This window comes from Salmo salar, chromosome 16, assembly GCF_965601325.2.
Source record: "Salmo salar chromosome 16, fSalSal1, whole genome shotgun sequence".
Taxonomy (NCBI): Eukaryota; Metazoa; Chordata; class Actinopteri; order Salmoniformes; family Salmonidae; genus Salmo; species Salmo salar.
This window is the reverse complement of record NC_138306.1, coordinates 44,786,698-44,858,339: the sequence shown is the minus strand read 5'-3', so window position 1 is coordinate 44,858,339 and position 71,642 is coordinate 44,786,698. Positions and strand designations below refer to the sequence as shown.

Genomic DNA, 71,642 nt, shown 5'->3' with positions numbered 1-71,642 from the left:
TCATTGCTATGCAGACGACACACAATTAATCTTCTCCTTTCCCCCTTCTGATAACCAGGTGGCGAATCGCATCTCTGCATGTCTGGCAGACATATCAGTGTGGATGACGGATCACCACCTCAAGCTGAACCTCGGCAAGACGGAGCTGCTCTTCCTCCCGGGGAAGGACTGCCCGTTCCATGATCTCGCCATCACGGTTGACAACTCCATTGTGTCCTCCTCCCAGAGTGCTAAGAACCTTGGCATGACCCTGGACAACACCCTGTCATTCTCCACTAACATCAAGGCGGTGACCCGATCCTGTAGGTTCATGCTCTACAACATTCGCAGAGTACGACCTTGCCTCACACAGGAAGCGGCGCTGGTCCTAATCCAGGCACTTGTCATCTCCCGTCTGGATCACTGCAACTCGCTGTTGGCTGGGCTCCCTGCCTGTGCCATTAAACCCCTACAACTCATCCAGAACGCCGCAGCCCGTCTGGTGTTCAACCTTCCCAAGTTCTCTTACGTCACCCCGCTCCTCCGCTCTCTCCACTGGCTTCCAGTTGAAGCTCGCATCCGCTACAACACCATGGTGCTTGCCTACGGAGCCGTGAGGGGAACGGCCCCGCCGTACCTTCAGGCTCTGATCAGTCCCTACACCCAAACGAGGGCACTGCGCTCATCCACCTCTGGCCTGCTGGCCCCCCTACCTCTGAGGAAGCATAGTTCCCGCTCAGCCCAGTCAAAACTGTTCGCTGCTCTGGCACCCCTATGGTGGAACAAGCTCCCTCACGACGCCAGGACAGCGGAGTCAATCACCACCTTCCGGAGACACCTGAAACCCCACCTCTTTAAGGAATACCTAGGATAGGATAAAGTAATCCTTCTAACCCCCCCCCCCCCCCAAAAGATTTAGATGCACTATTGTAAAGTGGTTGTTCCACTGGATATCATAAGGTGAATGCACCAATTTGTAAGTCGCTCTGGATAAGAGCGTCTGCTAAATGACTTAAATGTAAAAATGTAAAAAATATTTTCAGTCTCCTGAGGGGGAATAGGTTTAGTCGTGCCCTCTTCACGACTGTCTTGGTGTGCTTGGACCATGTTAGTTTGTTGGTGATGTGGACACCAAGGAACTTGAAACTCTCAACCTGCTCCACTACAGCCCTGTCGATGAGAATGGGGGCGTGCTCGATCCTCCTTTTCCTGTAGTCCACAATCATCTCCTTTGTCTTGATCTCATTGAGGGAGAAGTTGTTGTCCTGGCACCACACGGCCAGGTCTCTGACCTCCTCCCTATAGACTATCTTGTCGTTGTCGGTGATCAGGCTTACCACTGTTGTGTCATTGGCAAAATAAATGGGTAGTGTTGTATTTTGAGACAGGCTTGAATATGCAAATAAGCAAATAGGCAGAGTGGTAGCCTACATTGTCTAATTCTCTTTAAGGTAATAATAGTAGATTTTATTTTGTAAAGTGGTTTCTAACATCATACAACACAATACAATGCAATTTACAGTCGTCTATTTGGCCAATGGTGTAATTTGACCAAGTAAAAAATCTAATTCATGTCAAGCCCTTCATAATGTAATAACGTTTTAAAAGTTTAATGCAATGTAGGCCTGCATTGAACACCACATGTAGGCTATATCATAGAAATCAAAAGCTATTTCCATGTGAAAATGTTATGGGATTTGCTCCATTGGTTTTGTTGGTAGGCCTACATTATGTTCAAATAGCCACAATACTGGCTACTGTCTAAAACTGTAAGGGTACAGCCTCAGTGTTCACTGTATACGAGCACCTGAAGTTGCACAAAATTCTCACAATGTTCAAGTTTCCACTCACAAGACCTAACATTTGCTCAGTCCCCCCCCAAATATGCGGGAACATTGGTCACTGGTACAGTTGAACACCTGTCATCACACTCTGGATTGTTGATTTTGACAGGCCCTGACTTGCCTCTGAGCACTGAAACCGGTTTGGTGGTTTATTATTTTTGCTCAGGCAAAGAAATGGATGTCATCATTGGCAACATCTGAAGCGCTGAATGTGCCTGTCCTTTAACACTTTTGAACTCACTTTAAAATATAAGCTTTGTTGCACATATTTGTGGACGTGTTGTTTCCTAGCCTTTTTTACTCTAGTAAATACGGTTAGAAAACATGGTACATTTCACAGAAAATAGTTACAGGTATCACTATACTATAATCTGAAATTTGAATCAAGATAGGTTTGCCGCAGTATTAACCTTTTACTGCAGTGGGCTAAATCAGGGTCACAGTGTTTATTGGTAGTCTTAAACAAATCTACTTTAATACAAAAGTATACACCTCACACACATGGTTATGGGCTTCAAGAAAGGTACCTGTTCCATGTCACATATAGAGTTGAAATGTATTACATTTTGAGTCTGCATCCCAATATTACACTTGATATACATCACAGAAGACTGAACTATAACAAAATTGTTTCACATAGAAACACCAGATTTTCATTGGTAAAAATAAAAGAAAGTTATTAATTATTACATTTTCTAAAATATTAATAACATTCCCCCCATGAGACCACTAGAGGGTACTTTGGTCATGTGACTGCAGGAGAGGGCTACTAACCCCAAAAGTAAAAAAAATACTGAAAATAAGTTTAACTTTAACAGGATCATTATGAGATGATTCTAAGCCATTATAGGGTTGTGAACGTGTTTATGACGTGTTCATTAAGTCTTATAATGTGTTATAATAACTATAATTATAATAAGTATCATAAAACACTATAGCATTTGAATATAGTCTGAGTGAAAGATTGATGCTTTCAGTTTAGGCCTGACATTAGCCAAAGTGGCATATGCTAACCACATGTGAAGTGTCGACATTTGCATAGTTTGCAATTCTTACTTGGGAAGGCAAGTGTGATATATATGTGCATCACACAGGTCATCGGAGCTACTTTGGATTTTTTGTTGTTGTTGTTGTTGTTGTTGCTTAAGACATGTATAATCACCACGAGACCCTATCTATAAGACCCCAAATGACGCATGAAACATGAAGAGGGGGCGATATCAATATTTACATTCTAGGAGAGTTCTACTCTAGGAGAGCACATTCCTTTCATTGGTCATCTCACGTTAATTTCATAACAGTACAAAGTAATTTATTTGTTTTGGACAATAAGGGATACTAGTCAAACTGGCTATAACTCATCTAAAGTTGTAGTTTTTCCGAGGCGTCGGTCTGAAAAGCCCTTAATCCCTCCCAGACTAGGGAGGGTGTGCAGCTTCAGGGTTTTCATCTAGAACTCCTGTCCTCTCTGCAAACAACCCCAGAAGCCCTGTGTGTGTGAAGCCTTACCGATGCTGTCGGTATCCAACCACCGACAGAGAGTAGTCTAGAGAGCTGTGTGCCCGAGTGGGTGTTGGCTTGCTCTCTCTCTCTTTCGCTCTCTCTCTTTTGCTCTCTTTCTCTATCCCTCTCTTTCTCAATCCCTCTCTTTCTCCCTCTCTCTTCATGTGAGCCTCTCTTCACTTAATTTGCGTCTCTCTACTACTCTCTCTCTCGTCAGTATCTCTCTCTATCTCTATCTCTCCCTCTCTCTCTCTCTCTCTCGCTCTCTCTCACTCTCTCTCTCTTTCCCTTCATCCCTCCTCTCACAAGACAGAATGGTGACTAATGCTGGCGGCAAGCCAGGCCGGTATTTACATGTCTGTGAAGGGAAAGGGGAAAACAGGAACCGGTCTGAACCAGCGCACGCCGACTCTCAGGGGAAGTCCAACCCACTCCTTTCTCTCTCTCTCTCTCTGTCTCTCTTTCTGACTCAGACGAGGACTGGCTGAACTTTTCCTCAAGCACCCCGTCACATTCTGTCTCCTGTAAAAGGACCCGGGTACACATTCCTGAGAAGTGGAAGAGGACCCATCCTCCATCTTCTCCCAAGGCAGTCCAATGATGATGAATATGCGTGCATGGGGATCGGAGCACCACAGGGCGTCCATGACAGGTGTTTTCACCACAGTTACATAAGGCGGTCAGGAGGTGTCATGGGCATGTCATATGTATTGATTATCATAAGGCATGCATACTTGACATGAGTACATATCTACACATACCTACGCTCATATGTACTGGGTAGTGGGTACACCCTATATGGGTCAGGGCACTGGCGTACCCGCCTTCCCCCTCCCTGCAGCCGCAAGGTGGGGCCCACAGTCTCTGGGGGGCAATGTGTAGAATAGCAGGAAATTAGCTTTAACATGCTAAATTCTCTTAGCCTTATTGGAAAATGTGTAGAATAGCATGAGATTAGCTATAAAAATGCACATTTTTCTCTGCCCAATGGCAATATGTGCAGAATTGGAGGATATTAGCTTTAAAACAGCAACATTTTCTCAGCCTCATTTCAAAATGTGTAGACAAGCATGAGGTTAGCTATGAAACTGCAAATGTTTCTCTTTGCCCCTTGGCAATATCTGTAGAATTGTAGGTAATTAGCTTTAAAACAGCAATATTTATCTCAGCCTCATGGCAAAAGGTGTAGGCAAGCATGAGATTAGCTATAAAACTGAACATTTTTCTATTTGTCCATGGCAAAATGTGTAGAATTGTACAAAGTTAGCTGTTTCCCCATAGACATTTTTTTATAATATATATATATATATATAAACTCAGCAAACAAAGAAATGTCCTCTCACTGTCAACTCTGTTTATTTTCAGCAAACTTAACATGTGTAAATATTTGTATGAACATGACAAGATTCAATAACTGAGACATAAACTGAACAGGTTCCACAGACATGTGACTAACAGAAATGGAATAATGTGTCCCTGAACAAAGGGGAGTCAAAATCAAAAGTAACAATCACTATCTGGTGTGGCCACCAGCTGCATTACATACTGCGGTGCATCTCCTCCTTATGGACTGCACCAGATTTGCCAGTTCTTGCTGTGAGATGTTACCCCACTCTTCCACCAAGGCACCTGCAAGTTCCCAGACATTTCTGGGGGGAATGGCCCCAGCCCTCACCCTCCAATCCAACAGGTCCCAGACATGCTCAATGGGATTGAGATCCAGGCTCTTCGCTTGCTATGGCAGAACACTGACATTCCTGTCTTGCAGGAAATCACGCACAGAATGAGCAGTATGGCTGGTGGCATTGTCATGCTGGAGGGTCATGTCAGGATGAGCCTTCAGGAAGGGTACCACATGAGGGAGGTGGATGTCTTCCCTGTAACGCACAGCGTTGAGATTGCCTGCAATGAGAACAAGCTCAGTCCGATGATGCTGTGACACCGCCCCAGACCATGACGGACCCTCCACTTCCAAATTGATCCCACTCCAGAGTACAGCCTCGGTGTAACGCTCATTCCTTCGACGATAAACGCGAATCGGACCATCACACCTGGTGAGACAAACCGTGACTCGTCAGTGAAGAGCACTTTTTGCCAGTCCTGTCTGGTCCAGCGACAGTGGGTTTGTACCCATAGGCGACTTTGTTGCCGGTGATGTCTTGTGAGAACCTGCCTTACAACAGGCCTACAAGCCCTCAGTCCAGCCTCTCTCAGCCTATTGCGGACAGTCTGAGCACTGATGAAGGGATTGTGCCTTCCTGGTGTAACTCGGGCAGTTGTTGTTGTCATCCTGTACCTGTCCCGCAGGTGTGATGTTCGGATGTACCGATCCTGTGCAGGTGTTGTTACACGTGGTCTGCCAATGCGAGGACGATCAGCTGTCCGTCTTGTCTCCCTGTAGTGCTGTCTTAGGCATATCACAGTGCGGACATTGCAATTTATTTCCCTGGCCACATCTGTAGTCCTCATGCCTCTCAGCAGCATGCCTAAGGCACATTCACGCAGATGAGCAGGGACCCTGTGCATCTTTCTTTTGGTGTTTTTCAGAGTCAGTAGAAAGGCCTCTTTAGTGTCCTAAGTTTTCATAACTGTGACCTTAATTGCCTACCGTCTGTAAGCTGTTAGTGTCTTAACGACCGTTCCACAGGTGCATGTTCATTAATTGTTTATGGTTCATTGAACAAGCATGGGAAACAGTGTTTAAACCCTTTACAATGAAGATCTGTGAAGTTATTTGGATTTTTATGAATTATCTTTGAAAGACAGGGTCCTGAAAAAGGGACGTTTCTTTTTTTGCTCACTCACTATGTACTGAACAAAAATATAAATGCAACATGCAACAATTTCAAAGATTTTACTGTTACAGTTCATAGAAGGAAATCAGTCAATTGAATTAAATTCATTAGGCCCTAATCTATGGATTTCACATGAATGGGAAGGGGCGCAGCCATCCACTGGGGAGCCAGTCCCACCCACTGGGGAGCCAGGCCCAGCCAATCGGAATGAGTTTTTCACCACAAAAGGGCTTTATTACAGACATAAATACTCCTCAGCACTTTAGGTGTTCAGTGTATATATATATATATATATATATATATATATATATATATATATATATAGGGATATATATATATACAAATTGGAGAGGGGGGGGCTTGCTCAGACCTTGCTCAGACCTTGCTCAGACCTTGCGGGGGGGCCCAGCGAAACTGTGGTACACGACTGGGGTGAGGGGGTTTAAACATCCGCCCATGACTGGGGTGAGGGGGTTTAAACATCCGCCCATGACTGGGGTGAGGGGGTTTAAACATCCGCCCACGACTGGGGTGAGGGGGGTTTAAACCATCCACATTATTGATTTCTCTTCCTGACCATGTATGCATGTGTGGAGGGACTTCTCCTTTGGCCAGCTAGGATATGACACTAAATTCTTTCTTTCTGTCATACATAAAGGAAAAATTAAATAAGAATTAGAACATCAATAGAGAAGTTATTTGACATAGCATCAGAATAAATGACACTCAAATCAAATGTTTACAGCCCAGTACTGCCTAACACGCAATGACAGCCAGGTTGACGTAATGAAACCCATAGTCAGACTGAATAGAATCAGATGAATTATCTGCAAGTCAGGGGACAGGGTCAGGCTGGTGCAAGCTGCTTCACACTACAGACAGTCACGCTACAGACAGGCACGCTACAGACACCCACTACAGACAGTCACGCTACAGACACCCACTACAGACAGTCACGCTACAGACACCCACTGCAGACAGTCACGCTACAGACACCCACCTCGGACAGTCACGCTACAGACACCTACCTCAGACAGTCACGCTACAGACACCCACTACAGACAGTCACGCTACAGACACCCACCTCAGACAGTCACGCTACAGACACCCACTACAGACAGTCACGCTACAGACACCCACCTCGGACAGTCACGCTACAAACACCCACTGCAGACAGGCACGCTACAGACACACACTACAGACAGTCACGCTACAGACACCCATCTCAGACAGTCACGCTACAAACACCCACTGCAGACAGGCACGCTACAGACACACACTACAGACAGTCACGCTACAGACTCCCACTACAGACAGTCACATTACAGACATCCACTACAGACAGTCAAGCTACAGACATCCACTACATACAGTCAAGCTACAGACACCCACCACAGACAGTCACACTACAGACACCCACTACAGACAGTCACGCTACAGACACCCACTACAGACAGTCATGCTACAGACACCCATCTCAGACAGTCACGCTACAGACACCCACTGCAGACAGGCACGCTACAGACACACACTACAGACAGTCACGCTACAGACACCCACTACAGACAGTCACGCTACAAACACCCACCTCAGACAGTCACGCTACAGACACCCACTACAGACAGTCACATTACAGACATCCACTACATACAGTCACGCTACAGACACCCACTACAGACAGTCAAGCTACAGACCCCCACTACAGACCGTCACGCTACAGACCCCCACCTGAAGTATGTGACATAGGCTTTGAAAAAGCACATGTGAATAGGCTACCAGTGTGACAAGTGCCGCTGACTGCTGGTAAGCTTTCTTGACTTGGATATTCATTTTTGCCTACACTTGGCTAACCTTTGTTTAACCAGCTAAACAGCTGCTCTTAGCGAAAATGTGTTTAGAGTTACCTAGCTAATAGGTTATGTTAGAGTTTACACTTCCTCTTCCAATTATAATGTGGGGAGGTCAAAATAATGGAAAACTATCTACCAAATCAATTGATTTTAAAATGTTGACTACTTCTCCTTGCCATTATCGTTCACCTGATGATAAGACAAGACAGCACATTTTTTGCTAACGTATGATGGGTTTCCTGGGTCGCCGGTTTGCCTGAGAGGGGGTCCCTGGGCAAGAAAAGATTGACAACCCCTGCACTAGGACCTTCGTCAGGTCATTTCAACAATAAATTACCAGTCTGTAAATAGCTTATACACCCGCTTGTGTCAACATATGCATGTAGATTTATGTACATGTGCATGTGGGTATTCTATGGAATTCCCAAAGTTACGTCTTGATAGAGAAGGCAAAGCTGTCTTACAAGGTAATGATAGCACAGTGATAGAGGGGGGTAGAACACGTTGTACCCTACTTCTGTTTCTGGTTTATATGGCTGAAGGATCCAGGTTAAACATTGTAATTGGATTTAGAATTAGGCCACTGGAGGAGGACGTGATAGGGGTGAGGTTACGACCTTTGCTCTCACCTCATAACTTAGGCGAGAGCTTCACCGTTGTGAGGGGCATTCATTACCCCACTGCACTGTGGGATAGACCCCAGTCCGGAGCCTCCACTCCATGCTGATTCAGAGTTTTTATAACCCGTGACCAAAGAGCCGTAAACTGCCAGTGTCACGAATTCCCCTGCAGAGCATGTTACTCGTTGCACCAGGGACCGCCTTTAAGGGAACACAACACACGAAAATCGGATTTGGTGTGTTTTGATTTGGTGTTCGGACAGTGAAGGACGGCTACATGTTTCACTTTCGGCCACTATAACTGTGTTCCCTTTTTGGTTTGAGACAGAAGACATAGGGGACACACTGTAACTGAGGAAGTTCAAAATGTAGCATAGATTCCCAAAACAAACTTTCATGATCACGTAAGCTTGACTTATCATACATACAGTAGAATAGCATTTACCAAGATCATCCATTTTGACAGGTTTGAAGTGAATAAAATGAAATTCAAGCAAAACAGCATGGACTCTTCCTTTATCTCTAAAGTCTTTCCCAGCAAAGCAAAAACACAGAAAAACAATAGAGTATCCCTCCTTGCTGCTCCTTACAACGCTCTCTCCCAACTAAACACACTAACTTCCAACAGGAGTCCCCAAACAACAGCAGGCACTATTTGAGCTGAACAGCTGTGTTAGTGACCATCCCCACCCCCCTCCTCGGTGGGGACCCTTCTCTCACAAGTTCCCCATTCACAGACCTCAAGACAATCCCACGTGCAAACACAGAGAGGGGAGTGACTGCCCTAGCAGACCAAACCATCCAAAGGTCCTCCACACTGTTTAACCCAGTCGCAGCGGTAGAACTGGCTCCTGTCCAGTGGCATGCGTCTGACTGTTCGCTGATGTCTGACTGGTGTGTCTTCAAAGTACACAAATGACTGGGTCTGTTGTATATGCTGCCTCTGTGAGGCACTGTGTAGAGATGTGTTTGCCGAAGACTATTTGTATAGAGAGGTGGCATATATTCTGTGATTTGACACAGCACAGACTGGATCTTCTTTATGGGATATATCTTCATTGATCTGATCTGATATAAAAAGCCTCTTGTTCACTCAACCATCTCATTGTTGTACATTGGAAGGGGCTCAAAACAAATACAGGAATATGTCAAATGTCATACAAAAATTGGTTTGCGTGCAACATTTAATTATGGTGTATTGAGTAACATTCTGGTTGTCCAATTCCTAGAATTTCTTGTTGTTCTGCAAAACCAGACAAACTAATTCATTTGGGGGAACTCCAATATGTGAGAAACTACACTGAGTGTATAAAACAATATGAACACCTGCTCTTTCCATGACATAGACTGACCAGGTGAATCCAGTTGAAAGCTATGATCCCTTATTGATGTCACTCGTTAAATCCACTTCAATTTGTGTAGATGAAGGGGAGGAGACAAGTTAAAGAAGGATTTTAAAGCCTTGAGACAATTGAGACACGGATTGTGTGTGCCATTCAGAGGGTGAATGGGCAAGTGTCTTTGAACAGGGTATGGCAGTAGGTGCCAGGCTCAGAACTGCAACGCTGCTGGGTTTTTCACACTCAACAGTGTGTATCAACAATGGTCCACCACCCAAAGGACATCCAGCCAACTAGACACAACTTTGTGAAGCATTGGAGTCAACATGGACCAGCATCCCTGTGGAATGCATTTGACACCTTGTAGAGTCCATGCCCCAAACAATAAGGTTGTTCTGAGGGGCAAAAGGCGGAGTGTTCTTAATATTTTGTACACTTGGTGTATTTATATAGGACAGCTTCTGTCTGTCTGTCTGTCTGTCTGTCTGTCTGTCTGTCTGTCTGTCTGTCTGTCTGTCTGTCTGTCTGTCTGTCTGTCTGTCTGTCTGTCTGTCTGTCTGTCTGTCTGTCTGTCTGTCTGTCTGTCTGTCTGTCTGTCTGTCTGTCTGTCTGTCTGTGTGTATGTATCTGTGTGTGTGTGTGTGTGCCTGTGGGACAGTGGGTTCCTCCATGCCGTGACACAGAAGAGTTCCCTGCAGTACGGACACAGAGTACTCTGACACACACACACACAGACACACAGACACACACACACAGACACACATACCGGCACACACACACCTGGTGCATCTGTCAACACTAGAGCCGAGTCCCTGCATTTTGTCTGACACGCAAATCGCAGACAAGGCGCTAAGTAACCCCGCCGTCACCCTTGTGCTAACCTCACAACCTCGCCGTGGCACAGGGCCAGCTAAAAGCAGCTCAAACCGGAGTGAGCCAGTGCTGTGTAACACCGCCCACTCCACTGCCACCACCAACACCACCACCCTCCCCTTCTCTCAACAACCATGATGCACACAAACCCACATGCTTACACTTCCTTCTCTCTCTCCTTCTCTGTTTGTGCTTTTGGCGTACAGGCTTGCAAATTCTACTTTCAAGGTTCATTAGTTGTATCTATGGGAAACACATGGTATACAACGTCCAACAAAATGCTTACTTGCAGGTTTCTTCTCGACAGTGCAACAACAATAAGACATAATAAAAAATAAGAATAGGAACAAAGTAAATGGCTCAGTAGAATAGAATAAACATTTTAGCATAGCTATAATACAGGAAGGCATAATTTATATTCCAATATGTACACGTGTTTTGGGGATTGGGGAGCAATGTTTAAATTGTGCAGTATTTAGCAATTATAATGAGAGTCCAGTTGAAGTGTTAAGCAGTCAGCTTGTAGATAGAAACTGTCTCTGAGCCTGTTGGTGTCAAACCTCATGCTCCGATAACGTCTGCCAGACAGTAAGAAAGTGAACAGCTTGTGGCTGGGGTGTGTGGGATCCTTCATGATGATGCGGGCCTTCCTCAGGCACTGTTTCAAGTCCTGGATGGGTAGAAGCCCGGTCCAACCAGTCAGAACGCTCTCAGCGGTGCAGCGGTAGTATTTGGAGAGGACCCGGGGTGGCATGCCGACATTCTTCAGCCGCTTTAGGAAGTAGAGATGCTATTGCGCCCTCTTGACAAGAGTGGTGGTGTTGTTGGTCCATGACAAGTCCTCAATGATGTGGACGCAGAGGAACTTAAAACTGCTGACTCTGTCTACTGCGGTCCCGTTGATGTGGATCAGGGCATGTTCCCTCCTCTGCTTCCTGAAGTTAACAACCAACTCCTTTGTTTTGCTGACATTGAGGAAGAGGTTGTTGTTTTGGCACCACAATGCCAGCTCACTTACCTTCTCCCTGTAGGATGACTCGTCGTTGTTGGTTATCAGGCCTACAACCACGTCTAAGGGCACAGGATACAGACACGGGAGGCAGATGGTTCGAGTCTCTGATATTTATTATGATCCAAGGGGCAGGCAAGAGAATGGTTGTGGACAGGCAAAATATCATAAACTAGGTCAGAGTCCAGGAGGTACAGAGTGGCAGGCAGGCTCGAGGTCAAAACCGGGAGGACTAGCAAAACAGAGATAAGGAAAAAGCAGGAGCATGGAAAAACACGCTGGTTGACTTGACAAGACAAGACAAACTGGCAACAGACAAACAGGGAACACAGGAATAAGTACCCAGGGACTAATGGGGAAAACAGGTGACACCTGAAGGTGGGTGGAGACAATCACAAAGGCAGGGGAAACAGATCAGGGCGTGACACCGCGGGGTCGTCAGAAAACTTGATGATGGAGTTGGTGTCGTGCAAAGCGACACAGTCGTGGGTGAACAGGGAGTAAGGTGGGCCCCTGTGTTAAGAGTCAGTGTGGAGGAGGTGTTGTTGGGCATCCTTACAGCCGTGGTCTGACCATCAGGAAGTCCAGGATCCAGTTGCAGAGGGTGGTGTCCAGACCCAGGCCTCTGAGATTGGTATTGAGCTTGGAGGGAACAATATTATTGAATTCTGAACTGTAGCCAATGAACAGCATTCTCACATAGGTGTTCGTCTTGTCCAGATGTGTTACGGCCTCGTGAATATGGATGGAAATGGCATCTTCCATGGATCTGTTGGAGAATTAGGAAAATTGGACTGGGTCCAATGTGATTGGCATGCTGGCCTTGATGTGGGCCATTACCGACCTCTCGAAACACTTCATGATGCCTAGGGTGAATGTGACAGGTGATAGTTATTTGGGCATGTCACCATGTTTTTCTTAGGCACTGGGATGATGGTGATCTGTCTCTTTAAAGTAGGTGGGGACTACAGCCTGGGACTGGGACAGGGACTACAGCCTGGGACTGGGACTGGGACAGGGACTACAGACTGGGACTGGGACTGGGACAGGTTGAAGATTTGTGAGTATTCCCTCTTTTTAGAGTTTTTAGAGTTTTCCTCAGAGAGCAAAAGCAATTGGTCATCCAGAGCAGCGAGAGTCTTCCTGGATGGCTCGGAATTGTCTGCCCCCCCACACACTTGTTTTTGTGCATCGCTTTTGAGAAACCATGACGTTTGACCTTAGAGGCAGAAGTTTACATGGGTCTTTCCTGTTATTGGAAATGTGTTAGTAGTGTGGTATGGGTAACTTCCCATAAGATGGCTGAACTCACTCACCAGTCATTTGAGGACTCAACTCTGTTTTGTGTTTCATATGTGAATGGAGGATTATTTTCCAAAACAAACACAAAGACACGTAAACATGCAATTCTTCCTCCAATGGTACATTTGCACAATATTTAGCTTATGCATCCTCTCCTGAAAAGGATAAGTTTGTTTTTATGTGTTTATGTCCCAGCTTGGATAAACATTGATGAAAAACACTTGCTCATGCTGTTTTTCTGTTAGTGATTTTCAGGCATTGCCTCACTGATTTTCAATGCATCTCCAGCAGGTCTCAGTGGTATTGGAGCTCGGACCTGCTTTCAATCAGTTCCACAGTTGGAATGACTGGAAAGTGACCCTCATAATCGTTTCCCAGAACACAGAAAAGTTCATCGTGCTGGGATAGCAAGGCTAAGGAGTGTACATGGAACACATCAAAACACACATCCCTGCACGTACAGTACATGTCCTGTACGTCTTGTCCACACACACACACACACACACACCATAAGTACAGTCTAAGGCATTGCAACTCAGTGCAAGAGGCGTCACTACAGTCCCTGGTTCGTATCCATGCTGTATCACATCCGGCCATGATTAGGAGGCCCAGTGTCATCCAGGTTTGGCCGGGGTAGGCCGTCATTGTAAATAGGAATTTGTTCTTAATTGACTTGCCTAGTTAAATAAAGGTTAAATACATTTTTTTTTTAACCAAAAACCGATGTCAGTTAAAGTTCCTCTAGTTTAGTATAAACGTTTTTATTCTATGAAATGCATACCTTTTGATTGGATCAGTGGAAGAAGATGGAAAACTTTTTCAGTAAAAAATGTGGTTGATTTCCTAAATACTTCATCAGTCAACTGTTGTAAAGCCACAGCAAACAGACCACTGAAGAGGTGGATATGACACTGCAAGGGATTTTGTGTTTTGACTTTGCATGCAGTATGCCCGCAGTTTTTACTGAATCAAACAAGTTGATTAAGGGACAGGTTGAAAATGTCAGAGAAGACACCCAGACACTTTGTGAGTATTCACTCTTTTTAGAGTTTTCCTCAGAAAGTTTTCCTCAGTTTGCAATTAAATTTTCCTTCTGGGTTTTTTTGGGAATGCTGTGGTCATCTGGATCTCTGAGGTCAAGAGGAGGAAGCCAGTCACCTCCACCTAGTATCTGAGTCTTTACATTGTTTCATGTCATTGATTTACGATTGGGGATGACTGGTTTATAGGGAGTTTTCCCTAGCTACCGTGCTTCTACACCTGCATTGCTTGCTGTTTGGGGTTTTAGGCTGGGTTTCTGTACAGCACTTTGATATATCAGCTGATGTAAGAAGGGCTATATAAATACATTTGATTTGATTTGATTTATAGATGTTGAAGATTTTATTAACTTCCTATTCCTGTTTAACAGCATCTTTCTCTTGGTTGGTCATCATCAGTGCTGACTGCTGTTTGTCCATCATGTTTCCTATGTGGACATCGCACCCTAAGGAAGGCCTCTAATGGTCATTCTTGCCTGTGTCCCCCCTTCCAGGGCCGTAGCCATGGTCTGAGTTTTAATGAGGTCTAGGGGGATTTCGGGGGGAAATGTTAAGAAAGTTGAAGCTCATCACCATCACATCTCCTCCACCATGCTTCATGTTGGGAACCACAAACGTGGAGATCATCCGTTCACCCACTCTGCGTCTCACAAAGACATGGCGGTTGCAACCAAAAATTGCACATTTGGACTCATCACACCAAAGGAAAGATTTCCATTGCGTGTGTTTCTTGGCCCAAGCTTGTCTCTTCTTCTTATTGGTGTCCTTTAGTAGTGGTTACTTTGCAGCAATTCAACCACGAAGGCCTGATTCACGCAGTCTTCTCTGAACAGTTGATGTTGAGATGTGTCTGTTACTTGAACTCTGTGAAGCATTTATTTGGGCTGCAATTTCTGAGTCTGGTAACTCTAATGAACTTATCCTCTGCAGCAGAGGTAACTCTGGGTCTTCCTTTCCTGTGGCTGTCCTCATGAGAGCCAGTTTCATCATAGCGCTTGATGGTTTTTGCAACTGCACTTGAAGAAACTTTAAAAGTTCTTAAAATTGTACACATTGACTGATCTTCATGTCTTAAAGTAATGATGGACTGTCATTTCTCTTTGCTTATTTGAGCTGTTCTTGCCATAATATACCACCCTTACCTTGTCACAACACAACTGATTGGCTCAAACACATTAAGAAGGAAAGAAATTCCACAAATTAACTTTTAACAAGGCACACCTGTTAATTGAAATGCATTCCAGGTGACTACCTCATGCAGCTGTTTGAGAGAATGCCAAGAGTGTGCAAAGCTGTCATCAAGGCAAAGGGTGACTACTTTGGAGAATGTCAAATATAACATATATTTTGATTTGTTTAACACTTTTTTGGTTACTACATGATTCTATATGTGTTATTTCATAGTGTTGATGTCTTCACTATTACTCTACAATGTAGAAAAGAGTAAAATAAAGAAAAACCCTTGATTGAGTAGGTGTGTCGAAACGTTTGACTGGAACTGTATATAATTTATACGGTATGTTCCCATCCATCCAATGACTGAAAGGGAAACAAAGTGGGAAAGGTCTATTTTTTTTATCATAGTTCGTCCTTCACATGAGTCCAACTCTAAAAGACACAGGAAAACACTTTTCCCTTTTCACAGAGTGTGTGTGCGTTTTGGGATTTATTGGGGATCCTGATGCCAAGGCAGCAGCTACTCTTCCTGGGGTTCAAACACATTAAGGCACTTACATCACACATATACTTATACAAAAAATATATATATATATTTTTTTTAAATGCATGAAATGAAATGTATGTATTCACTACTGTAAGTCGCTCTGAATAAGAGCATCTGCTAAATGACTAAAATGTAGATGTAAATATAAGAAAAGATAAAACAGTACATCATATAACATTATTACACCACTACATATCTACAAAACAAAATATATAATAGTACCATACAACAATATTAAAATATACGAGTGTGTAGAGTGCTTGTGCTAACAAGTGTGTGTATGTGTGTGTCTGTACCTGCTTGTGTGTCTCTTCACAGTACCCGCTGTTCCATAAGGTGGATTTTTATCTGTTTTTTTTTCATCTGATTCTACTGCTTGCATCAGTTACCTGATGTGGAATAGAGTTCCATGTAGTCATGGCTCTATGTAGTACTGTGCGCCTCCCATAGTCTGTTCTGGACTTGGGGATTGTGAAGAGAACTCTGGTGGCATGTATTGTGCAGTGGTGGAAAAAGTACACAATTGTCATACTTGAGTAAAAGTAAAGATACCTTAATTGAAAATTACTCAATTAAAAGTGAAAGTCACCCAGTAAAATACTACTTCAGTAAAAGTCTAAAAGTATTTGGTTTTAAATATATTTCAGTATAAAAAGTAAATGTAATTGCTAAAATATACTCAAGTATCAAAAGTAAAAGAATAATACAAAATTCCTTATATTATGCAAACAAGACGCCAACATTTTCTTGTTTTTGTTATTAACGGATAACCAGGGGCACCCTCCAACACTCAGACATCATTTAAAAACAAAGCATGTGTGTTAAGTGAGTCCGTCAGATCAGAAGCAGTAGGGATGACAAGGGATGTTCTCTTGATAAGTTTGTGAATTTGACAATTTGCCTGTCCTGCTAAGCATTCAAAATGTACAGTGCCTTGCAAAAGTATTCACCTCCCTTGGCGTTTTTCCAATTTTGTTGCATTACAACCTGTAATTTAAATAGATTTTTATTTGGATTTCATGTAATGGACATACAGAAAATAGTCCAAATTGGTGAAGTGAAATGAAAATAATTATTGTAAAAGTTGTAAAAAATGAAAAATGGAAAAGTGGTGCGCATGTATGTATTCACCCCCTTTGCTATGAAGCCCCTAAATAAGATCTGGTGCAACCAATTACCTTCAGAAGTCTCATAAATAATTAAATAAAGTCCATCTGTGTGCAATCTAAGTGTCACATGATCTGTCACATGATCTCAGTATATATTCACCTGTTCTGAAAGGCCCCAGATTCTGCAACAGCACTAAGCAAGTGGCACCCCCAAGCAAGGGGCACCACCAAGGAAGCGGCACCATGAAGACCAAGGAGCTCTCCAAACAGGTCAGGGACAAAGTTGTGGAGAAGTACAGATCAGGGTTGTGTTATAAAAAAATATCAGAAACTTTGAACATCCCACGGAGCACCATCAAATCCATTATTAAAAAATTGAAAGAATATGGCACCCCAACAAACCTGCCAAGAGAGGGCCGCCCACCAAAACTCACGGACCAGGCAAGGAGGGCATTAATCAGAGAGGCAACAAAGAGACCAAAGATAACCCTGAAGGAGCTGCAAAGCTCCACAGCGGAGATTGGAGTATCTGTCCATAGGACCACTTTAAGCCGTACACTCCACACAGCTGGGCTTTACGGAAGAGTGTCCAGAAAAAAGCCATTGCTTAAAGAAAAAAATAAGCAAACATGTTTGGTGTTCGCCAAAAGGCATGTGGGAGACTCTGCAAGCATATAGAAGAAGGTACTCTGGTCAGATGAGACTAAAATTGAGCTTTTTGGCCATCAAGGAAAACGCTATGTCTGCCACAAACACAACACCTCTCATCACCCCAAGAACATCATCCCCACAGTGAAGCATGGTGGTGGCAGCATCATGCTGTGGGGGTGTTTTTCATCGGCAGGGACTGGGAAACTGGTCAGAATTGAAGGAATGATGGATGGTGCTAAATACAGGGAAATTCTTGAGGGAAACCTGTTTCAGTGTTCCAGAGATTTGAGACTGGGACAGAGGTTCACCTTCCAGCAGGGCAAGGACCCTAAGCATACTGCTAAACCAACACTCGAGTGGTTTAAGGGGAAACATTTAAATGTCTTGGAATGGCCTAGTCAAAGCCCAGATCTCAATCCAATTGAGAATCTGTGGTATGACTTAAAGAGTGCTGTACACCAGCAGGAACCCATCCAACTTGAAGGAGCTGGAGCAGTTTTGCCTTGAAGAATGGGAAAAAATCCCAGTGGCTAGATGTGCCAAGCTTATAGAGACATATCCCAAGAGACTTGCAGCTGTAATTGCTGCAAAAGGTGGCTTTACAAAGTATTGACTTTGGGGGGGTGAATATTTATGCACGCTCAAGTTTTCTGTTTTTTTGTCTTATTTCTTGTTTGTTTCACAATAAAAAATATTTCGCATATTCAAAGTGGTAGGCATGTTGTGTAAATCAAATGATACAACCCCCCCAAAAATCTATTTTAATTCCGGGTTGTAAGGCAACGAAATAGGAAAAATGCCAAGGGGGATGAATACTTTTGGAAGTCACTGTAATTAGTACTTTTGGGTGTCAGGGCAAATGTATGGAGTAAAAAGTACATTATTTTCTTTAAGAATGTAGGGAAGTAAAATTAAAGTTGTCAAAAATATAAATAGTAAAGTAAAGTACAGATACCCTAAAAAACGACTTAAGTTGAACATTAAAGTATTTTTACTTAAGTACTTTACACCACTGGTCTTGTGAGGTATGCTTGGGTGTGCGAGCTGTGTGCTAGTAGTTTAAACAGACAGCTTGGCGCACTCAGCTTGTCAACACTTCTTACAAAAATAAGTAGTGATGAAGTCAACCTCTCCTCCACTTTAAGCCATGAGAGATTGACATGCATATTATTAATGTTAGCTCTCCATGTACATTTAAGGGCTAGCCGTTCTGCCCTGTTCTGAGCCAATTGTAATTTTCCTAAGTCCCTCTTTGTGCCACCTGACCACACTACTGAACAATAGTACAGGTGCGAAAAAACTAGGACTGTAGGACCTGCCTTGTTGATAGTGTTGTTAAGAAGGCAGAGCAGTGCTTTATTATTGGCAGACTTCTCCCCATCTTAGCTACTGTTGTATCAACATGTTTTGACCATGACAGTTTACAATCCAGGGTTACTCCAAGCAGTCACATCAACTTACTCAATTTCCACATTATTCATTACAAGATTTAGTTGCGGTTTAGGGTTTAGTGAATGATTTGTCCCAAATACAATGCTTTTTGTTTTTGAAATATTTAGGACTAACTTATTACTTGCCACCCATTCTGAAACTAACTGCAGCTCTTTGTTAAGTGTTGCAGTAATTTAACTTGCTGTTGTTGCTGACATTTATAGTGTTGAGTCATCTACATACATAGATACTGTCAGGGATTTCTTCATCTTCTGACGATATAACGAAATCATCGTCGGAAAAGGTAGACCAATACGCAGCAGGTATGTGATTGTTCATTTTGAACATTTATTCACTTCAAAATGAATACAAAACAACAAACAAGAAAACGAACGATTCACTGACAGTCTGCAAGGCACAAGGCTAACACAGAACAATCACCCACAAAATACAAGACAAACACACCCAACTAATATAGGACTTCCAATCAAAGGCAACACCAAACAGCTGCCTTCAATTGGAAGTCCAACCCCAATTAACTCAACATAGAACCAGACACACTAGACTAAACATAGAAATACCTAAACATAAACCAACACCCGGAAATACTAAATCAAACACCCTTTTAACAAACAGACCACCCCGAACCACATAAAACGAATAACCTCTGCCACGTCCTGACCAAACTACAATACTAATTAACCCTTATACTGGCCAGGACGTGACAGTACCCCCCCCCCCCCCCCCCCCCCCTTAAAGGTGCTAACCCCGGAAGCACCTTAAAAAACAAAAACAACAACAAAAAACAACCCCCAAACAACAAAACCAAAATTCCCCTCTACTAAAGGGAGGGAAGGGAGGGTGGCTGCCGTCAACGACGGCACTGTGCTACACCCCCCCTCCCCAACCCACCTATATCTGGAGGTGGCTCTGGTTCCGGCCGTTCCAGGCTGTCGGGCCACTCTGGCATCGCCGAGGGGCAGTCGGGCCAGTCTGGCATCGCCGGGGGGCAGTCTGGGCAGTCTGGCAGTTTGGAACAGTCTGGGCAGTCTGGCAACTCGGGACAGTCTGGGCAGTCTGGCAACTCGGGACAGTCTGGGCAGTCTGGCAACTCGGGACAGTCGGGCAGTCTGGCCCGGGACGTCGGGCGCGGCACCGGGACGTCTGGCCACTCGGGACAGTCTGGCCCCGGGCAGTCTGGCCACTCGGGACAGTCTGGGCAGTCTGGCCACCGGACGTCGGGCGTCGGCCCCGGGACAGTCTGGGCAGTCTGGCCACTCGGGACAGTCTGGGCAGTCTGGCCACTCCGGCAGTTCAGGGCAGTCTGGCCACTCCGGCAGTTCAGGGCAGTCTGGCCACTCCGGCAGTTCAGCGCAGTCTGGCCACTCCGGCAGTTCAGCGCAGTCTGGCCACTCCGGCAGTTCAGCGCAGTCTGTTGACGACTGTTGACTGGCGGGCAGCTCTGACGACTGTTGACTGGCGGGCAGCTCTGACGACTGTTGACTGGTGGGCAGCTCTGACGACTGTTGACTGGCGGGCAGCTCTGACGACAACTGTTGACTGGCGGGCAGCTCTGACGACGACTGTTGACTGGCGGGCAGCTCTGACGACGACTGTTGACTGGCGGGCAGCTCTGACGACGCCTGTTGACTGGCGGGCAGCTCTGACGACGACTGTTGACTGGCGGGCAGCTCTGACGACGCCTGTTGACTGGCGGGCAGCTCTGACGACGACTGTTGACTGGCGGGCAGCTCTGATGACTGTTGACTGGCGGGCAGCTCTGATGATGACTGTTGACTGGCGGGCAGCTCTGATGACTGTTGACTGGCGGGCAGCTCTGATGACTGTTGACTGGCGGGCAGCTCTGATGACTGTTGACTGGCGTGGCTGGGTTTACGCACTTGTAGCCTGGTGCGTGGTGCTGGTACTGGGCTTACCAGATTATGAACACGCACCTCCAGGCTAGTGCGGGGGGCGGGAACAGGACGAGTCGGACTGGGTTGACGCACTTCCGGGTCCGCACGAGAGACAGGAGCTGGAAACCCAGGGCTATGGAGGCGCACAGTCGGTCTAGATCTTACCTCCTGCACAACCCGCCTTGGCTGGATGGAACTAGTAGCCCTGTACGAGCGGGGTGCTCGTACAGGGCAGACTGGGCTGTGCAGGGGCCTGATGGTAGCCGTGCGTAGAGCGGGAGTTGGGTAGCCTGGTCCTCGGAGGCGTACCGGCGACCAGATGCGCTGCGCAGGCATCCTCCTACCAGGCTGGATGCCCGCTCTAGCACGGCACCTGCGAGGGGCTGGAACAACGCGCACCGGACTGTGCGTGCGTATGGGTGAGATAGACGTGACAGATACACTGGCTTTGCTCAACGTTATGTCATTAGTAAAGATTGAAAAAAGTAAGGGGCCTAGAGAGCTGCCCTGGGGAATTCCTGATTCTACCTGGATTATGTTGGAGAAAGTTCCATTGAAGAACACCCTCTGTGTTCTGTTACATAGGTCACTCTTTGTCCACAATATAGCAGGGGGTGTAAAGCCATAACACATACATTTTTCCAGCAGCAGACAATGATCTATAATGTCAAAAGCCGCACTGAAGTCGAACAAAACAACCCCAACAATTATTTTATCATCAATTTCTCTCAGCCAATCATTAGTCATTTGTGTAAGGGTTGTGCTTGTTGAATGCCCTTCCCTATAAGCGTGCTGAGTCTGTTGTGAATTTGTTTACTGTAAAATAGCATTGCATCTGGTCAAACACAATTTTTTCAAAAAGTTTATTAAAGCTGATGAAATCACATTTTATTTGTCACGTGCTCCAAATATACAGGGGGTACCGGTACCGAGTCAATGTGCAGGGGTACAGGTTAGTCAAGTTATTTTGTACATGTAGGTAGGGGTAATTGACTATGCATAGCCAGCAGCATACCACCCTGTATCCCACTGCTGGTTTTCTTCTGAAGCTAAGCAGGGTTGATCCTGGTCAGTCCCTGGATGAGAGACCAGGTGGTGTTGGAAGGCCAGTAGTCTAGAAAATAAAATAAATTTAAAAAATCATATCCCAGTCCCCCAGGGCAGTGATTAGGGACAATGCCCTGTGTAGGGTGTTGTCTTCTGGATGGGATGTTAAACAGGTGTCCTGACTCTCTGTGGTCACGAAAGATCCCATGGCACTTATTGTAAGAGTAGGGGTGTTAACCCTGGTGTCCTGGCTAAATTCCCAATCTGGCCTTCATACCATCATGGCCACTTAATCTTCCCCAGTTTACAATTGGCTCATTGATCCCTCCTCTCTCCTGTAACTATTCCCCAGGTCGTTGCTGTAAATGACAATGTGTTCTCAGTCAACTTACCTGGTTAAATAAATAGATAATAAACAACGAGAAGCAGCAATGAAAAACAAAGGGAGGGTTACCTTGCGATAGCAGAGAGAACAGTCTGTGACTGGAGTCTTTGCCAATTTTTGGGGCCTTCCTCTGACACCGCCTAGTGTATAGGTCCTGGATGGTAGGTAGCTTGGCCCCAGTGATGTACTGGGCCGTACACACTACCCTCTGTAGGGCCTCGTGGTCAGATGACGAGCAGTTGCCATACCACGCGGTGATGCAACCGGTCTTGATGAATCTGGGGACCCATGCCAAATCTTTTCAGTCTCCAGAGGGGGAAAAGGTGTTGTCGTGCCCTCTTGGTGTGTTTGGACCATGATAGTTTGTTGTTGATGTGGACACCAAGGACCTGCTCCACTACAGCCCCGTCGATGTAATGGGGGCCTGTTCGGCCAGCCTTTTCCTGTTGTCCACGATCAGCTCCTTTGTCTTGCTCACATTGAGGGAGAAGTTGTTTTCCTGGCACCACACTGCCAGGTCTCTGACCTCCTCCTTATAGGCTGTCTCATCATTGTCAGTAATTAGGTCTACCACTGTTGTATCGTCAGCATACTTAATGATGGTGTTAGAGTCGTGTTTGGCCACGCAGTCATGGGTGAACAGGGAGTACAGGAGGGGACTAAGCACGCACCCCTGAGTGTTGTTTCCTACCCTTACCACCTGGGGGCGGCTCGTCAGGAAGTCCAGGATCAGATTGCAGAGGGAGGTGTTTAGTCCCAGGGTCCTTAGCTTATTGATGAGCTTTGAGGGCACTGTGGTGTTGAACGCTGAGCTGTAGTCAATGAATAGCATTCTCACATAGGTGTTCCTTTTGTCCAGGTGGGAAAGGGCAGTGTGAAGTGCAATAGAGATTGCATCATCTGTGGATCTGTTGGGGCGGTATGCAAATTGGAGTGGGCCTAGGGTTTCTGGGATAATGGTGTTGATGTGAGCCATGACCAGCCTTTCAAGGCACTTCATGGCTACAGACGTGAGTGCTAAGGGTCGGGATCATTTAGGCAAGTTACTTTAGTGTTCTTGGGCACAGGCACTATGGGGGTCTGCTTAAAACATATTGGTATTACAGACTCGAACAGGGAGAGATTGAAAATGTCAGTGAAGACACTTGCCAGCTGGTCAGCGCATGCTCGCAGTACTCGTCCTGGTAATCCGTCTGGCCCTGCGGCCTTGTGAATGTTGACCTGTTTAAAGGTCTTACTCACATCAGCTGTGTAGAGTCTTCTGGAACAGCTGGTGCTCTCATGCATGTTTCAGTGCCATTTGCCTCGAAGCGAGCATATTAGTAGTTTAGCTCGTCTGGTAGGCTTGTGTCACTGGGCAGCTCTTGGCTGTGCTTCCCTTTGTAGCCTGTAATGGTTTGCAAGCCCTGCCACATCCGACGAGCATTAGTCAGGGTAGTACGATTCGATCTTAGTCCGGTATTGACGCTTTGCCTGTTTGATGGTTCGTCGCTGGGCATAGCGGGATTTCTTATAAGCCTCCGGGTTAGAGTCCCGCTATTTGAAAGCGGCAGCTCTAGATGGTCTAGAGTTGTTTTCCCTCTGGTTGCACATGTGACATGCTGGTATAAATTTGGTCAAATAGATTTAAGTTTGCCTGCATTAAAGTCCCCGGCCACTAGGAGCGCCGCTTCTGGAAGAGGATTTTCTTGTTTGCTTACGGCCTTATACAGCTCGTTGAGTGTGGTCTTAGTGCCTGCATCGGTTTGTGGTGGTAAATAGACGGCTACAAATAATATTGTTGAGAACTCTCTTGGTAGATAGTGTTGTCTACAGCTTATCATGAGGTACTCTACCTACGGCGAGCAATGCCTTGAGACTTCTTTAATATTAGAAATCACGCACCAGCTTTTATTTACAAATAGACACACACCCCCGCCCCTCGTCTTACCAGACGTAGCTTCTCTGTCCTGCCGATGCACGGAATACCCAGCCAGCTCTGTAGTATCCATGTCGTCGTTAAGCCACAACTTGGTGAAACATAAGATATTACAGTTTTTAATGTACCGTTGGTAGGATAGTCTTAATCGTAGATCATCCATTTTATTTTCCAATGACTGCAGGTTTGCCAATAGTACAGATGGATGTGGAGGTTTACTCACTCGCCTACGAATTCTCAGAAGGCAGCCCGACCTCTGACCCCTTTTTTCCATCTTTTCTTCACGTGAATGACAAGGATTTGGGTCTGGTCTCGAGAAAGCAGTATATCCTTCGCGTCGGACTCGTTAAAGAAAAAATCTTCGTCCAGTTCGAGGTGAGTAATCGCTGTTCTGATGTCCAGAAGCTGAGTTTGCCTTCTTGCCCAAAATGTTATTTAAGGTGCTCCAAAGGTTTTTGCTATCATTCTTTATATAATTTATCTTTGCTTCGTAGTATAGTGTGTGTGTGTGTGTGTGTGTGTGTGTGTGTGTGTGTGTGTGTGTGTGTGTGTGTGTGTGTGTGTGTGTGTGTGTGGTGTGTGTGTGTGTGTGTGTGTGTGTGTGTGTGTGGTGTGTGTGTGGTGTGCGCGCGCTCACGTGTGTGTAGTTGTGTGCATGTGTGCTCACGTGTGTGCGCATGCGTAACGATGGGTTCAAGGGGAAGTTGTCAGTCCTCCCTTTCCTGACTGATTGCCAGTGTGGACAATTGTTTAACTCCTCAAAACTGTTGTTGAGGGTGAACAAGCAGGCTAAGTGACAGGGGAAATTACTTTAACTCCAGAAACTCCACCCTGTTCATTTTCCTTAGACATTGGCAAACACTGAACTCTCACCCAGTTACTGAGTTGTCCTCCAGTGGGCCATAAAGTTCATCATAGCGTCAAGTGCATGCCATCTACCATTGACCTGAATACTTCTATCCGCCCAGTGCTAGTTTGATAATGGTGATTTTCATCTATCAAAATATCACCTACATTTCATATTACATTTACAATAGAGCACTAAAATATATATGATGGTAGAGTTATGGAGGAAAGTGAAAATGTCTGTTATTTTAAGCAACAACAAAAAATGCTCCAATGTAAATAGACTTTTTCCACAACTTGAATTCTTCCAATAATTTTCAGGTTTTGACTTCTCATCTGTGGAATGAATTGTGCTTCACTTTCAATGTGTGATACGGTTTAATCATTTGCTAAGGGAACTGGGTTTAACAGATGTGTGCTGGTGTAAGAGACACTATTTTAAGACTTTATTAGTATTGGCATAGATCGAGGAGCAGTTGTATTCAGTCTGAGGGGGGTGAGTTTATGATGTTCCCCACCCATCCCTGACAAGCACTTCTAAGCCATGTTGTTCACTCGCCAGTGTCCTCGTAAACACATGTTTAATAAGATGAACATTCTCAATGTTCAGTGTCCTCATAGTCTTATTAGTTGAACATTCACAATATGTTAAGTAATTCACTTTTTTCAGCTTCAGAAACATCATTTTAGACAGAATGATTTCTTCAATTTCAGGATGGGATGCATTATTGGACATAGTCATGGATCTACATCAGGGTTGGGCAACTGGCGGCCCTTTTGTAGGCCCGCGGACCAATACAAAAAAAATATTATAATAATACAAAATAATACAAATGGGGGAGGGGGAAATTCATTCGGGGTCTGAACTTACTGTTGAGAGTTAGAATAATAGAATACACAAGGTGCATTTTCGAAATTTGGTTGTGCATCAGCAGTCACTCAATTAACTCATGTCAGCAAAACAAATTTTGACTGGAAATTTAGTCTAGCAGCCAGCTATCTACACTTGTAGAAAGCATGGTCGAATTACCGACCGGCCCCTCATGATAAGTAAAAAACATGTGTGGTCCCCATCAAAGTTGCCCATCCCGGATCTATATCAATAAAGCATCACTGATTGTGCCTCAGCCTGAGCCTGACGATGATGCCTGCAAGGTGAAAGACCACCCTGGGATAGTTAACCACTTCCTCAGTCTTCCTCCTCCCAAAACCTTTTGGTGGATTTTTGGAAATTAAAAGTGGGGTCCACTTAATTGAACAGTCATTTCAACTCGATCAAAGTAATCAAATACTTAAAATGTCCACTTAAAGGGATAAGGTTAACATAGCATACCTCGTAGATTTTCTAAGTTGACAGAATATAGGTGTTCTGAGAAATAATTGCCCTGTTGTTGTCTACTTCCAAAAGGCCCTAAACTAGGTCAGTTCACTCAACCAGTGAACTGCTTCACACCATGTAGCAGCAACAGGTTAGTTTGGGGTAGTATGTCATCATTCACTGGGCCTTTTAAATTATTGTGGTTTTCAGTTTTAAAGCCCCATGATGTCACGCCAACACGCTCTACTTCAGCCTAAGATGAGATGTTGGTAGAACAGGGAACTTCTTACTCTGCTCTGATTGGCTGGTGCAGGCTTTGTTCTCTCCTGAGCTGAGCCCAACAACAGCTGAGCCAATGGCAGCGGGCCGTGGGTGGGGCTTCTGTGGTGTTCTGACACAGAGAGCTGTTTCCTGTAAAACCACAAAGCCGCGCCTGTTGTTCCCAGTCACGCTGAGTGTTCTCAGAACATACACTGCCTGCCCTCATGCTCACAGAGGTTTTGGTTTTGATTCCCTTTTGTTGTTGTCTCTAGACCTAAAACCAATTGACAATGGCTAATAATGTCTCTCGCTTTATAGATTTTTCAGGGGGTGCTGCATCACCCTCAGCACCCCTACTTCCCATGGCTATGTCTCTTCACCTATTGAACACTTAGGAAGAGTGCATGTGAGAGTGTGTTCAAAACAGCTGCCCTTGGAATGGCGATCCTTTGTTCCTACAGAGCTTGTCAAGTTGTGCGCTGGGGCAGCAAGGCCATCTGTCCGCCAGTCCATCCGGCCATCCATCCGTCAGTCAGCCGCCCGGTCCCAGATAGACTCCTGATGTTGCCTTCACCGATACTGATGACAGGCAGATAAGCCACACAATGAGGCCTGTGTGAGTAAGGCATTCCAGAGCCCTCTGGCTCTAGGTACACCATGCCCTCTCCCTACATAACCCCAGTCCTGGCTTTACCTGGCCTCTCTCTCAACAACCCTCCCTGATTATCTGATCCCAGACTCTATTGCTTATCTCCCCATGCCAGCTTCTGTAATCTGGACAGCGATAGGCACTGCTGCGATAAACAACCAACTCTCTCTTTTTCCTTTCTCTCTGTGGCTCTGTCCTTGAGACCACCGTAACTAGTGGGGTGAGATAGTGTGTATGCAGCGTTGCACCATTATTTTGGTCAGATAACATCGGCTCATAATGATAAAGTGCTGCATGACTGTTGAGTCTGGTTTGTTATGCAATGGCATGAAAGCGTGGCTTTGTTTTCAGCGGGTTCTTGATATTATATTTTGGAAATGTAATGGAGTGTGTCATAAAGGAATACTTTGACAAACGTCTAAGGATAACCCACCTATCATTTGTTTTCCACATTCTGATGATTGTCACCTCACAGCAATAAGTCCACATGATACCATTCAAGCATTATGTAGTCAACACAAGATTATAGACAGTACTGTACAAAATAAGCTTAGTTTACCCATCCTTGTGTTTTGGATTTAGTCAGAGCCAACGCTCCAGCTTCATCTAGGCCTCTAGAATCCCTCCAGCCGTGTTTGTGGTATAGGGAAGAGAAGGGGAGAGGGGGATGGGGCAGTGGGGTGGGGTTATAGTGTCTCGACCTCTGTGCCGTCCTCAGAGGGACGTGGTGGCCCGGGGGGCGGACCGCAGACGAGCACACTTGGGAGCATGACGAACGTCAGCGTCTGGGTCTGGGCCAGTGCTGGGGCGACCTGACACTAAGACCGGGCCTTTGCTGCCCTGGTTTTGTTTCTAATCCCTGATAGGACCGGAACCAGATTTGAACCAAACTGGAACTGAAATTAAAGTATAATCTTCTCTTTGAATATACAGAGTGTGCAAAACTGTCATCAAGCTGCTTTGAAGAATCTCAAATATAAAATATAGTTTGATTTGTTTAACTCTTTTTTGGTTACATCATGATTACATATGTGTTATTTCATAGTTTTGATGTCTTCACTATTATTCTACAATGTAGAAAATAGTCAAAATAAAGAAAAACCCTTGAATGAGTAGGTGTGTCCAAACTTTTGACTGGTACTGTATAAAACCACCTTGTATACATTACATGACAGTGTTGTATACAGACAGCCATGTAGACAGCCAAACAGACAGCCAAACAGACAGCCAAACAGACAGCTATACAGACAGCTAAACAGACAGCCATACAGACAGCCATACAGACAGCCATACAGACAGCTAAACAGACAGCTATACAGACAGCCATACAGACAGCTAAACAGACAGCTATACAGGCAGCCATGAGGATATCCTGCTCCCTCTTACACACACGTTTGTCTTATACTGCTTTGGTTCCAGTTATCTCCATGAGAATATGATAGAAGCAGTCAAAGGTTTTGCCATGGAATTTGAGTAAACCGTAAACCCCACAGCAAAGCTGATAGCAAATGCAACTATACTTTTGTTTTAGTTGGAAATGCCATAGGCTATATCATGTCCTTTATTGGTTGTGTAGAGGACTATGGGAATAGAAGGGAAACTCCGGTGCATTTCACCTTATGTTGCAATAGTAAGGTAATCTATTTATTCATGAGTCTAGCAAGCCACAGCCTGGATCCTGGGAAAAACCCATACCTGATTTGACTGGCTGGTGATGGTAGCCATAGGCTACCATCATACTGGATCCCCTACCTTGTCAAGAGACAGACAAACATGTCTGCATCCAGACAGAAAGACAGTATACTGGACTGTTGTCTGTTAGGTTTGTTTGAATGGGGACAATGAACTGCCGAGCAAGTCTGTGTAAAAATACATCTTAATCATCCATATCCTGAAATATAGGTTGTCAAAATACAGTAGGCTCTAACCCTCAGCAGGGTTCAACAAAGCTAGTATTTCAGTTTTTCTGATAGATAACTCTTTTGTCACAAGCACTTGGGCTTTAACAACAAGTCACGTAGCAGTGAAAATGTGAAAAACAAACCTGACAGGTTTCAGTTTCCTTTTCAAATTAAAGGTAAACAGAGTAGGGCGAGTAAGCGACATGATGGAGATTTGCAAAGGTCAATGCTCCTCAAGTTGGAGGGTCAGCAGGGGAGAGAAAAGTGCCTGTTTTGTTACCACTCGCCATGAGACCAGCCAGACTTCCTCAGAAGTAGCAGTCTGCTGTGAGCCAGAGGACAGAGATTTGGCAATCCTCCTCTGTCTCACCTCCTCTTCTGCCCGGTAACTGATTCTCCTAAATCACATCTTCCCTCTAAAATTGACAAAGTATACTTTTCGAGGGGGGTTCTTTTCCACCTATGCGTATGAATCAATACAGAGTTAAGATTTATGTTCCTTTCCCCTTTCTCAGTTGTTTTGCTTTCATATAAAATGTTGCCTTGCATTTATGGTCTATTTTCCCCTTTGCTCAGAGATCACTGACTGCTACATTAATTGCAGCTACACACAGCCTCATGTGCCTTTTATGTTCCAATAGCTTAAAAAACAGCCTGCCCCTGAAACAAACAGCTGACATTGTATCTATCCCTGTAGGAGCTTTTGGCAAACCAGGCTGAAAATTCTTTAAACGTGACAAGAGGGTCATTACTTCTCATACAACAGTACATTGTGAATCCTGGTGGTGATTAAGTATCCATACACCCTGCTAAGACTGATTAGGGAGAAGACAGGGAGTAGAGATGTCACTGATAGCCTTTGATTTGGATCAACTGCCTTTGATGTTTTGTGTTATAAACTGAGCGCCACGGCCCCGGTCTTCTCCCAGTCAGTATGGTGTGGTGGAGAGTGGGGAATTGGGTTTTCACGGGTTGCATGTGATGAGCACACCACTATGACCTCAATAGTGAGAGGGTCCTGAGGGGCTTTTAAAAGCCTAATTTAGACGGGCTGGGCTGTGGAGAGCTGGCTGTTTACAGCTGCCCACTCATTCACTCGCTCACCCCCACGAGAAGCCCTCAGTGGTGCCCTAACGGAGTTCTAATGCTAAGAACAACGCTAATACTAACTGGAATCTTGGATTACCCCCATCTGTGGGCTAAACTAGATACAAACAAACAGTACAAGATGGAATTGTAGATGTTTTTAATGTTTTATTTCACTCAACTCGAAATAAGACGCAAGTTCTACAAATGTGTTAAACTATCTAGAGAGATAGAGATAGGTTGATGCCAAGTGATGCACGTATCTATGATAAATGTGGAACATTAATAGTCTGGTTTATCAGTGATGCACGTATCTATGATAAATGTGGAACATTAATAGTCTGGTTTATCAGTGATGCACGTATCTATGATAAAAGTGGAACATTAATAGTCTGGTTTATCAGTGATGTACAGTATGTGAACTTAGTGAACTCTAATTCTGTTGCCAGCTTGGTTTGACTCCTCCCACACTTCTGCCTGTGGACTGACTTCTCACTTATGTGTCATTCCTAGACGATGAGATCAGCAAACACCAATCGTTTTAATGCTAGATGCATCATTGTAGCTATGATTGTGTCCAGGGCTTGGAAAAACAACCTGTTGTCTCAGCTGAAAACAAAATCTTTCCACTCCACGCTCAGTTGTTTTGGTTTACTTTCAAATGCTTTCAGGGCTAAAGAATATCTGCCCAACCCTCTATTTTCCTTGAATCATTTTCCTTTCGTCCCATGCTGAAAGCCGGCCAACATAACATATCACATATGGGCAGACTTAAAAGACTTAAAAGTGTGTTGGGAAATATATCATCTGGGTTAAATTTCGTGCATATATTCTGTGTGATGAACATACGAGATCTTGAGACTCTACACTGATGTAACAGTCATAAAATTGTGAGTATTTCTGTATTCACGCTATCCGCATCTGTCAACCATTCTGACCACTAGAAGTTGAAAGAACATCCTTTCTTGTTCTTCACTTTTAACAATATGTCTTCCATGCCTTGGTTGCAAATTTGCACATTTGGACAAAAGTGCTCAATTTCTTCGTCTGCCAAACAGAAGCTTGCTATTCTGTTCAGATGAGCATTTAGCGGGTCCAAATGCTGTCAAGGCTGATTACTTTTGGAGCTAGAGGAACTGACTTTGAACATTAGTCATAATGTACCCTAAAATGTTATCCATGTCATGCACAAGTCATATAATCAAAACATGCCAGTAGGCCCTTGAAAGGGAGGGGGGGGGGGGGGTGGGGGGGGGGTGATGCACACTTCCTAAATGTTCAATAGGTGAAGAGACATAGCCACGGGAAGTAGGGGTGCTGAGGGTGCTGCAGCACACCCTGAAAAATCTATAAATATTAATAAAATAAATAAAATCACAAAGGAGTGCACTGAGCCTTTACAACTCCTGTATTAGCGGACCATATAGCCATATGCGGCTCAGGATATTTTTTTTATGTGAAGAGATATCATATTTAACTGCAATCTGAAATTGTAAGTATCACTTATTATCATCCTTGTTATGATAGTTATGCTACCAGAGTTATCAGGACTGAGTGTTTCTCACAGGACTATATGACACAAGTTCTGATTCTACTAGTACAGCAGCCTAATACAGCTTTACAACATGCTCTCTGAGTTAGATACAAGATCATGGTGCTGCTGTCACTTTCTGGTTTGTTTTTGCACTGTTTGTGATAAGGTGGAGGCATAGCACATATACACTTCCTCTAGCTGCCCCTCCACTTCCTCTAGCTGTCCCTATAAGAATCCCGGGGTTGTGTAAAAGTCAGAAGTACAGAACCAGTGGTTAACCTCTCTAGGGGAGGTGGGACGAAATTGTCCCACACTATTCAACAGCCAGTGACAAATCAGAGCGCCAAATTTAAAACCACAAAATGTCATAATTCAAAGTTCTCAAACATAGGACTATTTTACACCATTTTATAGATACACTTCTCCTGAATCGAACCACGTTGTCCGATTTCCAAAAGGCTTTACAGCGAAAGCAAAACATTAGATCATGTTAGGAGAGTACATAGACACAAAAAACCACACAGCCATTTCCAAGCAACTAGCATGCATCACAAATACCCAAACCACAGCTAAATGCAGCACTAACCTTTGATGATCTTCATCAGATGACACTCCTAGGACATTATGTTATACAATACATGCATGTTTTGTTCAATCAAGTTCATATTTATATCAAAAACCAGCTTTTTACATTAGCATGTGATGTTCAGAACTAGCATACCCACCAAAAACTTCCGGTAAATTTACTAAATTACTCACGATAAACGTTGACAAAATACATAACAATTATTTAAAGAATTATAGATACAGAACTCCTTTATGCAATCGCTATGTCTGATTTTAAAATAGCTTTTCGGCGAAAGCACATTTTGCAATATTCTGAGTACATAGCTCGGCCATCACGGCTAGCTAATTTGACACCCACCAAGTTTGGGACAACCTAAACTCAGAATTACTATTAGAAAAATTGGATTACCTTTGCTGTTCTTCGTCAGAATGCACTCCCAGGACTTCTACTTCAACAACAAATGTTGTTTTGGTTCCAAATAATCCATAGTTATATTCAAATAGCTCCGTTTTGTTCGTGCGTTCAGGTCACTATCCGAAGGGTGACACGCGAGCGCATTTCGTGACAAAAAATGTCAAAATATTCCATTACCGTACTTAGAAGCATGTCAAACGCTGTTTAAAATCAATTTTTATGCGATTTTTCTCGTAAAATAGCGATAATATTCCAACCGGGCAACGTTGTATTCATTCAAAGGCTGAAAGAAAAAAATGGAGTAGTCTCGTGACCGCGCATCTCCAGTGTCACTGTCCCCAGGCTGACCACTAACAAATTCTGCTGCTGTTCTTTGCCCAGAGACAGCAGACACCCCATTCTACTTTCTGGCGGCTTTAGAGAGCCAATGGAAGCCTTAGAAAATGTCACGTTACAGCACAGATGCTGTATTTTTGATAGAGATGCAACAGAAGGACAACAAATTGTCAGACAGGGCACTTCCTGTATGGAATCTTCTCAGGGTTTGGCCTGCCATATGAGTTCTGTTATACTCACAGACACCATTCAAACAGTTTTATCCAAATCTACTAATTATATGCATATTCCAGTTTCTGGGCAGGAGTAGTAACCAAATTAAATCGGGTACGTTTTTTATCCGGCCGTGAAAATACTGCCCCCTATCCCAAAGAAGCTAAACCTGACCCTCCATCTGAGTGGAACGTAATGGACAGAAACAAGTCTTTGTCCCGTCTGCTCACATGATAGGAGAGCCAATAAGAGTGAAGAGACACAGTCTGGTTTTGTGTTCATCTGGGTGAAAAATAGAAGCTGTGGTTTGAGATGAGACCACATTTTACCGCAGGGTGTGTAGACTGATTTCTGAACTGTCTGAGGTGAAGCTCTCAGTTATTTTATCTCACAATCGACTGACTCTATTCTTCCATGGTGTCTCTGTTGAAAATTATGCCCTCGAGGAGTGAGGAGTAACTGAGGTAAAGTTAATGTGAAACTTAAGGATATGGTCAGCGAATACTTCTGTTGTATACTGTACTACCCTGCTGTTTGAGATATGATGAAGAGCGAAATATAAAGGCCATCATTATCTTTAGGCTATATATCTGACATCTAAGCTATTTGTATCTAATGATTATCCATTAATATGTAAGTAAAAATCTATTTTACACATAACAGGAGCAGACAAGCCATGATGATGGATCTGTGATTTACTGACCATGAGAGATTAGCTATGTCAGGGTAAACAGGCTACACACTGTAGTAGCCATCCACAACTATGCCCTACTATTACCATACTGAACCATACACTCTTAGAAAAAAAGGTGCTATCTAGAACCTGGAAGGGTTCTTCGGCTGTCCCCATAGGAGAACCCTTTGAAGAACCCTTTTTTTGTTCCAGGTAGAACCCTTTTGGTTCCAGGTATAACCCTTTTGGGTTCAATGTAGAACCCTTTCCACAGAGGCTTCTACATGGAACCCAAAAGGGTTCCACCTGGAACCAAAAAGGGTTCTCCTATGGGGACAACTGAAGAACCCTTTTGGGACTCTTTTTCTAAAAGTGTAGGTGCTCTCTAAAGGCTTTGCATATCATGTAAACAGTCAGATATCCATGGTCTTGAAGGGTCAGTTTGGAACTTTGATGAGGAATGTGGTGAAGGAGAACTGCAGTATTTTGATTGATGTGTAATCTTATATATCACTTTTGGATTTGATTTGTTCTCATGTATTGTAAATGTATGTTGATTTATTGTTCACAAGGCACCCTTGTAAATGAAACCCTGGTCTCAATAGGTTTCCCCTGGTTAAATAAAGTTTAAATATAATTTTATTAAATTAAAAAGATATCGTGGTCTGATTTTAACATAGGGGGTCTGCGAAAAGAACACACGCAACCATGTGCACAGGATGACTGTAAGAAAGCCTGAGTCAGTTAAAGTCTCTGAGCTACCCAGCTGATCCAGTAGGATTTGGTGTAATGTACTTTGGCATATTTACAGCTGGACAGACAGACAGAAAATGGTTCGAGGCAATTGTTGATAATTCTGCCTGTTTCCATAATCAAGAATGTACTTATTTTTTTGTGAAGATTGATTCATCTTGGATTACAAATGTAGCTTATACATGGCAGAGTATGGCCTGTTTGACCTTTTTACATGGAGGTTGATTGAGAAATCATGTCCACGGAAACCCAATATCATTCGTTTTTATTAAAAGTGAATTTCGATCCATCTGGGTCGGTGAATCCAGCTCAGAGCAGATCTGTCTACAGTAAGTCTGGTCATTGTTTGCTAGCTGTGGTTAGAAAAATGGTAAACACTTTTCCTATTGTCCAATGAGAGTAAGTAGAGATTAGAACGTGTGAGTGAGAGGATCTGTTTCTGCGTCAGTCAGAAAGAGTTCAGATGATGCAGCAGGCTCCAGTGCAGTGCATATCACTTATCAGCCCTGCACAGATAACACAGCTACTTCCTGATGCATTTACAACCTCTCCTCCATCTAGTTTGTCAGAGGATAGTCAGTCTTATCTTATCAACCAGCGAGTTCCCTTCTCAATAACTGAGTCCAGACCGTATTTCTAAAGAGATTTGAAATAGCACATGGTAAGGAAAATACAGCTGTTTGAGCTGTCTGTTATTGTCCTGAGGTGGTGTTATTATCCTGAGGTGGTGTTATTGTCCTGAGGTTGTGTTATTATCCTGAGGTGGTGTTATTGTCCTGAGGTGGTGTTATTGTCCTGAGGTGGTGTTATTGTCCTGAGGTGCTGTTATTATCCTGAGGTGGTGTTATTGTCCTGAGGTGGTGTTATTGTCCTGAGGTGGTGTTATTATCCTGAGGTGGTGTTATTGTCCTGAGGTGGTGTTATTATCCTGAGGTGGTGTTATTGTCCTGAGGTGGTGTTATTATCCTGAGGTTGTGTTATTGTCCTGCGGTGGTGTTATTATCCTGAGGTTGTGTTATTGTCCTGAGGTTGTGTTATTATCCTGAGGTGGTGTTATTGTCCTGAGGTGGTGTTATTGTCCTGAGGTGGTGTTATTATCCTGAGGTGGTGTTATTATCCTGAGGTGGTGTTATTATCCTGAGGTTGTGTGAGAGACTATATGAGAGAAGGTGTGAGGGCTGGTGTGTGGAGTCTCTTGGGCCACAACATGTCTGTCAGCTGATGATAGAAACGTCAGCGGTGAGTTGAACGATCGTAGCATGTAGAGAACGCACTGACCCAGATATGCCCCTCCCCTTCCTCTTTAGTGCCCCTCCCCCCTCCCCCCAAACACACACTCACCCCTACTCCCCCATTTGTCTGCCTCTCCCAAATGGAGATTGTGCACCTTTCATCATTTAGCCTAAGGTAGTGTTATTCGCTGGCATTTCTCCTTCTTCATTTAGCCTGAGGTTGTGTTATTAGCCTGAGGTGGTGTTATTAGCCTGAGGGGGTGTTATTAGCCTGAGGGGGTGTTAATTAGCCTGAGGTTGTGTTATTTACCTGAGGTGGTGTTATTAGCCTGGGGGGGTGTTATTTGCCTGAGGTGGTGTTATTAGCCTGAGGTGGTGTAATTAGCCTGAGGTGGTGTTATTAGCCTGAGGTTATGTTATTCACCAGAGGTGATGTTATTAGCCTGAGGTTATGTTATTCACCTGAGGTGGTGTTATTATCCTGAGGTGGTGTTATTATCCTGAGATGGTGTTATTATCCTGAGGTTGTGTTATTGTCCTGAGGTGGTGTTATTATCCTGAGGTGGTGTTATTGTCCTGAGGTAGTGTTATTGTCCTGAGGTGGTGTTATTATCCTGAGGTGGTGTTATTGTCCTGAGGTGGTGTTATTATCCTGAGGTGTTGTTATTATCCTGAGGTGGTGTTATTATCCTGAGGTTGTGTTATTGTCCTGAGGTGGTGTTATTATCCTGAGGTGGTGTTATTGTCCTGAGGTAGTGTTATTGTCCTGAGGTGGTGTTATTATCCTGAGGTGGTGTTATTATCCTGAGGTGGTGTTATTGTCCTGAGGTGATGTTATTATCCTGAGGTGGTGTTATTATCCTGAGGTGGTGTTATTATCCTGAGGTGGTGTTATTCACCTGAGGTGGTGTTATTAGCCTGACGTGGTGTTATTATCCTGAGGTTGTGTTATTCACCTGAGGTGGTGTTATTATCCTGAGATGGTGTTATTATCCTGAGGTGGTGTTATTGTCCTGAGGTGGTGTTATTATCCTGAGGTGGTGTTATTGTCCTGAGGTGGTGTTATTATCCTGAGATGGTGTTATTATCCTGAGGTTGTGTTATTCACCTGAGGTGGTGTTATTAGCCTGACGTGGTGTTATTATCCTGAGGTGGTGTTATACCATCCATTGGTGTAACAGAGGGTGACAGAGGGCCCTTATGAAAAAAGATTGCAGTCAGAGTGCATTATAACTGTTGTATGCTGCAAATACTGCGTCCAAAACAACTGCAGTAACTGCAGTAATTACTGCAGTAATTTTGCAGTGTAACTGCCGTTAGAGTGCACTAACTGTGTCCAAAATACCACAGTCGACTGCAGTTACTGCACTTTTACTGCAGTTTCAAAACTGAAATCTTTTTTTGTAAGGGGGGGTCTAAATCTGAGGAGAAGCCCACTCTGATAGCCTGAAACATCGGTCCCATGACTACTGTATCCTATAACCCCTCTCATCCAACTTCAACTCTGGCTTTTTCCATTCATACAACCTGCTTGACCTCGCCCACGATCTTGTCAATTCTCTAAATCTTGTTGACATTGACAACAGCCTTGTTTACACCGGGCTCTTCCCTCGGCTTGTCTTTGTTTACTTACCCATACAGACTGACGTCAGAGAGCGGGACAACCCTTCCTCCCTGGGGAGGACAATAAAAGGATGAAGTTTCAGAGTTATAAAGGAGGAAACACAGAGACATGCTTTATTGACGGTTTTGTTCTCTTTCTCAGACAACAGCAAAAGAGAGTTCACCCCATACTGAACCTCGTGGGATACGCTAGTGACTCTGATTGTCAAAGATGATGTGACAGATCTTTCTGATTTTTCAGTGACAGTGTGAGACAGCAGCAGACAGAGTGTGTGGTTCAATGGAATAGCTCAAATTACCGTTTTGATTCACATCTCCATTTAGCTTCATGTTTCTGTTTCTATTCACAAATCCCTTTTCAGTTTCTTCTATGTCAATTCACTTGCCAATACACTTGAATTGAAATCCAGTCAAAGGAAACAAGGGCCAAGGCAGTGGTGCTGTTACACTTACGCACAAGCAATCACGTCAAACACATGTAAAGGCACTAATCAGTGGTTCTAAAATGTATCATATTGATACGTGTGAATGTTTGGTGTCAACAGTCGTCCCATTTGTGACAGTTCACTCATAACTCATAGTTCTAACAGCGCCACCAAATTGTTACACTAAAAATAACATCACAAAAACAACGTGTGACAGACATACCAATTCTGGACTGAATTTGAATGGCTGTAATTAATTGCTTCATGCAAAGACAAAAAAAAAAAAATTGTGAATGTTGAGCTGAATTACAAGAATCCCAAAATATTTTTTTCAACTGGAGCCTTGGATGAAAGTGAAAGTCTGATGACCCTTTTTTTGTATTATTATTTTTTACACTGGAGTTTTGGAAAGAATCCTATTTCTTATGGTCTAATAATACCATATTGACTAGCTTAGAACTCCGGGATAATAACACCACACCCCACTGAAAAACAAGGCATAGTCCAGATAGGTCTAAAGAGCTTTGTTGATTGTCAAACTTAACCAATTAGAATGCCAAGAGGCTGTTGATGTCTTTCATTATGGTAATTATGACATTGTAAATGGGTATCAGCGCTTTTACATAAATGGCCTACAGTAGACTAGTGATTTAACTGTGGTTGAGTGTGCAGGTGTAACGGTCGTCGTATATAGTGGACCAAGGCGCAGCGGGTTGAGTGCTCATATTAACATTTATTAGAACACTTAATAACAAAACAAGAAAACGAACAAACGAACAAACGAACAGTAATGTAGGCTACACACACAGCAGTGCAAAAACAAATTCCCACAAAGGACAGGTGAAAACAGGGCTACCTAAGTATGACTCCCAATCAGCAACAACGATGTACAGCTGTTCCTGATTGAGAGCCATACCAGGCCAACAAAAAGAAATACACAACATAGACAGCGCATAGAAATACAAAACATAGAACATAACCAAAAACCCCAGAATACTCTAAACAAACACCCCTCTACATAAACACATATCCCAACAAACCCCGAACCACATAAAACGAACAGCCCCCTGCCACGTCCTGACCAAACTACAATAACAAATAACCCCTTTACTGGTCAGGACGTGACAGCGGGTCTAACAATCCTGAGCCGCTTCTCTGGGGAACGCTACACCTCACAACGGTCAGAGATGGAATCGCTTATCCAGAGTCCGGCACAAAACAAGGCGTCTGTTGCACAGGAGGGCAGCCACAGCCAGCCAAGAGATCAGATTACATCGGGTCCCCAGTCTGACACAATAATGAGAGTACAAGGCTGTTTGGGTCAATTGCATGTTTATCCACTGACATACAACTCTATGTGATAGTAGCACTGACCATTCAATATATTTGCTTGAATGGATATTCTCCACTGATCATTCATTAGGCAGGCCTATATTTGCTTGGGTGGAGGCCAGCTTGCTTGACCCTGCAGATATTTATGATGTGAATTTGCTCTATTTGACATAATTCGTTTTATTCTATATATGGTGTGCTGATGTCAACATGCAGCAATTGAGAACAAATGTCAAAGGATGTATTCATCACCGCAGGCATACTTTTGAAATGCCTGTAATCTAATAGAAATTCCCTTTACTTACATTTCAACTACATTACATTTGAGAATATGTTATGGTACAGTACACAATAGGATATGGTTTGATGTTGTGGTTTTCCTCTGCCTTGTTTTCATGGGACATGGTGTTCCTTTTCACTGGAAAGCATGTCAATTGAGCAATAGCCTACATTTAAGTCAAACTAACTTGTCTCATCAGCTTACCCGCCATTGTTTTCGTTTTCCAGCCTGAGAAAACTATGTGCTAATCTACCTTTCATTCGAAGAAAATACATTCCTCTCTGCACTCCTTTCATGTGTTGGTCACATTATGTAGGTATAACTTCCCCTCTAGACCTGGCCTGCAGCCAGCCTGGGAAAAATAACACGGCCACGTGCATGCCTCACCGGCACATGGGAGGGAGGGAGGGAAAATCATTTGAATATGCCTTTGACGAATATAACATGAAGGGAATACATTTGCACTATTTGGATGTGTCCGCTCTGCATCTTCACCCCACCAACTTCACGCTATGTTTGTGACTAAGCCTTAGCTCATTGACATGGCTACGATACATTGAAACATTGACTCAGAGTAGGCTTACAATTATATCAGATTTCATTAATGAAATAAGCACTGCAAAACCATCTAACAATGGCATTATGTAGCATGTAATGCTCTTATTCATATTCTTCAGCTGCTGTTAGAAATTAGAATTCATCATCTGACATCATCGTTCTGTTTGGAGGCTGTGTGTGGACCTTTCAGTGTCATGCGCACGAGCTGTGAACAAAGAGCACCGCAGTCACAGGAAACAATGAAAGACAAGGTCAATAAACAACAAGTCTAATCTGAGCCAAAGCACTCACATTTGTGGGGGGAGAGATTCCCCCCTCAAAATACGCCAAGGGACGAGAGCAAATATTGGCATAAACAAGGGTCCTTAAGATGGTCCTGAATGTTGTTTTGCTGTACCCCAAGGGAAGTTCAATGAGTTGGGCACAGGACACAGCAGCACTGCAGCTATAATGGACTGTTTTGGACACACCCTCCTCTGAAGTTACACTGATTTCCATGAAGCCGTTTGGGGGCTTGGTTTGCCCGCAAGCTGATCCCACCGTCGGTGAAGTCAACAAGGCACTCACACGCTCCACGCCCCTCGTCCTCCAACGTCACGCCGCCTCTGCTGAGCAAAACCCGAGTGGGTGTCATACAGCGTGATATCAAGGAGCTGCTAAAAATCTGTCTAGGCTGGCGGAGTATATGGCAGTCATGAATAGGGTTGCACAATTCCAGGAATTTTCAATACATTCCCTGGTTGTACTGAAATCCCAGTTGGAGGATTCCCAGAATCAGAAGGAAATAAGCAAGAAATCCAGAATCCTCCAACCAGGATTTCTGGAAAACCAGGGAATTTATTGAAAGTTTCCAGATTTTTGGAATCCTAGTCATCAGTATGAGAGTAGTTAAGACAGCACTTCTCTACATTACAGCATTCTATAGGCCTACCACTATTCATGTTTCTTGTTCCTCAACCTTGACTTACAGTAAAAGAGTATTGAGCAAACATTGAGCAAATTAAAGGCTCGATATTATGATATCTGAAATCATGTGAATCTATAGTCCAATTGAAAATCTTTCTATAGCGTTTTCTCTTTGCTACAATACTGAATAAGTCTCCATTACTGCCTTATGTAAGTCTATTGCAGACGTCTATGTACACTGAACAAAAATATAAACGCAACATGTAAAGTGTTTCATGAGCTGAAATAAAAGATCCCACATATGTATGTATATATGTGTTTTTGTATGCATGTGTGTATGTATATGGTTATATATATATACTGCTCAAAAAAATAAAGGGAACACTTAAACAACACATCCTAGATCTGAATGAAATAAATAATCTTATTAAATACTTTTTTCTTTACATAGTTGAATGTGCTGACAACAAAATCACACAAAAATAATCAATGGAAATCCAATTTATCAACCCATGGAGGTCTGGATTTGGAGTCACACTCAAAATTAAAGTGGAAAACCACACTACAGGCTGATCCAACTTTGATGTAATGTCCTTAAAACAAGTCAAAATGAGGCTCAGTAGTGTGTGTGTGGCCTCCACGTGCCTGTATGACCTCCCTACAACGCCTGGGCATGCTCCTGATGAGGTGGCGGATGGTCTCCTGAGGGATCTCCTCCCAGACCTGGACTAAAGCATCCGCCAACTCCTGGACAGTCTGTGGTGCAACGTGGCGTTGGTGGATGGAGCGAGACATGAAGTCCCAGATGTGCTCAATTGGATTCAGGTCTGGGGAACGGGCGGGCCAGTCCATAGCATCAATGCCTTCCTCTTTCAGGAACTACTGACACACTCCAGCCACATGAGGTCTAGCATTGTCTTGCATTAGGAGGAACCCAGGGCCAACCGCACCAGCATATGGTCTCACAAGGGGTCTGAGGATCTCATCTCGGTACCTAATGGCAGTCAGGCTACCTCTGGCGAGCACATGGAGGGCTGTGCGGCCCCCCAAAGAAATGCCACCCCACACCATGACTGACCCACCGCCAAACCGGTCATGCTGGAGGATGTTGCAGGCAGCAGAACGTTCTCCACGGCGTCTCCAGACTCTGTCACGTCTGTCACATGTGCTCAGTGTGAACCTGCTTTCATCTGTGAAGAGCACAGGGCGCTAGTGGCGAATTTGTCAATCTTGGTGTTCTCTGGCAAATGTCAAACGTCCTGCACGGTGTTGGGCTGTAAGCACAACACCCACCTGTGGACGTCGGGCCCTCATACCACCCTCATGGAGTCTGTTTCTGACCGTCTGAGCAGACACATGCACATTTGTGGCCTGCTGGAGGTCATTTTGCAGGGCTCTGGCAGTGCTCCTCCTGCTCCTCCTTGCACAAAGGCGGAGGTAGCGGTCCTGCTGCTGGGTTGTTGCCCTCCTACGGCCTCCTCCACGTCTCCTGATGTACTGGCCTGTCTCCTGGTAGCGCCTCCATGCTCTGGACACTACGCTGACAGACACAGCAAACCTTCTTGCCACAGCTTGCATTGATGTGCCATCCTGGATGAGCTGCACTACCTGAGCCACTTGTGTGGGTTGTAGACTCCGTCTCATGCTACCACTAGAGTGAAAGCACCGCCAGCATTCAAAAGTGACCAAAACATCAGCCAGGAAGCATAGGAACTGAGAAGTGGTCTGTGGTCCCCACCTGCAGAACCACTCCTTTATTGGGGGTGTCTTGCTAATTGTCTATAATTTCCTCCTGTTGTCTATTCCATTTGCACAACAGCATGTGAAATTTATTGTCAATCAGTGTTGCTTCCTAAGTGGACAGTTTGATTTCACAGAAGTGTGATTGACTTAGAGTTACATTGTGTTGTTTAAGTGTTCCCTTTATTTTTTTGAGCAGTGTATATATTTACCATGTGTTGTTTGACAAAACTGCACGTTTTAGAGTGCCCTTTTATTGACACCAGCACAGAGCAATTGGCATGCTGACTGCAGGAATATCCACCAGAGCTGTTGCCAGAGATTTAATGTTCATTTCTCTACCATAAATTGCCTCCAACGTAATTTGGCAGTACGTCCAACCGGCCTCACAACCGCTGACCACGTGTATTGCGTTGTGTGGGCGAGCAGTTTGCTGATGTCAGTGTTGTGAACAGAGTGCTCCATGGACAAGGAACACAATTGCATTTTATCGATGGAAATTTGAATGCACAGAGATACAGTGACGAGATCTCGAGGGACATTGTCGTGTCATTCATCCGCCGCCATCACGTCATGTTTCAGCATGATAAATCACAGCTCCGTGTTGCAAGGATCTGTACACAATTCCTGGATGATAAAAATGTCCCAGTTCTTCCATGGCCTGCATACTAACCAGACATACCACCCTTTGAGCATGTTTGGGATGCTCTGGATTGACGTGTACGACAGCTTGTTCCAGTTCCCGACAATATCCAGCAACTTCACACAGCCATTGAAGAGGAGTGGGACAACATTCCACAAGCCACAATCAAAAGCCTGATCAACTCCATGCAAAAGAGATACTGACTGGTTTTCTGATCCACGCCCCTACCTTTTTTTAAAGGTATTGTGTCATGTGAAATCGATAGATTAGGGCCTAATGAATGTATTTCAATTGACTGTTTTCCTTATATGAACTGTAAAAAAATATGTGCATGTTGCATTTATATTTTTGTTCAGCATATGTCAACCTGTGTGTGGTTACAATTGAGAACATCATTGCTACAACATACTGTCTTGGCACGTCTGCTGAACAGCCCCAGCGCCCTTTAAATAGAAAAGCCATTCACTTTTTTAAGACACAACTCACTGGGGACACACCGGTTGAATCAATGTTGTTTCCACTTCATTTCAATGACGTTGAACCAACGTGGGATAGACGTTGAATTGACGTCTGTGCCCAGTGAGAATGCTTCTTTGTATCCAGTAGGTTGCATATTGCTCTGTTGCACACAAGGCAAATTTTGAGATGCACACAGACACACAGACAAACAAACACACAGACACACACATACACAGACACACAGACACACAAACACACAGACACACAGACACAGACCAGATCCCCAAGTGTTGGGAAGGAATATCATGCTCTGTGGCTCGAGACAAAACATTTTACTAACGCGGACAGTTCTATCTGCACACAGAGCCCGGCAGTCCCAACGAGATACAACGACAACAACAAAGGCGATGATATGTCTTCTAATGCCACTGTGGAGCTTCCAGAGACAATTGTTTTGCAGCCTGGCACAGTATACCGTTCTGAGATGTTGTTGTGATCGCTTGGATACTAGCCATGAAAGTGTAAAAATACAAGAGGACGAGCAACTTCCTCCCCGCAACCTTGACAACCTGGCTTGGCGACGTCTCCTCTCGTGTGTACGTGTCAATTTGCTAAGTCTCCTGATTGTCCCTGTTGGCTTCCTGTCTCGTTTAGAGCAGCTGGAGACAGAGGGAAAGTAATAACACTGTTATTTATTTATTTATTTATTACTTTGTTTTGTTGCTACAGCGTTGCAACCCAATGCTATATTGGATGCCCATAGGTTAGGTTAGGTTAGGTTAGGTTAGGTTAGGTTAGGTTAGGTTAGGGAGTTCACCACAGGTGGGATGTACTAGCATTCAATAGATTTCTATTGGAAATTACCATGGAAAAGCAACCCGGTTTGGTGACAGTTCTACCACCTACAAGCATCCCAGTTGAACGCCAATGACTGCGGATGCCCTATTTCTCACACCTTACAACTATGCGTTCAAGTAAGATTATCAGAATTTTATATGACCCAGGAAGACCCCTCCTTTGGCCTTGTATGGAGTTTCTAGGTTTTTGCCCAGAGTCACTGGGCCCACCCAATGCGTGCTGCATGGGGATAGGGTCCTTTCTTATCAGTAAGAACATCAGGTTTAGCTCTGACATCACCCTCAGGAAGCCATCCACCACTGAGAGTCATCCAAACTGACTGTCAAAACAGACACTTCCCCATTTATTCTCAGTTCTTATGAAACCAACACTAATTCCTTTGCAGCATCATCATGTTCTAGTTTTCTTTGTTTACGTTTACATTTTAGTCATTTAGCAGACGCACTTATCCAGAGCGACTTACAGTAGTGAATGCATACATTTTCTTCTCCTTACTGGTCCCCCATGGGAATCGAACCCACAACCCTGGCGTTGGAAACACCATGCTCTACCAACTGAGCCACACGTGCATGTGACTCAGAGGCAGAGGCACAAGATTACCTTCTGGTCAGCAAGTACTTCTGTAATGAACCCCCTGGCTGGATTTTTATAGGATGCTTTTAATGGGAGATACACAAGAGCATAAATCAATCTTAACTGGAGATGTTCATTTTGAGATTGTAGAAGCAGCCAAGAAGCACCACCACGCTCGTTTGGGAATAACTGGACCCGACTGGGTCACCTGAGTTATGGTGTCATATCGTAGGCTCACGCTAGGCCTGTTGCGGGCTAAAAGGTGTTGTTAATTTAGACCAGAACCTTGACCATGATGTTTGTTTGTCTGTCTGCTTCTCATTGATTTGTTGTTGATTTATGACAAACAAATCGGTACCAAAAACATCTGTGCAGCCCTCCGTTGAATTTCCGAAATCCCAATGTGGCCCTTCTCAGACAGACACCCAGTAAGAGGAGTCAATGCCCTTTTTGTGATATGTGCCATAACCACCTATTGCAATGTGTCAAGATGCATAATGTATATCAAATGTGTTGCCTTGTGTGCCAAGCTACCAAGCCAGGGCCTTCCCCGGTAGGTTTGGTAAGAGATGGAAAGATCTATTTTGGTCATGTTTTGAAACTGTTGGTAGTTTGAACTGACAGTTTTGTATGAATGTGTTATCCTCGATGGCCTGTCAAATCAATAATACCACCCTGGTATTCTGGTTCCTCGTTCACTACAGACAGCAGTGCCTACTAGGCCACAGACGTTTCCAGTGAAGGAGCTTATAATGCCTCTACCACACAGACATCTCACTCACACAAGGCATTGGAGGATTGGTCTCATAAACCAGTCCCAGATGGAGTTTTGATGAGATAAAAAATGACATGGAATTAAGTCAGAAACACTGTAGCTTGTCATTGTTATCCTTCTAACCTGTTCTTGTATGTGTAAAATGTTTTGTAATGATTGTTTTCACTGCCTGCTGCCTCTGAGTAATAGAAGTGTTCTTTAGATTAACCATGCCGTGGGCAGTGCTGCCTGGGCACACATTCAAACAGCTATAAATAATGTTCCAAAACAAGACAGTAGAATGTACCATAACAATATTTTTTCAGGTTTCAGGTTACCTGAACCTTTGTTTGGTCACATAAATTCAATTCCCATTATGGTTCAAATATGTTAAAAAAGTGAAACTGTCAAATTTGGCGATGCTATGTCCACAGTCTTCTGACTGATGTGACTGAATTACTTTTCACCAGAATTCCCCTGCCCAGTCATGTTTCTTCAGTTTAGACCGAAACTGAACATGACAATGCTTTACTCAAAAGCATGTCGTAGAGTAGGTTTTGAAAAGGGTGCTTTTCCAGAAAACCTAGTGTATAATGCAAATACAAATATCTGTTTGTGTTTTTATTAGAAAAGGGAATTACAAAAACTTTGGCAAGTTCTGTGAATCAACAACAGCATTTGTATAAAATACATTCAATTTCAGGTGTGTGCTGCACTGCGCATGACACCTAAGCTGCATTGCTGACCTGAAGTCAATTCTTTAGTACACTTCAAAGTGACATCTCCAACTTAAGGCTTAATGTAACGCTGAACAAACATTCTGCAGACGTTTACAGACTGTTGGAAAACAAGGCATCTGGGTTGAATCAAACGCATAAACCACATGGCTCTGATATTTCCTCCTTAGCTGCTTTGAAAGCTAATCATTTGAGCTTGCAGCAGCTACAAACACACTTTTCTTCCTCGTGTCACTGTTTCTGAATCAGTCCTAGACTCTATTTTCTGGGAAAACGTTATGCCCAGGTTTGTGCTATAGAACTAGCTTTTACACAAACCTTTCTCTTGAATTCTTCCACATGCAAAAAACTCAACCGTTTAGTTCTCATCCATTACGGTCGTATTAACATTCAGAATACATTGAACATCCCCACACAGAGGACAGCTGCTTTATCAGAATCTCTCATGGAATCATTTCAGTACATTTTCAGATACTACAGGATTCAAGTTCCCTTTTGCATAGTATTACCCGGCTAAATGCCGAAACCTGCTGACTCAACTCCTCCACACCAAACAGTCTCAGGTAAGTGCTTACTTGAATAACAGTAGAATTATTCATCATGATTGAGTCATACTACATGTTACCAGGCAAGGGGGAGTTGGGTATTAAAAGATGAGTTACAGGTGCCTCAACACCAAGCCTGCTGATCATTTGCAGATGTTAACTGAAGATATACCATTGCATTCTTTGAGGCTTAGTTATCATCTGCAACTCCAACTCTCCCTCACAAAATCAAGTGATTCTCCCCCAATATTTCCACAAACTCTGTAAAACACAAAACATTTATTGTGTGGGGGTTCATCGATTGGCAGGAGGGGTGACTTGATTTTGTCATCCTGAGCCAGAATCACTTGGGAGGACAGGAACCATGGGAGAAGTCATTTCCTTTTCTTGTTGAACGTAACATGTCCCCCTTTCTTTTATAAAAAGGACTTCATCCACAAGCAGGTCCTGTCGCCGCCATCTTCTTTTCCAGCCTCTCAGTGGTACTCTAAGTCCCTTCCAACAACCGAAGCCACATCTTTGGACCGAGTCACCAGTTTTGGAGAGTAATCCAGGGGAAGACAAATCTCTTCACTTCGTTTAATTAAATAGGGTCATCGTGTGACGCTCAAGTGGGGCTTATGGTTCAACACGTCATGCAGCGACGTCTCATGTTGAGGGGCTGAGGATTTGGGTCGATCTGCGGGAGCAAAACACAAAGGTTTAAGACTCAATAAGTAGCCTAGCGGTTAAGAGCATTGGGCCAGTAACTGAAAGGTCGCTGGTTCAAATCCCCAAGCTGACGAGGGGGAAATATATATATTTTTTTTTTAATCTGTCGATGTGTCCTTGAGCAAGGCTAATTGCTCCTGTAAGTCGCGCTGGATAAGAGCGCTTGATAAATGACTAAAATGTAAATTGAGTGATAGAAGTGTAGAGAGTTCAGTTAATCAAAGAAGTGCATCCCTATTGTCATGAGAGTATTCCAAGGGGTGCTAGCTCACCTCGCAGTACACCGGAGGAGGTCGGAAGCGGAACTCCTGGACAAAGGCCCTGAGAGGGTGCTCCATAATCCCACTGAGGTCCTCCTCAGGATGGGGGGCCATAATGTTCCGCTCAGCCTCCTCATCCGTCACCACAGAGCTGTAGTCAGGAGGAGCTGTGTGGGGAGGGAAAGAGGGTACAGATGAGTAAACCATTTTTCCTAAGGTTGGAGATTTTCAGGGGGACCTGGCATTGAACTTTGGGGAACACCGCTAAGTCTTGTATTACAATGACAGACACTTACGCTCAGGCTGCTCGGGGATGGCCATGCGGAGCCATTCCAGGTTAACACTGTACTGGCTGCTGACGCTAGAGGTGCGGCTACCAAAGGGATGGAGGGGGATTGTGCCCATGACCAGGGGCAGCTCTAGGCACAGCTTGGAGGTCCCAGGAACATCCACACACACCTAGGTGGTGGAGAGGGGAGAAAGCTTTTAGAACTACTGTAACAGACACGTCAGTAGGGGTAAACCCACTACCGATTGATCTCTAATTAGCAATCGGAGTCATATCCTCAACAAGGAAAATCTAATCAATGTGAATGATGTACTTTTCATTCTGACTATGGCTTGAACTCACCCTGAGCATGTATTCCACTTTGATGATGCGGCACTGCAGGATGGAGGGCCCGACAGGAGGGATCTTGATGGCGCGGCCATGCCAGGTCTCCCTGCGCTGGGCGCCCACCACATCACCACTAAGCGTGGCCACCACCGCTTGCTTCTGTTTCATGGTGCCCCGGGCGATGAACGTCTGCGTCTGTGTGATGTAGGCCTTGGGCACCACAGAGCGTGAGGTGGCATTGTCAAACTCAGCAAATACAGGAATCACCTCACCTGGAAGATGAAGAATAGAGGCTGTGAGGTGAGATTTGGTTCAGTTAAAATTAGTTATTTGCCTTAATGTTCAGTTTTCAGGGCTACTAGGATTAAAAAGGTATGATTGGTTCTTACCTGGTGTGTAACCTTTGCGATCGATCTTAGCAGTTATTGACACCTGTCCAAAATTGCGGTACCACACCCGTGCCATCTTGTCTTTAGTGCCAGCTTGGGGAGCCAATAAGGCTGGTGTGTTGATGTCAATGGGCTCGATGACTGTGAACTCCTTCTTGATCTTCCTCACTTTAGCCCAGGGCCTATGCAGCTTCACTTTCACCCAGTAGCGGATGCTGCCATGCTTGCCTTCGAAGGATGTCACCAGTGTCCTGTTGAATAAAAAAAATAAAAAAAATAAAAAATAAACACAGATTGATTAGACATTAGCTGTTCTTTAATAAAATGCGAGGATTTAATAGGTCCAAATCAAATGCAAATTAAAATTTTGCCTCCAGTGCATCACTGTATAATAATTCCAGAAACGGATACTTACTCTTCAGGCAACTGGAAACTAAATGGGAATTCATGTCTTCCAGCAGAGAGGAGGGTGTGCTCACCATTATCTGAAGATAAATTAATAAAATAAGCATTAATTGTTTGAAACCACTTCTGATCCACATTGATTACTGAATGAGGGCCTTTTGCTTTCCAAAGCAATGTACTAACTAAAATACATACAGGAGAAATCACTGAGTTTCTTTATTACAATGAACTGCAAATGCAGTTTTTCCTTTTCTCCTCAAACACAAGAGCACCATCACATGCCCTCTATAGTGCTGGGTGCTCTTAAATGGGTATTTGCAGTCCCTTGTTTTTCTATATTTACATTTAGGGCTGCATTCAGACAGAGTAAACTCTTAGAGTGAATCCAAACTCAATTTAATATGCATAATACTGTCAAATCCTTTGACAGGGTCAAGTGCATTCAGTGGGGTAAAGTACTTTTACTTAAGTAGTTGTTTTTGGAGGCATCTGTACTTCACGATTTATATATTTTTTTACTTCACTACATTCTGAAGAAGATGTACTTTTTACTCCATACATTTTCCCTGACACCCAAAAGTACTAGTTACATTTAGAATGGTATCTTTACTTCTACTCAAGTATGAGGATTTTGTACTTTTTCCAACATTGAGTGCTTTATTTTAATGAACACAATTATTTTTCCATGCTGCAAATTGAAACGTTATACTAATTTTATTTCACCTTTATTTAACCAGGTAGGCCAGTTGAGAATTTACCATTGAGAATACCCGAATATGAAAACAATTACAGAATAACTAAGAAATAACAAAATCATTTCCCATGAGAGAAACCCTCCACAAAACCCAGTTATGTACAATGAAAATACTTTTCTCGAGTAAAATTTGCTCAAGTGGTTTTGTCCAATGAGTTGCATAGCATGGCACACTTCATTGCTTTCATTCACCGATAGAGAGTGAATGACTAACCTGCTTGCAGAAGAACTTCTCTCCTGTTGAGATATTCCACTTCGTCGCTGTAGTTTTGAGTATAGGCAGTACTGGACCCAGCCGAACGAGACTCGGTCCAATGCACTTTCGCAAAACCTTCTGCGTGCAACTTCAACGACTGCACTTTACTTTCACCTGAAAGGTTCAAAACAACTTTTCCAGACACCACGTCCCCACTGCTGAAGACTGGAGGGGAATCGATTTCTGGAGAGTCGAAGACGATGTACAACTTTTTCAATTTGTCGAAAATCATCGTGAGGGTTGTTAGTTCCAAACGGTATACTTATGTTAAAATGTTCTTGCTCCTTGTTCAAGTTGTCAAAGAACTCTGAAAGAATGTTTCGGTACTATCTTAATATTATTGTCGCTACACTTGCAAAACAAAACTGATTAAGTAGTCGCGGCCACAGCTCCCTTTTGCACGATGTGGGCTGTCCTAATATATTATGTAAGGCCGCATAGAGGGTAACAGGCTAATAAACATCTTCCCTGGGTGTGGAGCGCTCGAGCAAACGGGGAAAACCGTGCCTGGTGATTGATGGTTACAGGTTCTTAGACGAAAACAGGCTTACTGAGCATGCCCGAAGGCTGCAAAGATCCTCCCATTTGACAAAATAGTTTCACATTGCATAATAGTACAAAAGGTATTTCAGCTTTTGCTCATGCCCATTTTTTTGGTATTCTGTACATGTGGTCTATGCATTAATTTCTAGAAAGGGAACATGCACAACTTGCCAAATATATATTTTTAAAGTCTGTAAATGCCTATAATGAATTATATTTTCATTGTTATTATTCATTAATGCACTGCATTGTTAGTGTGCAGCAAAATCCACACAAGCATTTCGCTGCACCTTTTATACCTGCTGTAAACTGTGTATGTGAAAACATTTGATTTGATCATAACATTACATTTTTTGCCATTTCATATAGGATACAACTTCAAGAAACAGTAAAAATAAGGGCAAAGTGCATGAAGATGAAAAGTACATTTTAAACAAATATTTTATACACATACACAGAACATATATTGAAGAACAATTAGTTACATGACCTCTAGATTGCAAAATCGGGTAACATCTTGTCCCAAAAAAAACAGTTGTTTACCTTTGTTTCCTGAAAGCATGCGAGGGTTATATACTGCCACCTTGTGGTGTGAACATGACGCATGCAACAGCAGGGTTTCCCAAACTCAGTCCTGGGGTCCCCCTGGGTGCATGTTTTGGTTCTTGCCCTAGGGCTACACAGCTGATTAAAATTATCAAAACTTGGTGAGTTGGTTATTTGAATCAGCGGTGTAATGCTAGGGTAAAAACCTAAATGTGCACCTAGGACCTGTACAGTACAACTTTATGATACCCTCCGCCTCCTGGTGGCTATATGAGATTTTTGTTTTTTAAGTGTCAGTCACATAGGCCTCACTGTCTAATCAACTTCAGTCAGCTCTGACCATAGACTTCCTATAGTGGCTGGGCAGATGAGATAAAAACACATACAAAAGCATGATTTTGGATTTATACAGCCACGTAGTATCAAATAATCAATGGTATGCAGACAAACTAACAAGTTAATGCAGTGTAAATATTTGTGTTCAGATTGTACAGAAGGCCATAGCTACGTGTTCAACAGTCTGGCTTGAATTTCTAAATATATGAAGGTGCACAAACAACAAGACTTAATATTTAGCAAATTAAGCCAGAGTTTATTCAAGTTAAAAAAAATCTATCAGACACAGACAGTTGTAGTATCAGTTCCAACATGAAGTTTCTCAAAACCAGACCAACCAAACTAAAGCATTGATCAAAGCTTCATGACTTGAAGGGAGCAAAACTATTTTGCAATTCCATCTAACCACAGGAAAAAAGGGTATGTTTATATGATATATTAAATAAGATGTCCACAGAATGTTTGCCCCAGAAAGTTTTATTAGTCAGTCCTTTGAAGGTTATAAAATGGCCTAACCATAAAAAATGAAATATTTTTTTCCTAATGAAATATCACGTCATAAGCTATTTCCCAACAGATTTAGAATGATTAAAGTTTACTTTTATACATGTCTGAACACTGAAGTCCCAGACTTCCAACTACAGTGTATTTGGAAAGTATTCAGACCCCTTGACTTTTTCCACTTTGTTACATTATAGCCTTTTTCAAAAATGCATTAAATGGTCCCCCCCCCCCCCATAAATCTACACCACAATACACATAAAGCAAAAAAACAGATTGACATTTTTGCAAATTTATAAAACAATTAACTGAAATATCAGATTGAATACTTATGTCAGACCCTTTACTCAGTACTTTGTTGAAGCACCTTTGGCAGCGATTGCAGCCTCGAGTCTTCTTGGGTATGAAGATACAAGCTTGGCACACCTGTATTTGAGGAGTTTCTCCCATTCTTCTCTGCAGATCCTCTCAAGCTCTGTCAGGTTGGATGGGGAGCATCACTGCACAGCAATTTTCAGGTCTCTCCAGAGATGTTCGAGCAGGTTCAAATTCAGGCTCTGGCTTGGCCACTCCTGTGTTGTCTTGTCTGTATGCTTAGGGTCTTTGCCCTGTTGGAAGGTGAACCTTCACCCCAGTCTGAGGTCCTGAGCAGGTTTTCATCAAGGATCTCTCTGTACTTTGCTCCGTTCATCTTTCCCTCGATCCTGACTAGTCTCCCAGTCCATGGTGCTGAAAAACAATCCCACAGCATGATAATGCCACCACCATGCTTTTGAGAGTCCTTTAGGTGCCTTTTGGCAAACTGCAAGCAGGCGGTCATGTGCCATTAAGAATGATGGAGGCCACGGTGTTCATGGGGACCTTCAATGCTGCAGATATTTTTTGGTACCCTTTTCCAGATCTGTGCCTCGACACAATCCTTTGTTGGAACTCTATGGACTATTCCTTTAAATCCAATTTTATTTGTCACATACAGTGAATACTTTACCGTGAAATGCTTACTTACAAGCCCTTAACCAACAATGCAGTTAAGAAAATATTTACTAAATAAACTACATTTAAAAACAATAAAATAACAGTAATGGGGCTATATACAGGGGGTACTGGTACCGAGTCAATGTGCGGGGGGGTACATGTAGGTAAGGGTAAAGTGACTATGTGTAGATAATAAACAGCAAATAGTGGCAGTGTAAAACCAAAAGGGGGGGGGGGGGGGTCAATGCAAATAGTCTGGGTGGCCATTAATTGTTCAGAAGTCTTATGGCTTGGAGGGGTAAAAGCTGTTAAGGAGCCTTTTGGTCCTAGACTTGGCACTCTGGTACCACTTGCTGTGCGTTAGCAGAGAGAACAGTCTATGACTTTGGTAACTGGAGTCTTTTTTGGGCCTTCCTCTGACACTGCCTAGTATATAGGTCCTGGACCTCATGGCATGGTTTTTGCTCTAACATGCACTGTCAACTGTGGGACCTTATATAGACAGGTGTGTGCCTTTGTAACAGTGTAGGTTCCGTCCCTCTCTTCGCCCCAACCCGGGCTCGAACCAGTGACCCTTGCACACATCAACAACTGACACCCACGAAGCATCGTTACCCATCGCGCCACAAAAGCCGCGGCCCTTGCAACGCAAGGGGAAACCCTACTTCAAGTCTCAGAGCGAGTGACATCACTGATTGAAATGCTATTAGCGTGCACCACCGCTAACTAACTAGCCATTTCACATCGGTTACACCTTTCCAAATCATAACCAATCAAATGATTTTACCAAAGTTGTAGAAACATCAAGGATGATCAATGGAAACAGGCTGCACCGGAGCTCAATTTCAAGTCTCATAGCAAAGGGTCTGAATACCTATGAAAATAAGGCATCTGTTTTTTTTATACATTTAAAAACATTTCAAAAACCGGTTTTCACTTTGTCATTGAGGTGTAGATTGTGTGTAGATTAATAAGGATTTTGTATTTAATTCATTTTAGCATAAGGCTGACAAAATGTGGAAAAAGGGAAGGGGTCCGAATACATTCCAAATGCACTGTATTAGTCAGGTAAAGGATTTTTAGGGGGTGTATTTCAACAGATTTCTGTAGAGGCTGTTTACCTAGCTGGGACTCCAGATACAATCTATCAGTTAATTGTTTTTCTATTCATGGAGATCTTCTTGATTTGAAATAACAAACAATGCCTAATCAAAGTTAGTACTGTAGTAACTTACCTACGCATTAAATCTTGAGGAGTACTTTTGAAGGTTCTCTGGAATAACAAAAACCTTGCTTGACAAGTTTGCATGTAAAGAAATGAGGACTTAATTAATGTGCAGTATAGTGAAGACGAAGGGTTGGGGGTTGTCCTGTCCCTCAAGCTCCAACGTGTTGTTTTCCCTGTTGCCTGAGAGACAGAGGCAGCATTTTTTTAAACCCCCAGCCCTTTTCAGACAAGCAACTGCCTCTGCCTCTTATTGGGCGTCTCCACTCGCGCTTCCTTTTATGTAAGATTATTCTTTCCAAAAGCACTATTCACAGTTGTCTATCAGTCATAATGAAAGAACATATAAAACCCCTAAATTAAGACTGCAAATGGCCATGACTTTCCAGTGACACAACTGCTCTATTTATTTACCCTGCAGTCTGTTGTCCTACACTCAGAGAGAAAAAAATAAAAAAGAAAGTGCTATATAGAACCTACAAGGGTTTTTCAGCTGTCCCCATAGGAGAACCCTTTGAAGTACCCTTTTTGGTTCCAGGTAGAACCTGTTTTGGTTCCATGTAGAACCCTTTCCACAAAGGGTTCTACCTGGAACCAAAAAGGGTTCCACTATGGAGACAGCCGAAGAACACTTTTGGAACCCTTTTTTCTAAGAGTAAATCCAATTCCTATAAGCATGTTGGTGCTACATGTGAGCTTCATTCACACAACCAAATTTTAAATATTAAAATATTAAGTTCATGCTGTAAAATATTTTCCAGAGTTTCGTGCCTCTAAGAATGTCATTTTCTAATAGGTGTGTATTTTGTTTTCGAGGGCCATAAGTAGGGCCTGTGTATTTACTGTGTCCTACAGTAGGCTTGGTGAAATCCAAGGTGCACGAAGCTTTTTAAAACACGCAATCAACTAGTCCCATTCATTGGCTCAAAATTAAAAGGAAATCAATATATGCTACACCTTAGAAATAGTTTAACATTGTTGAGAAATAACAAAACAGTTGAACAATGACCAGTGTGCTTTTTCCATGAGAAGACTACTTACCTCGGATGAGATGTTGCCTCTTCCTGAAGTAACTGATCTTGGAGGTGTAGTCGTTGTAAACGGCATTCATGCCTCCACTGCGATTCTCAAGCCAGTGGGCAGTTGCAACCCCTCTTCCAAGGACCTTCATGGTGTCCACTTTCGTATCCCTGTTGAGCTCCAAAACGACCTTTCCGGACAGTATCTCGCTGCTGGCATACACGGCATCGCCCGGCCCGTCGAACTCCAGCTTAAAACCTTTGATAGTATTGAAAGTCATTCCTTGGAGGGGAAAATAAAGTTTTTTTACCACAAGAAAATGTAGCCTGAGACATAAATAACTGAAGGAGCCGTGCTGTTTGTCAATCACACGATTCTAAAACTCAATATATATACACTAAATTAAATTAAAATCTTTCACACCAGCAGATCAAAGATCTGTCAAATAACGCAAAACAAACCTACCTTCCAAAAAAATGTCAGATGGTGAATTCGAGGTGTCAGGCTGTCTTCACTGACTGTTATATGTATATTGTATAATGTTTCTACCACATCATTTCGACGCACAGATACGACAGGTTCCGTTTACACGCCAATTAGAATAAAGCACATTAGAGTCACGCCGCCCACTCTTGTAGACGAGCGTGGACAGAAAGCGACAACTGCAGAGATATTAGAGAAAGGATGAGATAGGAATCCCATTGGCAATGGATGGTGTAACGAAAAATTCCTCATCAGCAGACTGTCGACCAATCGCGTTCACGTTGTCCTGTTGCGTCACGCAGTTGATAAGTTAATCGTCACGCAACACTTTCTCAAAGTCAGGGTATGAGTCGAGAAACCTGCCTATTTTCGTCAAAAGTACGTAATATCACCATTCCAATGCTATACGATATTAAAGAGAACAAGTTAATTATCTCACATTTCGCATGTGCAATGGTGTACTTCTTGTTGAAGAAATTCATGCTAATGTTTTTTTTTTTTTAGCTAGGGCCCAATTGACTTCCATTCACTCCATGAAGGAGAGCTCTTCTTGTCCCACAAATGCCCAGAATGCACCGCGTGCCCCATTGCCGAACCACGGGCAACGTACACAACGAGAGGTAAAATAATTCAAATGGAGTTTCCTATCTCCTCAAAAGTATCTGACTTTTTTCAGTACGTGCTTGAAATGTAATTGGTTTACGAGATGATTCGCTCATAGATTGCTGTCCAATCCTTCCCTCCCTCATACATGAGTGCACCAATTTATGTCTCGTCTCCATTCTTATGCAATACGCATCAATCGAATAAGAAAATAGATAATGCATTGGATGTATAAGATATCAATGCATGGAATAAATCAAATGTTCATATTTAATAGGTTAAGGTATTAATTTATGAAAATATAGATTAAAATAGAAGAATATTCTCCCATATTCTATCGGATAGTATTTGGCCATTCCATAAAATGATTAAATAGTCAGGGCTATCAGATTTACATGCATAAATCATGTTATCATATAACTATGAAATGTTCTAAAGAAATCTTACCGTACACACACAAACACCTCATTCCAATTTTAGAGGTCAATAATGGGTAGCATCAACATCACATGGATGAAAAGTGTTGTCAAACCAAGATTTAAATAAAACTGATGCTGAAATACAGATAGTCATAGGCACACACACTATTGGATACACTACATCAATAACAGTGAAGGGGAACTAATGTAGCCTACCTGTTACTTGTAGATTTTTCTGACTAGTGCAAAAAAGTTGCTATATAAATGTCCATCTTAAAAAATACATGTAAATTGACAACATCTGATATGTGTTGATGAATTAATGAACTTGGCTATATTTCCCGTCATGATAACTGGGTCATTGTCCTTTCAGGTTTGTGAAATCAGGTTTGACATATTTACATCTACCCACCAACTCACAGTTTTGCTCAACAAAGCAGCTCCCAAAACATGGTAATCAGCAGCTTGGGTTCAAGGTTATGTTGCTGTTTCGTCATTCTCCTATTTGTTTTTACACATATCATACTTAGTCAGGTGTAAAAAAGGGAGCAAATCCAAGAACTAAACCTGTCATTGCCCAAACAGACACTAACCTTCACTAACCTCAGCAACACACTTATTGAATACCACGTCTCATAATACCCATAAAACCTAGCGGTAAAACTCGGAAATGGTTCCAATCCTTTTTTCCACCATACATTTTTCTGTAGGAGATTTTAGAACTACTTCATATAAGGTCTGTGTTTCGTGTAGGCTTACCCTGGCGTGATGTTTTGATAACCGTTCAAATGTCTCTCAGACAAGGTAACTTTTATCAATATATTCACATGAAATTACCCCCCAAAAAGAAATGCTAATTAGACGCTAATGTGGCTATCATTGGGGACTACACATCCTGTCGCAAGCTTTGATGAATCACTCAAGGCCCAGGGTGGAAAAAAACTCAATTTCTCCATGTGAACTCTCATCGACGAGTAGCAAGTAATCAAGCGAGTAGATATTATAACCTTTTAAGTTTCTAGTTTGATATTGAAATGGTGTATTTCTCGTGTGTATTTTTGTTTAGCGTTTTTCTAATTACCTAGCTAGCTACCTTAGCATGTTTTAATAGCTAGTTGCACCGTATCTCACTGTGGTGCAGTCGGACTTTCCCTACAGGCGGTGACATGCTAGAGAAAGTGCCTAACGTTAGCGGTCAGCGCTAACTAGCTAACGTTAAATATCTCTGCCCTGGTGGACTAGCTAGCATGTCACCACTCGTGGGGTCTGGGTAAAAGTCTGACTACACGGACAATGAGCTAACGTAACTATGTAGCTAAACGTTAGCTAAATATCTCTGCCCAGGTGTGCCAATATTAACTAGCATGTCACCACGTTGAAAAGTGTGACTACACGAAAGGTGAGCTAACGTTAACTAGCTGGCTAGCTAGCTCACAAAGGACTTGTGGGCTCAATGTTTTCCCATGTAAAACCCTTTTAATACTCTTATGTTCATCCTTGAAAAATGCCATAAGGTCTGGAATAGACACCAAAGTCAACTGCTCTGCTAACTAGCTAGCTAAAGTGTGGTCAGTGGCCAGCTAAGACAGAAAGGTGATGGAAGAAATTCAACACTTTATTCAATTCATTTCAATACAGCACATGGATTCCTAATGGATTGGGCTCAGGTCTCTGATCGCACTGGTAAACGGTTGACAGTCGGCTAGAGATGGTGTGCAGGAGCTTCCTGCAGGAATTTGTAGTCTTGCTGGGGTCTTCTCTGTTGCTAAGTAGCATTTAAAAAAATTTAAATGGAAGCGAATATATTGATAACATTCACCTTGTCTGAGAGGGAATTACAGTTATCAAAACATCACAACAAGGTAAGCCTACACCAAACTAGGGCTGTTAAGGTAACCTTATTACTGCCACACCGGCGCTCACCAGTTATGATGGTAGTCAAATTCCATTTGACCATTTAGTCAGGGTAATTAGGGTTATCCAAGCTCTGATGCTGCTGATGGTCATTAGTAGCCTACCAAACTTGCTAACTGCCTGGTACTCAGCACTCTATTGTCCTTCTAACCACTCTGACTTCAATGCAAATGTATCGAAAATCTAATCAAAGATGTTGCGCAACATTTCTATTGACTGCAATTGTGTGATAAAGTTTTGATGGCCTCTATTAAAAAGAGGAGGATCAGCTTTCTATAGGCTAGACCTACTATAATTATTTATCAACTTTCTTAATATTAAGCACATTGCTTTGCTTTACAAAAGGAGTATAGCCTACCTGGCTGGCATGAAAATTAACCATGGGAAAAGAGTCCTCCATTTGTTATTTAAGTGCATAGATGACATCTATTTTTTTCCCATGCCCCTGTTCCGATACAGGTGCATGATAATGGTCCATTCTAAATAACAACTAATATCAAAATCAATATCATATATTATTTAGTATATGTAAAGACATTTAAATTAAGAATAGTCTGATGCATGACAATATTAGCCTTTCACTTGTGAATGATGCCCAGCTTGTGCAATAAGGCAAGAAATATCGCATACTTTTGTGTGAATTTTTCAAATCATAGTCACACACCTCATGTAGCCTAGCCCAAAGGCCTTTGTGTTTTGATAAGGTTTGTATCCCAACTAAAATGGCCAAATAACTTCTTAAAATGTAGAACATTAATCCGCTATATAACTGGTGTAGAGCCTAACTGGCATACATAGGCTGCAAGTGAGTTTCAAGTTTGGGGAAGATAATTTTCACCGTAAAAATGCATCTTCATAATAAAGAATTACATGCATAATCGCATTTGCTGTCACTTTCGAGAAGTGTTTTCCCGCTAATTGATTGCATTTTGGAACATTCGCACTTATAGACTACTGCTGTGTGCGCATTGCTGCGCTTATAAAGTGAAAATATTGCCTAATAGTTTATCATAAATGTAAGCTTAACGATCAGCCTCATTGCTTTAAAAAAAAGTTGTGAGTGGTTGTATTAATTTGGAATCTAATCAACTGTCCCAGAGTATGTTTGGAATATTTATTTATTGTACAAAAGGACAAATTGACCAATAGAATAGGCCCCCCCCCCCCCCCAAAAAAAAAATATATATTTAATATATATATATATATACACTATGGGGATAGTTGTTTGACATAGGCTAGTGCTTTTGCTATTTGCTATGCCTACAGATTTTTGGGGCTGACTAACTCATCTTGTTGGCTGACGAAAAGTAGGCTAAATGCAGTAGTGGAAAAAGTACCCAATTGCCATACTTGATTAAAAGTATTTTTTATTAAGGTCATTCAAGTAAAAGTGAAAGTCACCCAGTAAAATACTACTTGAGTAAGTCTAAAAGTATTTGGTTTAAATATACTTAAGTATCAAAGTAAAAGTATGAATAATTTCAAATTGCTTATATTATGCAAACCAGACTGCACAATTATTATTTTTTTTAATGTAAGGATAGCCAGGGTGACACTACAACATGCAGACAATTTACAAGCAAAGCTTTTATGTTTAGTGAGTCTGCCAGATCAGAGGCAGTAGGGATGACCAGGGGTGTTCTCTTGATAAATGTGTGTATCATGACACAAGGCGAGACACAGATGCAGACACAGGAGGCAGATGGTTGGAGTTTAAGATGTTTAATAATACAAAAGGTGTAGGCAAGAGAATGGTCGTGGACAGGCAAAAGGTCAAAACCAGTTCAGACTCCAGGAGGTACAGAGTGGCAGATAGGATTGAGGTCAAGGCAGGCAGAATGGGCAGGTACAGAGTCCAGAAACAGGCAAGGGTCAAAATTGGGAAGACTAGAAAAAGGAGAATAGCATAGGCAGGAGAATGGGAAAAACCGCTGGTTGACTTGGGAACATACAAGATTAACTGGCACAGAGAGACAGGAAACACAGGGATAAATACACTTGGGAAAACAAGCGACATCTGGAGGGGGTGGAATCAATATCAAGAACTGGTGAACAGATCAGGGTGTGACAGCGTGAATTGGACCATTTTCCTGTCCTATTAAGCATTCAAAATGTTCCGAGTACTTTTGGGTGTCAGGGGAAATGTATGGAGTAAAAAGTACATAATTTTATTTAGGAATGTAGTGAAGTAAAAGTTGTCAAAAATATAAATAGTAAAGTACAGTTACCCCAAAAAACTACTTAAGTTGTACTTTAAAGTATTTTTACTTAAGTAATTTACACCACTGGCTAAATGTGGACAGTTCTAACATCTTCAATATGCGTCTCTGAATTCGATAAGAGAGATGCGTGCAGTTGCGTTCCCGATGTGCCTGTCTTCATTCACTTAGCCTACTTCTTAGCTGAAATGCCTGTGAGAAGGACCTGATCACATGAAAGGCATTGGCTACATCTGAGAGAGCCGTGAGAAGTGCTTCGGAGCGCCGCAGCCAGGAGAAGGGAATTATAATTCACCTTGTTATATTCAGCCCAAGAGCACAACGGCCACTTTGGCCACAAAAGGCATGGATTTTTAGGGGGCATTACAGCTACACAAGGGGGATGCCGCTGGGAAATTTGAGGCATGGTGAGCATATTACCAAGTGCTTATCAAATTTGTGAATGAGAGACCAATGAAGTGTGTGCAGCTTGCGACTTTTTTCAAATCATCATTAGAGTCCCTGTCACGTCCTGACCAGTATAAGGGGTTATTGGTTATTGTAGTTTGGTCAGGACGTGGCAGGGGGTATTTGTTTTATGTGGTTTGGGGTTTAATGGGATATGTATTTATGTAAGAGGGGTGTTTGATTTATGTGTTCTGGGGTTTTTGGGTAATGTTCTTGTTTTGTATTTCTATGGTTTTCTATGTTGTGTATTTCTTTGTGTTGGCCTGGTATGGCTCTCAATCAGGAACAGCTAGCTGTACATCGTTGTTGCTGATTGAGAGTCATACTTAGGTAGCCCTGTTTCACCTGTCCCTTAGTGGGAAGTTGTTGTTGCATAGCTGTGTGTTTTAGCCTGCAATCCTGTTTGTTCGATGGTTTTGTTTAGTTTGTGTTCAATAAAAGTCACTATGAGCACTCAACCCGCTGCGCCTTGGTCCACTACGTACAACGACCGTTACAGTCCCATCATGCAGCTTTAGAATGTATTAAACATCAAAACATATAGCCCAACGACATTTGTGTCACAACTAAAGTTGCATAAATAACTATAATTAGGCATAAAGGAGGACCAGTTTCTTTGTTAACAGCTCAACACAGAATTGCCGCATGTGCGCACTTCCTTTCAAATCGTTTGGAGTAAATATCCTTTCTATTTTATTAAGCTATGTTCAATTGTATTCTTCATACTATAAAATAATGCCTCGCAATTATAAGCAAATCTTGTCTACTAAATGGACTAGTGTAGCCCACAACCATATGGCATAGCCATATCAGGCCAAAAATAACTCAAGAGTATGCAATTCTGTTCTTCTGAAATAGACTACATTTTCTTCATATCATGTTTCTTTGAATTTTACAAACACTTCAAACTATGTGAAAAAGCGATTGTAACCATTTCTGTGTTTGACCCCTAGTTTTATGTGTGTTTGACCTACGTTTTATGGGTATTATGACCCACTGTGCCTGATTATACTACAGTTATAAGGCGGTCATGACATGCTCAGTCTTACGATGTTTTATACATTTACCCTTACCAACAGCCACAGTTTCCAAAACAAAGTAGAATTGTGAGTAACATTACATGGAATTACAATAATTAGTGTGAGTAGTCCTATTAAGGTGAGTAGGCCTATTAGGGTGAGTAGGCCTATGGCAAAAGCAAAACACATTCTTCCTTTACCAATGCAAATTGAGAACCTCTGTTGAGGAATGTGATTGTTTTTCTTGAGGCTGCCTGTAATTTTGCATTCTCTGGTATTTTATATTTTGTAAAATATGTGAAATTGTAAAATGCAGGGCTCCCTTGTGAAAGATACCTTGGTCTCAATGGGACTCCCTGTGGAAATAAAGGTAATAATTTTTAAACTTTTTTTACTCGCAGCAATCTGTAGCTGGCTTACCTTACATTATCCAGATGCCTTATACAGAGGGCCCTGGTTTGTGTTTAACCACCTATATGCTAAAGTTAGTCTGACATACTGCTTCGACAGACATGTGCACAAACAGGGATCTACCTGTGCAGAGCACTAACAGTCTCCAAAGTGCCCTTTTGGGTGGTGGTATAAATCCCCCCCCAATTGTTTTTTTGTATACATTTTTTGTCATTGTTGTTCGGATCCCACTGGTCGCATGTCTTTGTCAACTTCACAAACTTCGCCACCCCACACCCCTTCCATTGGTTGCGCTAACGTTAGCTAGGCTAGGGGTTAGGGTTAAGGTTGGGGTTAGGTGAAGGGTTAGCCAAAATGGTAAGGGGAAGGGTTAGCTAACATGCTAAGTAGTTGCAAAGTAGCTAAAAAGTAGTAAGTAGTTACTAATTAGCTAAAATGCTAAAGTTGTCCATGATGGGATTCGAAAACGCAACCTTTGGATGGCTAGATGTTCGCATTATACACCCACCTATCCACCCTGACCAACCACCCTCCTTTAATTTTCCCCTTAAGTAACCATCTGCCTTATGTAACCATACCAAAAGTAACATATCATACTGAATAGAGTGTCTCAGATATACATAAAAAATATGAAATGCTGTGTATAGCCAACTCCTATTGTTGCTGTCATGCCTAAGACTTGTATGGTATGACAGATCTGGGAACAAGTTACCAAAAGGTGACCCATGGGCTTTTATTTCCACATTTATTGGATCATGTGTAGGCAGTCAAATGTACATGTTTAGTCAATAGAGGTAAGCAGTTGCTCCATATCACCAGGCCATTTGCTCAATAAACAAACAAAGCATTGAATAAAGCATACATTTCAAGCGTAGGCCTATTTCTTCCAAAAAAGTAAGCAATTGTTTTGCACCAGAGCTTTTCCCTTGCATATCCCCAAAATGTCCCTTAAATATATAGAGTAAATGCTTTATTTGTGTAAGTGAGTTTTGATAAGGCAGCTCTTTGGTCTCTTTAGAAAGGCATGTGGCTAATGTGTTGTCTAGGTGGGTTGTCCGGGCAGTTCCTGGAGAGAGGCTTGGGCCCAAAAGCCTCCTTATGGGTCGTGGTGAAGTGTTGCTCATTGTAGGGAGCGGTGATGTGGCTGAATTTAATCTACAGACAGACAGTGAGAGAGAGAGAGAGAGGGACACAGAGTGATAGAAAGGGAAAGAGAAGATTAAAAGACACTGGGATAGAACAACTTGCTGATGGGTGCACACAAAGGGGGCAAAGAGCTTGTGTGTGTACATGAACCAGTTTCTTGGTAACAACCGGTTCTCTGAGGACGAATTAGGTATTCTGAGATATTTGTATTGTTTGAGCACTGATAGCGGCAACAAATCTCCAGGCAGAATGTAAAAAAGATGACACATTATGCCATGTGTGTCTAGAGAACATAAAGTGAAATGTGAACATAAGCCTGAAGAAAGGTCAGTTTGACCCTCAAAACTTGTTGGGAAAATGAATGAAATGTACAGGTACATAATTAACAATACTGCCCTCTAGCATTCATTTGTACAACCCTAATTGACTAGAAACTTTGCTGTTGTCTCTCAGCAGTATTGGTTTTCAATTCCAATGGCACAGGAACTTCTGCACCAGTGAATATTTGTTTTACTTATTTAACCTTTATTTAACTAGGCAAGTCAGTTAAGAACAAATTCTTATTTACAATGACAGCCTACTCTGGCCAAACCCTAACCCGGACGACACTGGGCCAATTGTGTGCTGCCCTATGGGACTTCCAATCACGGCCGGTTGCGGTACAGCCTGGAAACTAACCAGGGTCTGTAGTGACGCCTCTAGCACTGATATGCAGTGTCTTAGACTGTTGTGCCACTCTGCAGCTGACTGTTACTTAAGTTGAAAAAGGTGGGGGAAAAAAAAAAAAAGTTATTTAACTACCTGTTGAAGTTGTTTTGGGCTAAGTTCCTGTCTCCTGGATTTTAGTGGGAGGTAGTCCCTTTGAACAGTAGTTGAGGCTGTTCCAGGCTCTGGGGAGTATACCATAAATCTCATTGACAAAAAAAACTACATTAATATGGAATGGAACCCAACTGACTGGGACATGAGAATGTTTTGGTTTCTCTCTCACCTTGGCCGGTCAGCACATGGCCAGAGGGATGGGTATGCGGCCTAGCTCGATGCATGTCCCTCTTGGGGTAGTCTTCCTGGGCTGCGGTGCTGTAGAACAGGCCTCCCAGACTGGGTCGGCCCAACTCCACATTGCTCCTGGTCCTCACGTTGGCGCCACTGAAATGCACCGGCCGCTCTCTGTGGTTTCGCTGCGGAGGGGAGGGAAATCCAACCAGGCCGATTAGGAAGACAGTAGCCAGAAATGCAAGTTGAAATAAAGGTTATGTTGGAATAATGAGGCTGCCCAATGTTGCAGGCCACTCCCATGCAAATAAAAATGATTAATGTGGGAACACCCACAAAATATGAATGTTGGTTCAGCCTACTATCTTTTGCCAAAGAGTACATTTTACATCCTAGGTAGGAAGTGGGAGAACGCAAGGAATGGAAAAGACATGGGAAATGCAAACAAGTACCGCAGGACAACAAGGCCGACATGTATTACACAATAATCACACCTACCGTCAACTTATGTTTTAATTCCCGTAAAACCTGTGCTCTTTTGCATCATAACATTCCTGCATGGCAAGGTGCTATACGGATGTCCTCGATCCATTTAAAGGCCTGGAAGCCAGTGATACACTTTACTCAAATCCAGCCCGTGGATGGGTAAATTGGAGGATTTGGGTTTCACCTCAGAGAAGAAAAAGCCGTTGGTTGTGGCCATCATCCTCAGTCGGTTGCGCCCAGGATCAGTGTCCCCTCTGGGGACTGAGCTGAGAGTCTTGTTCATCTGCATCAGTAGAACAGGGGCTGGGAAACAGGCCCAATACAGGGAGTTAGCCAAGCAGGAGAATGAGAACACTGAAGCACATTCATAAGCTCTTTCAATAGTAATTGCAATCTAAAAGAAAAAATCCAATCCCGCAATTTGTTTTGCAATAGAATATATGAATACATTATATCAACAATAGTTAGCTGTTTTGAAGCAATTCAGTCAGAAAGATAGAAGTAAAAATAGATAATCAGTAAAATCCATAGGGTTAACAGTGCAGTATGTTATATCATTGACGAACAGAGTATTCATTAATAACCTTGGCTTACACACCTGACTTGGCCTCGCGAAACGCATCAGCCATTGTAGATGTCCATTTGTTTTCAGAGAAATCCCCAAGATTGACCTTCAAACGTTCCTTCACATTGACTGGACTGGGTCAGTGAAAGGTTGATATATTAGACAAATCATAAAAACATTGATTATTAGGATTTCGACAGGTATTTTCTTTCATAACAGGAAAATGTGGCACGTTTTCTAACAAGATGACGGAGGTGGTGTGAATTTTGGCATGCATACAGTAAGTCACATACCTAGGATTGCCAGGGTGTCTAAAGGACACATCCTGGGTGGTTTCAGTTTCCAGATTCTTCTGTGGGTCTCCCATTGCCACTGATGAGTGGATTTGCTGAACCGGAGAAGGAAAAGTACAGTACACCATCCGAAAAGTCAAGTATACCCTCAGCAAAATTTCATTAACATCTTATCAAAGGCCTTCTCAAAGAGATGGTGTGGGTTTGTTGTGGCTTTGTACTCCACAGGGAGCAATGAATAGTAAGTAAGATCATTATCAAAGGCCAGTTTAGCGCTCATAGCTAGTTTAATGACCATTCATAGAAAATATTCACATGATTCCATTATTCACATACAGCTACTGTACAGAAAACACAGAATTTCCCAGTAGCCTAACTATTCCAGGATATCAATGGCCATCGATACCTTCTCCACAGGTTGAGGTGGGCTGTGCCATTGTCCCTGGAATGCATCGTTGTGGTGGGAGTCAAAGTGTTGGCCATCCCTGTCCCATTTAAAGGTGGGTTCTCGCCCTGAATCACAAGGGCATTGACAATGTCACAATCTGACTCAAGGTTACACATTTACAAAAACAGAGCTACTCTTTTAAACATACAGTCAGTGTAATGGTTTACTGAAGCACCACACCCAGCATAAAGGTTCATCCAAAACAAGTGTGTGCCCCCGTTCTGCAAAGCTTTATGCCAGGCTTCCATATGCCAGGCAGTGAATGACAAACAATGTAGATAGGCATATATAGGACCTTACCTATTTCACTAATCCAAACAGAGAATGACATCACAGATATAGTATACATGCATCTACTTTTAGACAATAACATAGATTTGAAAGAGCCACTGACCTAGGTGTTTGACCTTGGCCTTGACAATGGGCGACACATTGTATGGGGTGAATGAAGCTTTATGAGTGGTCACAGGAAGCTTCTCCTCCAGCTGTTTCTTCTTAATGGCCATGACTGGCCGGATGGGTATGGTGTGGGTTGAGGCCAGGGGCTGGAAGCCCTCTGCCTGGGTGGTGAGGAAGTTGACCTGCCTGGGGTCTTTATGCATCTGGAAGTTGGTGCACAGCTTAGTCCAAGCAGGTGTGCGGCTGAGGGGAATCTGTGGGTGGTGGGGATATGACTTGACCGCTTCGGTCAGATACTCCTTGATCCGACGCAGGTCTTTGTGCTCGACCTGGGCAGGGATGGGGCGAGAGATGGCGAATCTCTTCGGAAGGGTAGCAAAGGAGTTGAAGTCTGTCTGGAAGGTGGTCTTAAATGCCTCGTCAAGGCCATCGCAACTGTCGCCGCCCCAAAACGGAATGTGTGAGGACTGAAGGAAGTCCTTTCCCATCAAGGGGGCTTGAATCAATGTGCTTACAGCCATAGCACTTCTTGGACTGTTATTACTTCTTCCTGTGTTGTCTTTTTCCTTACATCAATGTGCCTTTCCTGAAATGGTTCTCTCTCTTTTTTTAGAACTGTGGAAAGAAAATGCAGTGGTCTCACCATGGAAACTAAGATAACACAAGTAATGAAGATGTCACAATACAATGAGAACTGAGAGCAAAATTCCCCATTCTTTTCTTAATCATTCTATCTATTCTAGAAACTTTTTTTGTGGATAATATGAATATCTGTCCTATGTAGCCAATCACATACATACCTTGACATGGCCTATTCACCTATCACTGTACATGCATTATGACAGCCCTGAGTGACACATTTTACATTTTCTGTTAATTAGGAATGAAATTAAGATCTGAATGAACAGAAATGACAATGAACAGGAATTAGAATGTTCGTTACCTGCTACTATGTGTGTATTTGTCTATAGCAAAGTGAAGCTTTAATCAGGCAATGAGAGTGACTTACCCATTCCAAAGTGAAGAGCATCACCTGAATAGTGGTAGCTGCACGTTTCCCTGCATCAAGTGTCTTTTATGCATTATTTAGCATTTTGGTGGATAACCTTACAATATCAATTTGCCATGTCTCACGTTCACGTATAAACACTGTTTGCATGGCAATGCATGCAATTAGTAAGATTTTGTTTTTAAACTTATCACCATGGTGCCAATATCACAAACAAAGATTTGCTGGGGGAGAACCTTTCATGGTGTTAATGTTTCACTGTGGCATATTTTCAGCCATTACATTGAACCTGTCATCCCCATTTTTACCTCCACTGATACATTCATGCATTTAGCCATAGGCTATCAATGGCAGTATTTCTAGCAGAAAAGATACAAAACAGACATTGACGATAGATTGTTCTTATAAATACATCCTAATTAAAATAATGCACACCTGAGAAAAGTATGGTAATAGAAATGACCTCACCAGAACAGTGCACTCAGTCACACCAGCAGGTGGCAGTAAAATTCAATTATCTAAACGCCTGGTCCAAGTTAGTGATCGGTTGTGTTCGTTTGAGAATACAATTGAGTAATTCCAGTAGTATATTGCAACTTTCTATCATCTTAAATCTAATTGTGCCCACATTTTGCAACTGTTAGTAGAGTCAGGTTTGATGAAACAGATTTGTGCATGAAAAAAAACTGGTGCGAAGCAGAGAGGGATATGATGTAATATAACTTCCGCCTTGTACAGCCTCTTTTCGTTGAGGCTCAGCTATCTGCCGGGTGGGTGTATATATTTGTCCGTAACAACTTTTGCGAAATTGACTAGAAGACTCATTTATTATGTAATAGAAATACACCAGTGTCCCTCCGCTAAAATAAGTGTCTAAATATCCATTTGGTTATCATATCTGAGACGTGTAAAGTCTAAATATGAGTATTGAAATATAACGAGCTCCAGCATGTGGCAAAGAGGCCTTGCTCGAAGCACCCGCTTGACCGCAGCTGTTGGCTAGTTAGTTAGCTTGCCACAGCTAGCTAGTAAGTTAGCAAGATTGTTAGCGGCTCATTCTAAATGCCAATGGGATAGCTAACTATTCTTCAAAGACTTCATACTTAATGAGCTTTTTTTTAGATGCGCTGGGGATTGGCTGACTTTCTAAGTAGATCAAATATATGTATCTAGCTACTGCCATCAACTCGCACCATATTTTATCCCAACAGCCTACCAGGATGCAGATATTCGTGAAGACGTTGACGGGGAAAACAATCACCCTTGAGGTTGAGCCCAGCGATACTATTGAAAATGTCAAGGCCAAGATCCAGGATAAGGAAGGTATAATATGGTGTGCTAAGTTTCATTTTATCTGTAATATAGTATGACAAAATGGGCTGTTTTAAATACTTAGGGTAGGTGGCTTTTACACTGATACTAGGTGTGTGCTGTAGTGATTTCATTAAATCAATATGCTTTTTATTCTCAGGCATTCCTCCTGATCAGCAGCGTCTGATCTTCGCTGGCAAACAACTTGAGGATGGTCGCACCTTGTCAGACTATAACATCCAGAAAGGTAAGTGATTACGAGTTGTGGGCGCATGTCATGCTGCTCATTAGTTAAGAATCAGCCCTGTGTGAGAACATACCAGTGAACTTTGCATCATCTATCCACTATGGTAATGTTCCCATCCAGAGTCCACCCTTCATCTTGTGCTGCGTCTTCGTGGAGGCATTATCGAGCCATCTCTGAGACAGCTGGCCCAGAAGTACAACTGTGACAAAATGATCTGCCGCAAGTAAGTAGAGCTGAGTACAGTTGCATTAATGGTGGTAATGAACTGTTTTTACAATTAAGGTTAAAGCCTATCTTTACACTGTTTTTAAGTTTCCCCTTTGCAGTAAAAAACATCCATCCACATTTGAGATTGAGGTGACAAATACAACATCTTTCAGAGCAACTGCAGTAATGTTGCTGTGTACAAAGGAAAACTACTTTTAGTAGACCGGATAGTGAGGAAGGAAAGTGCGCTAGGGCAGTGGCTTAGACCGCTGGACCAATCTTGGCCATACATTTTGCACAGTTCTGAACTTGTTGCAGGTGCTACGCTCGCCTCCATCCTCGTGCTGTCAACTGCCGCAAGAAGAAGTGTGGACACACCAACAACCTGCGCCCCAAGAAGAAGCTGAAGTAAACAGTTGGCTTGGTGCTTTTTGTGGAACATAAGCACAACTGTTAAATAAACATACCAAAATGTACTTTGGCTGGCCTTATTTGTCTTGATAATCCAAAATTGTTTTTAAATATAATTTAAAGATTAGGGCCTGGATTCAATCAGATCGAACATTAACCAGCATTTGCAACATCTACATTGCAGATGTTTGAGGTGTAACTGAGCGGCTCCTCTTGTGCGTCACAAACCACTCCCCTATTATCCTTACTGCGTAAGAAGTTAAATGGCGCTAGATAGTCTAGGCTATCGATGTCAGAACACTGATAGGCATAAATCCCTTGATCAAAATTAACATGCATCAGTCTAATTTGAGTGTTTGAACTTGAAATGCAGCTGCATGCGATTTTGTTGGTTATATATAGCCAGGTCTGGTTTCGTTGCATCCAATGGCAGTGTCTGCAATAAGGTAACACGGAGCCGCTTGTGGATTTCAGCGGTGTAAAAGCCACTTTATGCTTGATCCGGCAATGCAGTCCGGAG

The 71,642-nt window shown here is 43.0% G+C and overlaps 4 protein-coding genes across 7 annotated transcripts; 2 read left to right on the top strand and 2 right to left on the bottom strand.

Moving 5' to 3' along the window:
- Positions 1-6,610: 6,610 nt before the first annotated feature.
- Positions 6,611-15,886, top strand: LOC145861042 (uncharacterized). The gene is made up of 3 exons (XM_082962392.1): positions 6,611-6,619; positions 6,956-12,873; positions 13,404-15,886. Exons 1-2 carry the CDS (start codon positions 6,611-6,613, stop codon positions 7,865-7,867), a joined length of 921 nt encoding a protein of 306 aa, XP_082818518.1. The 3' UTR covers positions 7,868-12,873; positions 13,404-15,886.
- A 30,990-nt stretch (positions 15,887-46,876) lies between these two features.
- LOC106573914 (arrestin domain-containing protein 2) lies at positions 46,877-56,754 on the bottom strand. Of its 3 annotated transcripts, none has more exons than XM_045697297.2 (8): positions 56,555-56,754; positions 56,111-56,371; positions 49,944-50,013; positions 49,529-49,779; positions 49,155-49,411; positions 48,820-48,982; positions 48,536-48,690; positions 46,877-48,231 (listed from the first exon to the last, which is right to left on the bottom strand). In XM_045697297.2, the coding sequence occupies exons 2-8, from the start codon at positions 56,367-56,369 to the stop codon at positions 48,178-48,180; spliced, it is 1,209 nt and encodes a 402-aa protein (XP_045553253.1). In that variant the 5' UTR covers positions 56,370-56,371; positions 56,555-56,754; the 3' UTR covers positions 46,877-48,177. The 3 variants fall into 3 exon arrangements, with proteins under 3 accessions (XP_045553253.1, XP_045553254.1, XP_014004847.1); XM_045697298.2 differs by having other exon boundaries at positions 56,111-56,347; positions 56,555-56,709; XM_014149372.3 differs by lacking the exons at positions 56,111-56,371; positions 56,555-56,754 and adding an exon at positions 50,902-51,456.
- A 7,498-nt stretch (positions 56,755-64,252) lies between these two features.
- On the bottom strand, positions 64,253-68,574 carry LOC106573913 (testis expressed 45). 2 transcript variants are annotated; one of them, XM_014149368.3, is made up of 8 exons: positions 67,933-68,571; positions 67,497-67,603; positions 67,091-67,185; positions 66,831-66,931; positions 66,417-66,535; positions 65,742-65,931; positions 65,552-65,640; positions 64,253-64,759 (listed from the first exon to the last, which is right to left on the bottom strand). In XM_014149368.3, the coding sequence occupies exons 1-8, from the start codon at positions 68,456-68,458 to the stop codon at positions 64,619-64,621; spliced, it is 1,368 nt and encodes a 455-aa protein (XP_014004843.2). In that variant the 5' UTR covers positions 68,459-68,571; the 3' UTR covers positions 64,253-64,618. The 2 variants fall into 2 exon arrangements, with proteins under 2 accessions (XP_014004843.2, XP_014004845.2); XM_014149370.3 differs by lacking the exon at positions 65,552-65,640 and having other exon boundaries at positions 64,633-64,759; positions 67,933-68,574.
- Positions 68,575-69,576: 1,002 nt separating this feature from the next.
- Positions 69,577-71,187, top strand: LOC100136537 (ubiquitin-ribosomal protein eL40 fusion protein). The gene is made up of 5 exons (XM_014149371.3): positions 69,577-69,716; positions 70,158-70,269; positions 70,418-70,504; positions 70,625-70,727; positions 71,030-71,187. Exons 2-5 carry the CDS (start codon positions 70,167-70,169, stop codon positions 71,121-71,123), a joined length of 387 nt encoding a protein of 128 aa, XP_014004846.1. The 5' UTR covers positions 69,577-69,716; positions 70,158-70,166; the 3' UTR covers positions 71,124-71,187.
- Positions 71,188-71,642: the final 455 nt, after the last annotated feature.

Coding starts and splice junctions, on each gene's coding strand:
- LOC106573913 (XM_014149368.3), bottom strand. CDS start 68,458: ATGGCTGTAAGCACATTGATTCAAGCCCCCTTGATGGGAAAGGACTTC. Junction 66,536..66,830: donor GTTTCGCGAGGCCAAGTCAG/GTGTGTAAGCCA, acceptor CCTGTTTCCCAG/CCCCTGTTCTACTGATGCAG. Junction 65,932..66,416: donor ACGGCTTTTTCTTCTCTGAG/GTGAAACCCAAA, acceptor TCCCCTCCGCAG/CGAAACCACAGAGAGCGGCC.
- LOC106573914 (XM_014149372.3), bottom strand. CDS start 51,175: ATGATTTTCGACAAATTGAAAAAGTTGTACATCGTCTTCGACTCTCCA. Junction 50,014..50,901: donor AGAAGTTCTTCTGCAAGCAG/GTTAGTCATTCA, acceptor ATTTATCTTCAG/ATAATGGTGAGCACACCCTC. Junction 49,780..49,943: donor AGTTTCCAGTTGCCTGAAGA/GTAAGTATCCGT, acceptor TTTATTCAACAG/GACACTGGTGACATCCTTCG.
- LOC100136537 (XM_014149371.3), top strand. CDS start 70,167: ATGCAGATATTCGTGAAGACGTTGACGGGGAAAACAATCACCCTTGAG. Junction 70,505..70,624: donor AGACTATAACATCCAGAAAG/GTAAGTGATTAC, acceptor GTTCCCATCCAG/AGTCCACCCTTCATCTTGTG. Junction 70,728..71,029: donor GACAAAATGATCTGCCGCAA/GTAAGTAGAGCT, acceptor AACTTGTTGCAG/GTGCTACGCTCGCCTCCATC.